The sequence below is a fragment of the Ziziphus jujuba genome, chromosome 11, assembly GCF_031755915.1.
Source record: "Ziziphus jujuba cultivar Dongzao chromosome 11, ASM3175591v1".
Taxonomy (NCBI): Eukaryota; Viridiplantae; Streptophyta; class Magnoliopsida; order Rosales; family Rhamnaceae; genus Ziziphus; species Ziziphus jujuba.
In genome coordinates, this window is record NC_083389.1 from 24725266 (window position 1) to 24797354 (window position 72089).

At 32.2% G+C, this 72089-nt stretch overlaps 3 protein-coding genes, 1 long non-coding RNA gene and 1 other non-coding gene across 7 annotated transcripts; 4 read left to right on the forward strand and 1 right to left on the reverse strand.

Moving 5' to 3' along the window:
- Positions 1-10663: 10663 nt before the first annotated feature.
- On the forward strand, positions 10664-10770 carry LOC125423134 (small nucleolar RNA R71). Its single transcript, XR_007241796.2, has one exon. It is a non-coding gene; the product is annotated as a small nucleolar RNA R71 (small nucleolar RNA).
- A 10190-nt stretch (positions 10771-20960) lies between these two features.
- LOC107434018 (protein ALUMINUM SENSITIVE 3) lies at positions 20961-22431 on the forward strand. Its single transcript, XM_016045427.4, has 3 exons — positions 20961-21471; positions 21565-21810; positions 21907-22431. Exons 1-3 carry the CDS (start codon positions 21133-21135, stop codon positions 22219-22221), a joined length of 900 nt encoding a protein of 299 aa, XP_015900913.3. The 5' UTR covers positions 20961-21132; the 3' UTR covers positions 22222-22431.
- Positions 22432-23047: 616 nt separating this feature from the next.
- On the reverse strand, positions 23048-25979 carry LOC107434021 (uncharacterized). 2 transcript variants are annotated; one of them, XR_003053451.3, is made up of 6 exons: positions 25660-25979; positions 24907-24967; positions 24680-24732; positions 24304-24453; positions 24125-24221; positions 23048-23570 (listed from the first exon to the last, which is right to left on the reverse strand). It is a non-coding gene; the product is annotated as an uncharacterized LOC107434021 (long non-coding RNA). The 2 variants fall into 2 exon arrangements; XR_009634907.1 differs by having other exon boundaries at positions 23048-24221.
- A 7286-nt stretch (positions 25980-33265) lies between these two features.
- Positions 33266-33910, forward strand: LOC132800037 (uncharacterized). Its single transcript, XM_060812936.1, has 2 exons — positions 33266-33485; positions 33534-33910. The coding sequence occupies exons 1-2, from the start codon at positions 33266-33268 to the stop codon at positions 33908-33910; spliced, it is 597 nt and encodes a 198-aa protein (XP_060668919.1).
- Positions 33911-60475: 26565 nt separating this feature from the next.
- On the forward strand, positions 60476-64112 carry LOC107415276 (F-box/LRR-repeat protein At5g02910). 2 transcript variants are annotated; one of them, XM_016023577.4, is made up of 4 exons: positions 60476-60660; positions 61216-62533; positions 63097-63264; positions 63480-64112. In XM_016023577.4, exons 2-4 carry the CDS (start codon positions 61394-61396, stop codon positions 63846-63848), a joined length of 1677 nt encoding a protein of 558 aa, XP_015879063.2. In that variant the 5' UTR covers positions 60476-60660; positions 61216-61393; the 3' UTR covers positions 63849-64112. The 2 variants fall into 2 exon arrangements, with proteins under 2 accessions (XP_015879063.2, XP_048320840.2); XM_048464883.2 differs by having other exon boundaries at positions 61244-62533.
- The last annotated feature ends 7977 nt before the right edge of the window (positions 64113-72089 follow it).

Below are 72089 nucleotides of genomic sequence, written 5' to 3' on the forward strand. Positions count from 1 at the left end.
TATACTTTAATTAAATTATTTTGGTGACTTTAAACACCAATTTAACTAGTCTAAATTGTACAAAAAATTGGCTAGAACAAGTTACAAGTTAAAATACAAAAACAAGCTTGAATTGCAAACTTTTGGCTAACTAACTAAGTCTCGAATTTGCTCACCATCATAGCTAACAATGTCATGATTCTCTAACACTTCTCATTGGCAATGTTAGGCATGATGTAGTAGACTCGTTAGCTTTTTGAAGTCCTTTGTTTGGCAAAGACTTCCTAAGAATATCTTCAAGTTGATCTTGTATAGACAATGGACCAAGTTTGTTTCCTTGTTTCTTTCAACCTTTTCAGATGCGATGATACTTTATAGGAATGTGCTTTAATCTTCAGTGTTGTACTGGATTGTTGTAATAACAATGGTTGGAGTGTTCTGGCAATGGTTGGAGTGTTCTTACAATGGATGATAGTTGCATTGTTTTGCTTGCAATCTAAATCATCAAGCAATTTTCTTAGCCAAATTGCTTGGCTTTATGGTGCTACTGTTGAAATATACTCGGCTTTGGCAGTTGATTGTGTTGTGTGTTAGATCTAAAATATTGCTGATTTTATGCCATATTTATAGCTTAATATTTGTTAGTTTGTGTTAATTTATTATAGAAAGATACTCAATCATATATTTTTCTTAATCTAGGTGAAGGATGAAGAATTTCAAGAAACAACCATAAAAACGGATTCCTTGGGTCGAATTATGGTGGGAAGCAAGGATAGAGCTCAAATGGACCGATCATTAAAAAGATTCCAAAAAGATTCTTTAAAGATTTCATAAAGATTCTGTCGTGAATTCCATAATGGAAGTGGATGTCATATGAATCCTCACTATCTGACGATTTCAAATATCACATTAGTTTTGGATTTCGAGGTACGAGTAAAAAGATATCATTATTTAAAGTTTGGAATTCACAAAAAGAAATATTTCTAGTTAAATATCCACCATGGATTAAGAGAGGGAATCAAGGCAATCCAAGGGGCAAGATTTGGACAAGTGAAGATAATTGGTTAATTTATTATTAATGAGGCACATATCATGTCACATGCTTCATTAAGGGTAAATTAGACTAATTAACTATTTTTTTAGAAAGACTTAGAGAAAAGCAAAGTATTGGAGAGCAAGTAATATCAAGTTTATTTTTTACACATGAAATTCGTTCAACCCTCTTGATGGCCTAAAAAAGGTACCTTCCAAGACTCTCAAATTGAAAATAAAGAGAGAAAAAGGTTCCCAAGATCCTATATATATAGCTCCCACCACATTGAAGGGAGATATACAAGTTTAGAGAGTTATTTAAGAGCTTTTAGGAGATTTAAATAGAAACAAACCAAATTTTGGGAGTTTCTAAGGTTTTCTTAAAGGTTCTAGAGTTTTAAAGTTTTAGAGTTTTAGAAGATCAATTAGCGAGTTTGGAGGGGGCATAGAGACGTGGGCTTGCTTTAAGAAAAAGGCTACGACTTAGAGAGCTTTTGGAGGAGGATTTCTTCAATAGTTTTTATTCTTTTCTCTTTCTCTTTAATTGTGAACATTATTGTTTTTTTCTTTATAATTATGGATGTTGAAATTATTTTTGCCATGAACTAATTCATAGCTAGGGTTATGATGTAGCCCTAACTATGAAGATCTAATTATTTTAATATATGTTGAGTTTTATTTAATTAGTAATATGTTTTGTTAATAAATTATTGGTATGCTTAATACTTTCATAGGCCGGAAGGAATGAATAATTTTAATAACATTAGAGCTTGGAAAAGGATAATATTATGGATCTCCAATGATTTACATAAATGCATAATTGATTGGAAAATAGTTATGTCTCATGCCATATTATTTGCTTAATTTATGCTTAATGAATTTCCATGATTTAATTTATAGGCCGGAAGGAATAAATTAGGTTATGTGGATATTATTAATTGTGAGTGTAAACTACTTTTGATTACTTTTGGGATTAAGTGTAGTTAACAAAATTACTAGTTAATTAAATTTACGTATTTAAGTAATTAAATTGGAATAGTAAGTGATGAAATCAAATGCCCTAGCATTCATAATTATTAAACTCACTCTTGATGTGTAAAATCAACTCGCAAGTGCACGAATCATTTTCAAATAGTAAAGTGAAAAAATAGGGTTGTTGTACCCAAGGGATTAAGAATTAAGTACCAAAGATAATTAAATTTTGATAATATTTGAACTAGCAATTAAGATGGCAATTGAAAATTAAATAAACTAAATTAAACAAAAACAAGAAATTAAAATTAGATCAATTTAAAGCAAGAGAGTGAGTTTAATAATTATGAATACTAGGGCATTTGATTTCACCACTAACTATTCCAATTTAATTACTTAAATATGAGAATTTAATTTACTAGTAATTTTGTTAACCATACTTAATCACAAAATTAATCAAAAGTAGTTTTCACTCACAATTGATAATATTCACATAACCTAATTTATTCATTCCGGCCTATAAATTAAATCATGCAAATTCATTAAGCATAATTAAGCAAATAATATGGCATGAGACATAAATATTTTCCAATCAATTATACATTTATGTAAATCATTGAAGATCTATAATATTATCTTTTTCCAAGCTCAAATATTATTAAAATCATTCATTCCTTCCGGCCTATGAAAGCATTAAGCATACCAATGATTTATTAATAAAACATATTACCAATTAAATAAAACTCAACATATATTAAAATAATTAAACATTCATAGTTAGGGCTACATCATAGCTCTAGCTATGAAATTAGTTCATGGAAAAAATATTTTCAACATCCATAATTATAAAGAAAAAAATAATAATGTTCACAATTAAAGAGAAAGAGAAGAGAATAAAAACTATTGAAGAAATCCTCCTCCAAAAGCTTTCCAAGTCATAGCCTTCTTCTCCAAGCAAGCCCACGTCTTTATGCCTCCTCCAAACTCTTCAATTGATCTTCTAAAACTCTAAAACTTTAAAACCCTAGAATCTTTAAGAAAACCTTAGAAACTCCCAAAATTTGGTTTGTTTCTATTTAAGCCTCCTAATAGTTCTTAAATAACTCTCTAAACTTGTTTATCTTCCTTCAATGTGGTGGGGGCTATATATATAGGACTTTGGAAACCTTTTTCTCTCTTTATTTTCAATGTGAGAGTCTTGGAAGATACATTTTTTAGGCCATCAAAAGGGTTAGATGAATTTCATGTGTAAAAAGGAAACTTGATATTATTTGCTCTCCAATACTTTCCTTTTCTCTAATTCCTCCTAAAAAAATAGTTAATTAGTCTAATTTATCCTTAATGAAGCATGTGATATGACATGTGCCTCATTAATGATAAATTAACCAATTATTGCCACTTGTTTTTATCTTGGCCCTTAAATTGCCTTGATTCCCTCTTTTGATCAATGATGAAGATTTAACTAGAATATTCTTTTTTATAAATTCCAAACTTTAAATGACGATACTTGTTTGCTCACACCTCAAAATTAAAAAATAATGTGATATTTGAAATCGTCAGATCGAGAGGATTCATATGACATCCACTTCCATCATGAAATTCCCGATAGAATCTTTATGGAATCTTTAAGGAATCTTTTCAATGCTTGATCCGTTCGAGCTCAATCTTGCTTCCCACCATAATTCGACCCAAGAAATCCATTTTTATGATTGTTTTCTTAAAATTCTTCCTTTTTCATCTTGATTAAGAAAAATACATAATTAAGTATCTTTCTATAACAAATTAACACAAACTAATAAATATTAAGCTACAAATATGGCATAAAATCATCAATATTTTAGACCTAATAAATACCCCCAAACTTAAGATTTGCTAGTCCCTAGCAAAGAAGAAGAATAAGAAAAATCAATCTTTTAAAGAATATAAGGTACTTTAATGGGTTGTCTCAAAGATTGTATAACATATGAATGTTCAAATGGTTTCAAAGTAATTATGTAACTTAGTACCTTATCTTCCATCCAACATATATGATACTTCCAATATGTGTGTGTGGAAATCAATCTATACATTTAATATCATGCATTTGAATAAATTTACAAGAATTAGAAATTGATAATAAAGTATGAACTACCATATGCTTGACTTAATTATCACTCTCCACTAATGTTGGCTATTGCACCACCTTGAATCATTAGGACTTCATGGTTTCTATTATTAAGTCGAATGGATATGGCTAAAGAAAGAAAAGGATAGGATATAATAAAACAAAGAAAGAAAGCCAAAAGTAAATATCAATGAATAAATTACTTATAAAATTTGTTTCTTTCTTAGAACTTCTTTTCTTCTTTTAACTTCAATTTCAATATCCTTTTTCTCCTTTTTATTGTATTATTTTCTTCAAATCACACATATTCTTTCTTTATTTCTTTTTTTTTTCTTTCTTTTCCACTAAACCCCCATACTTATTTTTCTTCTTATTGCACATTCAAACCTGCAATTTACACATGAATACATGCTAAAGCCAAATTCACCAAATACTTAACCTCTAAACTTCACTTTTTTTTTTTTCTTTTTTCAACACTCAAACAATCTCACAAGCATATATTCATATCAATTCAATTAAAGCTCTCTTTATAGTTTGTTTAAGGTAGGAAAAAGAAATTTAAGGCTCTAATACATCTTTATGCATCCTAAAAGCTCAAATAAGGTACTAGTGGAGAATAATGTTTTAGGTAGGCTTGAAAGGCTCAAACATAAACAAAGATGGCCTAAATCATATTCTTAGTCATGCATTTACCTAGGATTTCACCTTAGGCAATAATTAAGCAAGTTCTAGAGTTCAATTAATAATAAAGTACTCTAATTCATGCAAATCTTCTTTAAAACACAATCTAAATTATGCATTATTGATTATGTGCTCAAAATTAATTGAAAGTAACAACATGTGAATATAACTTCAAGTATTTAAGCATACACAAAAACAAATCCACTATCTAAAAACCAATTTACTTTCAATCATTGACTTATTAAAGTACTTAAGAAAACACCACAAAAACAATTTTTTTTTCAATGATAAAAATCAACCAAATAAAACAAAAACACACTAAAAGTAAATTTATTTATTTATTTATTTATTTTAAAACTTTTATGAAGGAAAGTAAAAACCAAAACTAACATGCATAAAAACTAATAAAAACACTTAAAAGGACAAGATTTAAAAGATGCAAAGCATGCTTTTCACCCCCAAACTTAAAATGAACAATGTCCTCATTGTGAAAAACATAAAATAAAGTAAAAGTAAACAAAAGGCAAAGAGTACTCCCCTTTGAAGACATGGAATGTTCCTTGCAATGTGAAAACTTAAGAAAAACCTACATGTTGCATTTTCCCTACACACCATGCGGCCAAAAAGAAGGGCATGTGCCCATACAATTTGATGTACTACAATGCATATTCAAGGTGGTTGTACTTAAAAGATCTAGCTTGAATATTAAAATTCTTAAAACCCATCTTTTGCTCTTTTATACCTAAACATCTTAAAACCTTCCAAAACCTCAAACAAAACACATCAAAACAACCTAAAAACAAGAAAACAAGCAAAAACAAGTAAAATAAGTAGATAAAAAAAATAGGTAAACAAAGAAACTTTGGTTGCCTCCTAAGAGTGCTTGTTTAAAGTCATTAGCTTGACTCCTCCCTTCAACTTAATTAAGATCATCCAAGTAGAGGCTAGTCTCAAGCACTCCACCTTCATAATATGGCTTCAACCACTGCCCATTCACCTTAAAACTTTCATGTCTCGATTTGGTGATTTCAATGGCTCCACTTGGAAAAATTGGTACAATCTCATATGGTCCACTCCATCTTGATCGTAATTTACCTGGAAACAATTTAAGTCTAGAGTTATAAAGAAGTACCTTTTGTCCAACATGAAAGTTCCTCTTTTTAATCATCTTGTCATGCCATCTCTTTGTCTTTTCTTTATAAATCTTTGCATTCTCAAAAGCATCCATCCTAAATTCTTCAAGTTCATCCAATTGCAATAGCCTATTCTTGCCCACAGCCTCTTGATCAAAATTGAGAAACTTGGTTGCCCAATATGCTTTATGCTCCAATTCTACAGGAAGATGACATTCCTTACCAAAAACCAATTTATACGGACAAGTACCAATAGGGGTTTTGTAGGCGGTCTGGTATGCCCGAAGTGCATCATCTAGCTTTAAGCTCCAATCCTTTCTTGAAGGATTGACCGCCTTCTCCAAAATCCTCTTTATTTCCCTGTTTGAAATATCTACTTACCCACTAGTTTGTGGGTGGTAAGGAGTAGCAATTTTATGTTTAACACCATATGTAGCAAGAATGGATTCAAATTGTTTGTTGTAAAAATGAGTGCCGCCATCCCTAATGATTGCTCGGGGTGTACCAAATCTAGTAAAAATGTATTTTTTAAAAATTTCACTACAACTGGTGCATCATTAGTAGGTAGTGCACTAGCTTCAACCCATTTAGAAACATAATCCACAGCAACTAAAATATATTTATTACCACAAGAAGAAGGAAAAGGACCCATGAAATCAATACCTCAAACATCAAACAATTCTACCTCAAGGATATTCTTCAAAGGCATCTCATTCTTCCTTAATATGTTCCCGGTTCTTTGGCACCTATCACACCCTTACAGATAAATATTACTATCTTTAAACATAGACGGCCAATAAAATCCAAAATTTAAAATTTTTGCTATTGTTTTTCTAGTCCCAAGATGCCTCCCATATTCACTAGAATGACAACTTTTAATAATGGGCATTATCTCTTCTCTAGGAACACACTTCCTAATTATACCATCGGCACACTTCTTAAAAAGATAAGAAGGGTCATCCCAAAAATAATACCTAATTTCCTTAAGAAACGTATGCTTTTCATATGGTTTTTCCAAACTAGGTGGCATAACATTAGTAACCAAATAATTAACAATGTCAGCATACCAAGGTACATCGAACACACCATCAACCCTAAACATTCTTTCATCCGGAAAACACTCTTCTATGTCTCTTTCTTCTTTTTCCTCACTCAATTCCAACCTAGACAAGTGATCAGCTACTAGGTTTTCTACTCCTTTTTTATTCAAAATTTCTAAATCAAACTCTTGAAGTAACAAAACCCATCTAATTAACCTAGGTTTAGACTCTTTCTTACTCATGAGGTACTTAATTGCACTATGATCGGTATAGACAATGGTCTTAGAACCTAACAAATATGCTTTAAACTTATCAAAAGCAAAGACAATGGCAAGCATCTCTTTCTTAGGAGTAGCATAATTAAGTTAAGCATCATTCAAAGTTCTTGAAGCATAATAAATAACATGCAATTTTTTATCTTTCTTTTGTCCCAAATCAGCTCCTATAGCATAATCACTAGCATCACACATAATTTCAAAACGTAGATTCCAATAAGGAGCACATATAATAGGATCACATATTAATTTTTCTTTCAAAAGATAAAAAGCATGCATGCATTCATCATAAAAAACAAAGGGAACATCTTTATTCAACAAGTTACAAAGAGGTTTAGTTATCTTGGAAAAATCCTTAATAAATTTCCTATAAAAGCCCGCATGCGCAAGAAAAATCCTAATACCTTTTATTGAAGTCGGTGGAGGCAATTTCTCTATAACTTCTATTTTAGCTTTATCTACCTCAATTCCCCTTTTAGAAGCCTTGTGACCTAAAACTATGCCCTCTTGAACCATAAAGTGACATTTTTCCCAATTAAGCACAAGATTAGTTTCTTTACACCTTAAAAGAACCCTAGATAAATTTTTCAGGCAAGAAGTAAAAGAATCACCAAATACACTAAAATCATCCATAAAAATTTCAATGATATCTTCTACCATATCCGAAAAGATGGACATCATACACCTTTGAAAGGTTGCAGGTGCATTGCATAAACCAAAAGGCATCCTTCTATAGGCAAAAGTTCCATAAGGACAAGTAAAAGTAGTCTTTTCTTGATCATCAGGGCAATAGCTATTTGATTGTAACCGCTATAACCATCTAGAAAACAATAATATTCCTTACCAGCTAACCTTTCTAACATTTGATTAATGAATGGTAAAGGAAAATGGTCTTTTCTTGTGGCCTTATTAAGCTTCCTGTAATCAATACATACTCTCCACCCAGTAACTAACCTAATAGGTATATAAGCTCACTCTTATCATTCTTTTGCATAGTCATCCCACCTTTCTTAGGAACTGCTTGAATAGGACTTACACAATTACTATCCGAAATAGGATAGACAATCCCGGCATCTAAAAGCTTTAAAATCTCGCCACGAACCACTTCCTTAATATTAGGATTAAGCCTCCTTTGATGTTCTACAGTCGGTTTATGGTCTTCCTCCATAAGTATTTTGTGCATACAAATAGAGGGGCTAATACCCTTAATATCAACTATAGTCCAACCTAGTGTAGTTTTATATTCCCTTAAGACTTCTAAAAGTTTGGCTTCTTGGTCCTCACTAAGGGCAGATAAAATTATTACCAAAAGGGTATTATTAAATCCTAGAAAAGCATATTTTAAATGACTAGGTAGTGGCTTCAAATCAATTATAGGTGGGTCCTCCACACTTGGCATCTTTGTAGGTCCACTCTCACCTAAGTCCTCAAACTTTCTAACATAATCTACCTCACAGTGGGTGGCTATATCTATGATGTTACACTCTTGTTTTTCTTCTTCTTCACATGGTCTAAATAACTCACCCAATCCTAAGGGATCTAAATTACTTTCCTTTGCCATATCATTTACCAATTCATTACATGCATCAACAAGAAAGTAGGAAGAAATTTCATCAAGATTAGGAAATCTAACAACATTAGGGATTTGAAAACTTGCCTCCTCATTGAGTACTCTAAGGGTTACTTGCCTTCGTTGAACATCAATGAGGGCACACTTGGCTGCAAGAAATGGTCTTCCAAGAATGATTGGAATGTTGTCATCTTCCTCCATATTAAGTATCACAAAATCTGCAGGGAATATGAACTTGTTTACTTTTACAAGTACATCCTCCAATATTTCCCTTAGCCTTTTGATGCTTCAATCGGCCATTTGAAGAGTCACTGTGGTAGGCTTCACATCTCCCACTCCAAGCTTCCTGTAAATGCTATATGGCATCAAATTAATACTAGCATCTAAATCATAAAGAGCCATAAAATTATAATGTCCAATGTTACATGGGATATCAAAGCTTCCCGGATCTTTTAACTTGGGTGGAATCCTATGGTGTAACCTAGCACTACTCTCCTCACTCAAAGCTACTAACTCATAATTCTCCCACCTCCTCTTGTTTGACAATATCTCCTTCAAAAACTTAACATAGGAAGGCATTTGTTTTAAGGCATCTATGAAAGGGATAAATACATGCAATTTCTTAAATAAATCAAGAAAATTTTTAAATTGATTATCTAACTTTGCATTCCTAAAGCTAGATGGGAAAGGTGGAGGTGGGGTCTTCTTGTAGGCTTGATTCTTCTCCTCATCTTTGTCGTGCTTGTCAATAGGTTTGCTTAGGTAAGGTGCTGGCTCAACTTTTTGTGATTTAATTGGTGAGCCCTCGGCCTCTCTTGCATGTGGTGGTATGTACTTTGTTGGTGGAGACTTCATGGCATCACTTGAACCTTCATCTTTTCTCCTATCAGCCTCATTATGCTCCACATTTGATTTTGAGTTGTCATGTGTGGCCAAGTCTAATGTTGAGTCTATGGGGCTCTCCTCATCTTCATCATCAAGAATCATCATCCCTTCATCACTTTCTTTAGGCTCGCCAACTTGCTTTCCACTTCTTAATGTAATGGCTTGAACCTGCTCCTTTAGGTTCTTCTCCGTTTGGCTTGGCAAAGTTCCTTGACTTCTTTGGAATTGAGTTGCTAATTGGCCTATTTGGTTTTCCAAGCTTTTGATTGTAGCCATTTGGTTGTTGAACATTTGACTATGGTTTGTCAATTGTTGCTCAGTTTTCTACATGAAATAATTAGTATTATTAGATAACTCTTTCAAGGATTGTTCAAGTGAAGAAAATTGAGTTTGAACTTGAGAAGAATTTTGATGTTCAAGTGGCGGCTTTTGGTAGAATGGAGATTGGAATTGTTGTCTTTGAAACCCTCCGCTTTGTCCTTGATTAGATCCTTACTATTGTTGTTAGACCATGAAAAATTTGGGTGGTTTCTCCATCCTGATTATATGTGTTAGAATATGGATTATTTTGTTGCTTTTGAAAGTTCCCTACAAAATTAACATCATCAGAAGCAAAGGGATTTCCAACTTGACAATCCACACTATTATGATCATGAGCACCACATAAATCACAAAATAAAAAATTATTAGTAGATTTGATAGAATTCACCCCTATTTGACCAAATTGAGTGTTCAAGGTCTTCATGAATTGGTTTGCAAGTTGAGCCCCTAAGTTGTTAATATCAACGTCTTCCACGGCCTTTACTGGACTTCTTCCATTTAGTCTCCTCTCACTTGGATATTGGTAGTTATTATGGGCCATTTCTTCAATTAATTCAAATGCTTTTGATTGCCTCTTCTTCATTAAAGAACCTCCTACAGCTGCATCTACCAATTGTTTGTTACCATAATCTAGACCATTATAGAAAATCTGTACCTGTATCTATGTTGGAAATCCATGGTGTGGGCATCTTCTTAATAGTTCCTTGAAGTGCTCCCATGCATCATACAAAGTCTCTTGGTCCCATTGACAAAAATTATTTATATCACTTTTCAATTTTGCGGTCTTTGATGGAGGAAAAAATTTGTCTAGGAATTTTGCCTCCATAGCATCCCATGTAGTGATAGTACCTACAGGTAAAGAATTTAACCACACTTTTGCCTTGTCTCTAAGAGACCAAGGAAAAAGTCTTAATCGAAAAGCATCATCAGAAACACCATTTTGTTTAGACATATCACACAATTGAAGAAAACTAGAAATATGCATGTTAGGATCTTCATGAGGCAAACCACAAAATTGAACATTATTAAGCAAAGAAGTAGTAGATGCTTTGTTAGGTCTAAAATATTGATGATTTAATGCCATATTTATAGCTTAATATTTGTTAGTTTGTGTTAATTTGTTATGGAAAGATACTTAATTATGTATTTTTCTTAAACTAGGTAAAAGAGGAAGAATTTTAAGAAAACAACCATAAAGATGGATTCCTTGGGTCGAATTATGGTGGGAAGCAAGATTTGAGCTCGAACAGACTAAGCATTAAAAAGATTTCAAAAAGATACCTTGAAGATTCCATAAAGATTCTATCGAGAATTTCATGGTAGAAGTGGATGTCATATGAATCCTCTCGATCTAACGATTTCAAATGTCTCGTTATTTTTGGATTTCGAGGTGCGAGCAAAGAGTTATCATCATTTAAAGTTTAGAATTTATAAAAAATAATATTCTAGACAAATCTCCACCATTGGTTAAAAGAAGGAATCAAGGCAATTTGAGGACCAAGATAAAAACAAGTGGCAATAATTGGTTAATTTATCATTAATGAGGCACATGTCATGTCACATACTTCATTAAGGGTAAATTAGACTAATTAACTATTTTTTTTAGGAGGAATTAGATAAAAGGAAAGTAGTAGAGAGCAAGTAATATACAGTTTCCTTTTTACACATGAAATTCGTCCAACCCTTTTCATGGCCTAAAAAAGGTATCTTCCAAGACTCCCACATTGAAAATAAAGAGAGAAAAAGATTCCCAAGGTCCTATATATATAGCCCCCACCACATTGAAGGAAGATATACAAGTTTAGAGAGTTATTTAAGAGCTTTTAGGAGGCTTAAATATAAACAAACCAAATTTTGAGAGTTTCTAAGATTTTCTTAAGGGTTCTAGGGTTTTAAAGTTTTAGAGTTTAGAAGATCAATTGGAGAGCTTGGAGGAGGCAGAGAGATGTGGGCTTGCTTGGAGAAGAAGGCTACGACTTTGAGAGCTCTTGGAGGAGAATTTCTTCAATAGTTTTTATTCCCTTTTCCTTTCCTTTCTCTTTAATTGTGAATCTTATTATTTTTAATAATTATGGATGTTGAAATTATTTTTACCATGAACTAATTTTCATAGCTAGGGCTATGATGTAGCCCTAACTATGAAGGTTTAATTATTTTAATATATGTTGAGTTTTATTTAATTAGTAATATGTTTTGTTAATAAATCATTGGTATACTTAATGCTTTCATAGGTCGGAAGGAATGAATGATTTTAATAATATTTGAGCTTGGAAAAGGATAATATTATGGATCTCCAATGATTTACATGAATGCATAATTGATTGGAAAATAGTTATGTCTCATGCCATATTATTTGCTTAATCTATGCTTGATGAATTTGCATGATTTAATTTATAGGCCGGAAGGAATAAATTAGGTTATGTGAATATTATCAATTGTGAGTGGAAACTACTTTTGATTAATTTTGTGATTAAGTGTGGTTAACAAAATTACTAGTTAATTAAATTCACATATTTAATTAATTAAATTGGAATAGCTAGTGGTGAAATCAAATGCCCTAGTATTCATAATTATTCTCTCTCTTACTTGAAATTGATCTAATTTTAATTGATTGCTTTTGTTTAATTTAGTTTATTTAGTTTTCAATTGGAATCTTAAATTTTAGTTCAAATATTATCAAAACCTAATTATCTTTGGTACTTAATACTTAATCCCTTGGGTACGACAACCCTATTTTTCCACTTTATTACTTGAAAACGATTCGTGCACTTGCGAGTTGATTTTACACATCAAGTTTTTGGTGCCGTTGCCGGGGATTAAGGCATTAATATTAATTCGGATTGGGTTTAGTAGTATTTTGAACATTGTTTTCTTATTTTAAATTTTTATATTTGTTTCTTAATTTTGGTTTTAGTGTTGCATGCTAGGGTTTTAATTTTTTGCTTGTTTGGCCAACTTGCTTTGAGTTTTTAATACTTATTTTGTGGTACTTGAAGCCAAAATTGTATTTTTAATTTATTGGTGTCTAGGTTAAAAGTTATGCATACTTGGGGGTTTTTCTTATTTTCAACTTTTGTTAATCTTTGTTATTTTCAATTTTAGTTTGTATATTAGGGTTTAATTTTAATTGTTTGCTTATAAAACTTGCAATTAATTTGAACCTTTGTTTTGTTAGTGTTTTCTTTTTAGGAAAATCATGGAATATCAAGCTTATGGTCATCAACCTTATTGGGATTATGGGGAGCCAACTAGTTCTCCAAGTGATAATTTTGTCAAGTGATGTGTAAAATCAACTCGCAAGTGCACGAATCGTTTTCAAGTAATAAAGTGGAAAAATAGGGTTGTCATACTCAAGAGATTAAGTATTAAGTACCAAAGATAATTAGGTTTTGATAATATTTGAACGAAAATTTAAAATGGTAATTGAAAACTAAATAAACTAAATTAAACAAAAGCAATCAATTAAAATTAGATCAATTTCAAGTAAGAGAGAGAATTGAATAATTATGAATACTAGGACATTTGATTTCACCACTACGTATTCCAATTTAATTACTTAAATATGTGAATTTAATTAACTAGTAATTTTGTTAACCACACTTAATCACAAAATTAATCAAAAGTAGTTTCCACTCACAATTGATAATATTCACATAACCTAATTTATTCATTCCGGCCTATAAATTAAATCATGCAAATTCATCAAGCATAGATTAAGCAAATAATATGGCATGAGACATAACTATTTTCCAATCAATTATGCATTCATGTAAATCATTGGAGATCCATAATATTATCCTTTTCCAAGCTCAAATATTATTAAAATCATTCATTCCTTCCGGCCTATGAAAGCATTAAGTATACCAATGATTTATTAACAAAACATATTACTAATTAAATAAAACTCAACATATATTAAAATAATTAAACCTTCATAGTTAGGGCTACATCATAGCCCTAGCTATGAAAATTAGTTCATGGTAAAAATAATTTCAACATCCATAATTATTAAAAATAATAAGATTCACAATTAAAGAGAAAGGAAAAGAGAATAAAAACTATTGAAGAAATTCTCCTCCAAGAGCTCTCAAAGTCGTAGCCTTCTTCTCCAAGCAAGCCCACGTCTCTCTGCCTCCTCCAAGCTCTCCAATTGATTTTCTAAAACTCTAAAACTTTAAAACCCTAGAACCCTTAAGAGAATCTTAGAAACTCCCAAAATTTGGTTTGTTTCTATTTAAGCCTCCTAAAAGCTCTTAAATAACTCTCTAAACTTGTATATCTTCCTTCAATGTGGTGGGGGCTATATATATATAGGACCTTGGGAATCTTTTTCTCTCTTTATTTTCAATGTGGGAGTCTTGGAAGATACATTTTTTAGGCCATGAAAAGGGTTGGACGAATTTCATGTGTAAAAAGGAAACTGTATATTACTTGCTCTCTACTACTTTCCTTTTATCTAATTCCTTCTAAAAAAATAGTTAATTAGTCTAATTTATCCTTAATGAAGCATGTGACATGACATGTGCCTCATTAATGATAAATTAACCAATTATTGCCACTCGTTTTTATCTTGGCCCTCAAATTGCCTTGATTCCCTCTTTTGATCAATGGTGGAGATTTAACTAGAATATTATTTTTTATAAATTGTAAACTTTAAATGATGATAACTCTTTGCTCGTACCTCGAAATCCAAAAATAACGAGACATTTGAAATCCTCAGATCTTGATGATTCATATGACATCCACTTCCATCACGAAATTCCCGATAGAATCTTTATGGAATCTTTAAGGTATCTTTTTGGAATCTTTTTAATGCTTAGTCCGTTCGAGCTCAAATCTTGCTTCCCACCATAATTCGACCCAAGGAATCCATTTTTATGGTTGTTTTCTTAAAATTCTTCCTCTTTCACCTAGATTAAGAAAAATACATAATTAAGTATCTTTCCATAACAAAGTAACATAAACTAACAAATATCAAGCTATAAATATGGCATAAAATCATCAATATTTTAGGCCTAACATCAAGTTACAAAAGAATCTTGCAATCATGTCTAAACTCGTTGCAAATTTTAGAGTTCAATCTGTATCTTGTGAATGGTGTGGAGTAAATCACTTAAGTGAAAATTGTCAAGTGGGGAATCCTTTTGCTCTAGAAGACTCAATAGAAGACTTATCAAGACAATATAATCAAGTTGCAAATTTTGGGGTTCAAGCTATAACATGTCAATGGTGTGGAGGCAATCATTTAAGTGAACATTGTCAAGGGGAAATCCTTTTGCTCCGCAAAGTTATTCAAGGTATGACAATTCAGATCTTTCAAGTTATCGAGTGAGCACATCTTTGATCGAGTGTATGGAAAGGCATAGGGAAACATTTTCTAAATGTTATGAAGCGATTGGAAAGTTGCAAAATCAATATTCTCCAAGTACAAACTTTCAAGTTCAATTGGAGCAATCAATGACAACTTTTTCACAAGGATCCCAAGAAGACTTGGAAACTAACATAGAGATTATGTGTAATAAGCAAGTTGATGAATTTGAATTCGTTCAAGAGCCATATAATGATGACAAAGGATTTGAGGAACATGAAGAGGTGTCTATAAGGAGTGAAATGCAACAAGAATCTTCAATTTTGGATAATTTTAATGAGGTACGCACACGTGACCAAGATTGCCCACCAGAAGAAGTTTCCCAACGCACTATCACTAGTTCATGGGAATTTTCTAATTTCCTTCAAATTCATTGCAAAAAGGGCTTAAGGATCATGAAGAGGATAAGTCAAGGAATCAATCAAGCCAAAAGTTGGCCAAATCCGATGAGTATAAAGCTATGGCCGCATTTCAAGAAGATTGCTTACCAACAGAGACTAAATCTCAAATTTTCAAGCCAAATATTGAATTTTCAAGAGCCCAAGATGTATATCCATGCTCCAAAAATGCAATTGAGGTTGAATGCATCCCAAAAGGAGACAAACAAAGCATTTTTGGACCTAAAAGAATCCAATCTACCGAAAAGAAAGTTCAATTTGAGACTTATATAGGAAAAGGAGTTAAAAGTTTGCTAAGGCCACAAGATTATCATCGTGCACAATTTCCATATCATAAGCTTGGACAATATTATGAGGATGACATCATTTATATATTTAATCCAGGTTGAACATCAAAAGGATGAAGTCAAGCTAATGACTTTAAACAAGCGCTCTTGGGAGGCAACCCAAGTTTCTTTCTTTATCTTATATTTGTCTATTTATTTTAGTTGTTTCTAGTTGTTTTCTTGTTTTTAGGTTGTTTTGATGTGTTTTGTCTGAGTTTTTGCAAGGTTTTTAAGATGTTTAGGTGTAAAAGAGCAAAAGACGAATGTTGACAATTTCAAATCTAAAGGTAGGTTTTTGGAGTATAACCACCTTGAATATGCATTGGAGTACATCAAATTGTATGGATACATGCCCTTCTTTTTGGCCACATGGTGTGTAGGGAAAATGCAACATGTAGGTTTTTCTCAAGTTTTCACATTACGAGGAACGTTCCATGTCTTCAAAGGGGAGTATTCTTTACCTTTTATTTACTTTTTCTTTATTTTATGTTTTTCACAATGAGGACATTGTTCATTTTAAGTTTGGGGGTGAAAAGCATGCTTTGCATCTTTTAAATCTTGTCCATTTAAGTGTTTTTATAAGTTCTCAAAAATGTTAGTTTTAGTTTTTATTTTCCTTCATTATTATTAAAATAAAAAAAAATTTGTGGTGTTTTCTTAAGTACTTTAATGAGTCAATGATAAGACTATGATTGAAAATAAATTGGTTTTTAGATTGTGGATTTGCTTTTCTGCATGCTTAAATACTTGAAATTATATTCACATGTTATTACTTTCAATAAATTTTGAGCACATAATCAATAATGCATAATTAAGATTGTGTTTTGAAGAAGGTTTGCATGAATTAGAGTACTTTATTATTAATTGAACTCTAGAACTTGCTTGATTATTGCTTGAAGCGAAATACTAGGTGAATGCATTACTAAGAACATGATTTAGGCCATCTTTGTTTAAGTTTGAGCCTTTCAAGCCAACCTAATACATTATCTTCCACTAGTACCTTATTTGAGCCTTTAGGATGCATAAAGATATATTAAAGCCTTTTCTTCATTAAAGCACATTTACTTATCCTTTTTGAGCCTTAAATTTCTTTTTCCTACCTTGAACATACTACAAAGAGAGCTTTAATTGAATTGATATGAATATATGCTTGTGAGTTTCTTTGAGTGTTGAAAAAGAAAAAAATGAAAAAAAAGAAAAATAAATAAATAAAGTTTGGAGGTTAAGTATTTGGTGAATTTGGCTCTAGTATGCATTTTTGTGTAAATTGGAGGTTTGAATGTGCAATAAGAAGAAAAATAAGTTTGGGGGTTTAGTGGAAAAGAAAGAAAAAGAAATAAAGAAAGAATATGTGTGATTTGAAGAATGTATGCACAATAAAAAGGAGAAAAAGGATATTGAAATTGAAGTTAAAATAAGAAAAGAAGTTCTAATAAAGAAACAAATTTTAAAAGTAATTTATTCATTGATATTTAATTTTAGCTTTCTTTCTTTGATTTATTATATCCTATCCTTTTCTTTCTTTAGCCTTATCCATTAGCCTTAACAATAGAAACCATGAAGTCCTAATGATTTAAGGTGGTGCATTATCCTACATTAGTGGAGAGTGATAATTAAGTCAAGCATATGGTAGTTCATACGTTATTATCAATCTCTAATTCTTGTAAATTTATTCAAGCATATGATAATTAAGTGTATAAATTGATTTCCACACACACACATTGGAAGTATCATATATGTTGGATAGAATATAAGGTATTGAGTTACATAATTACTTTGAAACCATTTGAAAAGTCATATGTTATACAATCTTTGAGGCAACTCATTAAAGTATCTTATGTTCTTTAAAAGATTGATTTTTCTTATTCTTCTTCATTGCTAGGGACTAGCAAATCTTAAGTTTGGGGGTATTTGTTAGGTCTAAAATATTGATGATTTAATACCATATTTATAGCTTAATATTTGTTAGTTTGTGTTAATTTGTTATGGAAAGATACTTAATTATGTATTTTTCTTAATCTAGGTAAAAGAGGAAGAATTTTAAGAAAACAACCATAAAGATGGATTCCTTGGGTCGAATTATGGTGGGAAGCAAGATTTGAGCTCGAACAGACTAAGCATTAAAAAGATTCCAAAAGGATACCTTGAAGATTCCATAAAGATTCTATCGAGAATTTCATGGTAGAAGTGGATGTCATATGAATCATCACGATCTGAGGATTTCAAATGTCTCGTTATTTTTGGATTTCGAGGTGCGAGTAAAGAGTTATCATCATTTAAAGTTTACAATTTATAAAAAATAATATTCTAGATAAATCTCCACCATTGATCAAAAGAAGGAATCAAGGCAATTTGCGGACCAAGATAAAAACAAGTGGCAATAATTGGTTAATTTATCATTAATGAGGCACATGTCATGTCACATACTTCATTAAGGGTAAATTAGACTAATTAACTATTTTTTTTAGGAGGAATTAGATAAAAGGAAAGTAGTAGAGAGCAAGTAATATACAGTTTCATTTTTACACATGAAATTCGTCCAACCCTTTTCATGGCCTAAAAAAGGTATTTTCCAAGACTCCCACATTGAAAATAAAGAGAGAAAAAGATTTCCAAGGTCCTATATATATAGCCCCCACCACATTGAAGGAAGATATACAAGTTTAGAGAGTTATTTAAGAGCTTTTAGGAGGCTTAAATAGAAACAAACCAAATTTTGGGAGTTTCTAAGATTCTCTTAAGGGTTCTAGGATTTTAAAGTTTTAGAGTTTAGAAGATCAATTGGAGAGCTTGGAGGAGGCAAAGTTTTAGAGTTTAGAAGATCAATTGGAGAGCTTGGAGGAGGCAGAGAGACGTGGGCTTGCTTGGAGAAGAAGGCTACGACTTTGAGAGCTCTTGGAGGAGAATTTCTTCAATAGTTTTTATTCTCTTTTCCTTTCTCTTTAATTGTGAATCTTATTATTTTTAATAATTATGGATGTTGAAATTATTTTTACCATGAACTAATTTTCATAGCTAGGGCTATGATGTAGCCCTAACTATGAAGGTTTAATTATTTTAATATATGTTGAGTTTTATTTAATTAGTAATATGTTTTGTTAATAAATCATTGGTATACTTAATGCTTTTATAGGCCGGAAGGAATGAATGATTTTAATAATATTTGAGCTTGGAAAAGGATAATATTATGGATCTCCAATGATTTACATGAATGCATAATTGATTGGAAAATAGTTATGTCTCATGCCATATTATTTGCTTAATCTATGCTTGATGAATTTGCATGATTTAATTTATAGGCCGGAATGAATAAATTAGGTTATGTGAATATTATCAATTGTGAGTGGAAACTACTTTTGATTAATTTTGTGATTAAGTGTGGTTAACAAAATTACTAGTTAATTAAATTCACATATTTAAGTAATTAAATTGGAATACGTAGTGGTGAAATCAAATGTCCTAGTATTCATAATTATTCAATTCTCTCTCTTACTTGAAATTGATCTAATTTTAATTGATTGCTTTTGTTTAATTTAGTTTATTTAGTTTTCAATTACCATTTTAAATTTTCGTTCAAATATTATCAAAACCTAATTATCTTTGGTACTTAATACTTAATCCCTTGGGTACGACAACCCTATTTTTCCACTTTATTACTTGAAAACGATTCGTGCACTTGCGAGTTGATTTTACACATCATGCTTCAATTTTAAAATTGTTTGCTTCAATGGGTGGTCTCCTTATGCAAGACAAATCACCAACTTTCTTGTGAGTGGCATACTCGCATATGGGCAAATCATCTTCTCTTTGGTTGGCCATTGCACCTTCTTGAGTTCCTTGGTCTGTACGTATCCAAGGTTGAAAATAACGCAATAATACAAAGAAGTGGGCCTGCTTATAAGTATCTCTCTCTCTTTTTTCTTCTTCTTCTTCTTCTCTTCTTCTTTTTTTTTTTTTAAATAATTTAAATTTAAATTTTATTTTATTTTTTTAACCAATCACTGTCTCTCATGATAACGATCCCAACTCCCAAATTATCAATGGGAAGCTCAGCAGCTTTTCACCTTCACTAGATCAATCAGTGGGAATTGGGAGGTGCTATTTATATGAAAAACATTCATTACATAATTATATTGAGCTAGCTTATTGGACGGTAGGACAACCAATTTGTTAATCAAATTAATTTTTTTAATACCATAGTCAATAATATAATCTGAATAAAAATTTCCCTTCCATGTTCTAACAATCAAAAAATAAAAAACAAACTATATGACTTTGTAAATAGTTCCTTACGTTTTATATATAACAAAGCTTTTACACGATGATAATATTATCCTAAATTTTATAATTGCAGCAATTGAATATGTTTAATTGATTTGTCTATTCTTAGAACAAGTTTAAAATGGATGATATTTCAAAAAATAACTATGTAAATATATATAGATATATATATATAGTTATATATTTTATGATAAGTTGAAATAAATAAATATTACAAAAAAAAGTTGAGATAAAAGAAAATATTTTAGTTAGTACTCAACAAATCGGTATATTTACGACTGATCGAGCACTTTTACCTTTATTTATGTTATCAAAATATGAATTTGAAAATGGAATTTGAAATAATTTATAATTTTAAAAAAAATCTTTATATTTACTGCCCATTGTGGGACCCACTGTCAATAAGATAAGGAATCGCCAGCTGACCCGCAAAACCCGAGCACACGTGGGGACAAAGCTAAAATTCTTTACACAACTACCATTCGTATAGGTCGTACTACCATTCATATAGGTTGTACGTACGACACGTCGCGTTTTTCCTTAATACGAATCACAGTTGGTTAATGATTTATTTAAAAAACCAGAATAAAAATGTTTTCCAGATTTGATTTGCACATGGTAATCAACTCCACGAGATGGTTCGGGCTTCAGGGGGAGGCATTTTCTAATTCCTCCACATATTCATTTTTCCCAGCAAAATCTAATCTCTATAAACTTCATCATCACTTTGGAGGCCAAGAAAAGAAAACAACAAATCAAAGCCGTCCATGATGACACTGCAAAACGACACAGTATCGTCCCTGCGAAGCTCCTATGACCTTTACCAGCTTCTTCTCGCTTTTAGGGACGCTTCCACCACCATCACCACCAGCATGGATTTGTCCTGGTTGGTGGACTTCCTCAAGGGCATGGTGAAACCGGTGGCCGCTACGTCGGTGGTGCTCTTGGCCGTGGCTTTGTCTTTCCTGCAAAAGTTGGGTTTGGAGGGTGAGATGGTTTACTCCATTGTTAGAGCTTTTCTTCAGCTCTCTGTTATTGGGTTTGTCCTGGAGTTCATCTTCAATCAGAATAATGGCGGATGGATTATTCTGGCTTACCTTTTCATGGTTTGTCATTTAGATACTTTTTTCTCCTCCAGTTTTCATATATTTTTTCTATATAGAAAAATGTAAAATAATCAACTTTGAATCGATCCGCAGGTCTCTGTTGCCGGTTATACAGCCGGAAAAAGAGCTAAACATGTTCCACGAGGAAAATATATTGCCGGAGTTTCAATCCTTGCCGGAACAGCGTTGACCATGGTTTTTCTAGTTTTGCTTAAAGTGTTCCCTTTCACTCCACGCTATATCATTCCCGTTGCCGGCATGATGGTCGGGAATGCGATGACCGTAACAGGGGTGACCATGAAAAGACTCCGGGATGATATCAGAGCCCAAACGAATCTGGTAAAGTTTTTTCCTAAACTAATTAAGCATTTGAACACTTTCATTTTGTTTGTCTATTAAAGGCGCGATTGATCCATCTTGGTGTGGTTTTTTCAGGTGGAGACAGCACTGGCTTTAGGAGCAACTCCCAGACAAGCAACGGCTCAGCAGGTGAAAAGGGCGTTGGTGCTTGCTCTTTCTCCAGTACTAGATAATGCGAAAACTGTTGGCCTGATATCACTTCCCGGCGCCATGACAGGAATGATAATGGGAGGAGCTTCACCATTGGAGGCCATTCAATTGCAGATCGTGGTGATGAACTTTCTTATCGGTGCATCAACGGTAAGTAGCATCTTATCAACGTATCTTTGCTGGCCTGCCTTCTTCACCAATGCTTTCCAGTTGGAAAGTAAAGTCTTCTCTTCAGAATGAAGCTTTAGGGACCATGTGATTCAGAGCATTGGATCTATATAAAGTATTGATCTTACATGATTTTGTATGTGGAACATTCTTGATTGTAAGAGTGATCATTGAAATTTCCTTCTGGATGTTCTAGTTCTAAAGATATGATGTAAAGGGTTAGCAATATTACCAAAAGATATATAAGATGATTGGTCCATAAGGAAATTAAAGTGGAGAATATATTTAAGGTTGTACACGTAAAACATTTGCGCATAACGATCAAATCGGTAGTCAAGGTAAGTAAATATAAAAATCAAAAAACAATTGAATATAGTCTCTCGGATTTTAATCTTATAAAATGTATATATAACTTTGCAAACAGCCCCGAAAAACATGATAGATTGGGACCTAAAGACGCCACATATACCGAGTTATAACTATGGCACTATAACAAAATAATCTTAAAGGGTTATTGTCATTGGAAAAAAATGCCATAAAACACAGAATTATGTCGGTTTTTTTTTTTTTTTTTTTATGGCATTTATATTTTTTTAAGTCCTTTTTTTAAAATGCCGCAAAAGAATTTACAGCATTTTTACCAATGCCATTAAGCTTTTGGGCCACAAAAGAAATGTCACTTTAATAAATGCCATAAAATATTTTTTTACAGCAGCTTTATTAATCACGTAACTACTTTTATGACATTTTTACAACTCTTTTATGACATTTACAAATTCCACATTATTTATGACACTTTCGAAGCCACAATTTTGCTCATATCAACAATTAGAAATTCTCGAAATATATGTATTTTTTCATTTGTATTCTTATTATCCACAACAAAGACATAAATAAATAATTTCAAAGCGCAATATATATAAAAATCAATTGATTAATCTTAATAGTCAAATTACAAACCATAATAGGTCAAAACATCCTACATTGAAGAAACTATTTACAGAAATGTCTTAAATGCACCACTATAGCGTTTCACATTTTTCATATTTTCAATTTGTGAACTCCAAATGCTTCATTAATCATCCTCTAGATTAGTCATAACCTCGTCCTCTTTGCATGTCATAACCTGGTCCTCTCTGTAGATCATATCCAGGCCTCTGTGCATCATGCATACTTCTCTCTGTGCATCATAGTTCGGTCCTCTTTGTACATCATACCCAGGTCCCTCTGTACATCATACTGTATCCCCTTTGCGAATCATATATAGGGCCCACAGATGCATCATAACCAGGAACCATTATTGCTTCATAGCCAGTCCATGGAGGAGCTGGCCAGGATTGAGCTCCAACAGAAGGAGTGCCACCAGCTGCACCAGCACTAACATCTGCACCAGCACTAACAGTTGGGAGAGGACCGTATCCCTATATTACAAAATGCAGAAAGTAACAGCTACTCTTACTTTCTCCATGAAACACAGCTAAAAGTGCTCTGTCTTTCATTTTAAAACATACAATGCTTGTGCAACTCCTACCAATCCAAGTGGAGGACATTGAACAATTGTAAAGAACATAGGCATGTAAAGGTATAGTCTCACAATATGAAATTTCAACATTTATAAATTATCCATGAAAGCTAGTCCAACATTCTTACATACATGGGAACCAAAATCAAGCATGCAAAAGTAAAAGCTAATAGACATTTCTCTATCTTTAAATTTCAGTCTCACAGTGTTAAGACATCTCAGTTTCATTTCAGGATGGAATTCTTACAATTAAGTTCAGTTATTCACATATCAATTAAATACAATATATTTTGAGGGCAACCAATTCAAAGGACATTAAGTAGAGGATTAAACAGGATATAAAAAGTCAAAAAGCAGCACGATTTAAATAAATAACTTTATCATGTTCTATTTGCATATCCTTCTATATCCTTCACAGCAATATTGCAACCAAAAAGATGGAAGATGACGAACCTGGGGACCACCATAGCCATCTTTATAAGCATTTTGTCCTACAGGATGCCAAAAAGTGCCATCCTCACGTTTCCAGGGGTGCTACCATAGGGCCTGCCTGCATTAATATAACAACCAATGAGCCTCCTATGATGTCAAAGACAATCAAGGGAGACGAAGAAATGTAAACATAAATATACCAGTTCTTCTACCAACATTAGAAGTACTCAGTAACTCTGCCTGGAGTTTCTCCACTTCTCATGTCATGCATGGTCATATAGTTCTTCTCCATCAGCTGAAATGACTCAAGGTGATCATTGTATAATTTCTTTTCATAATCATAAGTAGCTCTGCATGGTCAAAAGAAAGACAATCATGGCTTTTTCCAAATTTGAAACCAAACCAGTCAAAACTCAAAAGAGAAATATAAGGTATGAAGTGAGTCAAGAAGACAATGAAAGCTCTATGGCAGTGACATTAACTAAGTGCACCCTCTCTCAGTATCAAACTACATTTATAAGAAAAAGCCAAATTTCCAGGATGCACACGGAAGTCTAATGGGAAAAGAAACAGTACCTTGGGTATCATGGGCATGCCCTTGAGTCCCCAGTTTGGCAGGGAACCTGACCCTAAGAATCCAATAACTTTTTGGGTCAAATGGTGAACATAACCACACAAGTGAAGCAGCAAAAAATATAATGTGAATAGAATCATATTAAACAAGGAAAATAAAAAGCTATTTCACCATATAACCAAGAAAACAAGCCTTCTGCTTCAGGCATTTCAGATTGAGGAACAAATACCTGTCCATGCATTCTTCATTACTTTCTCAAGGTGGAAATGCAATTCTCTGTATCTGTTTATCTACGAACAAGATAAAAATGCAATAGATATTCAATGGGGATAAATAAAAACTATGAACAAACACTTTTTATGGATATATGTGTCTGTGTGCAGAACAAAGTCGAAATAAATATAACATTTGAAAGGTGTCAAACAAGTGAAATAAATAAGAGAACAAACTACCACCATACTGTCCATATTAAAGAACATAAAACCTATTTAAAAAGCCATTCAACACAGGATCGATTGTTTGGAAGGTTCAAAGAATTTATTTGATCCCGTGTCTTGCAAGACCATATGAAAAGCATAGTTGCAACCATAAATAAAGAATAGTACACAGAAGAAAACAAAATGTTCATAAAGTCTCCATGCTATGCCAATTAGCCGCTTCCTACAATATCCATACCCGATTTTAAGGGAAACAGATCAAAACATTGCTCAAAGAAACAGAACTAGGAACCAAGTTTCAAAGAGCATGACAATTGAAATGTAATATAAGAAACATGTGATGAGAAAACAAGCTGTTCGTTTTCATCGGAATAAAAAAGAAAAAAAAAAAAAAAAAGCAGATTTATAATACCAGTATATTTAGAAGCCAATTTGAACAAAGCACAGAGAAAGATTTTTAATACCAGCTGATTTCGAAGTCAATTTGAACAAAGCATTTCTCTCAAGAAATTTGAAAAAATTCCAGAAGCAAATAGAGGTTTTACCGATAGTTGAGGTAGCATGGAAATACATTTCCATGAAATCCAATTGACGATGATAATTTCCTTTGAATGGATATATTTCCGATAAGGAACTTCCGAGGAGGAACGGCAAATTGTAGCATTTCTGATGAATCAAATTTATGAGGAATCGCCGGAGTTGTCGGGGTCTCCGGAACCGAGGGAGTCACCGGAAATAATCGCCGGAGACTGACGCTTGGGGTAGAGAAGTGAATGATAGGAGTTAAGAAATTTTGGTTAGGGTAGGAGAAAAATGAGAGAGAGACAGGGATTGTCCAGAATTATATTCTGTTTATTTATTTTATTTTATTTTTCCGTTTATATGCAGGCCTTTATTATTATTATTGTTATTTTTTATTTTGTTTTGCTAAATATGCAAACTTTAAATATATACATATATATTTTGTCAACGTAGACGTTTTATTTGGATTTTTAGTTATTCATTGCTGTCTAACACTGTTGCAGAGTAAAAAATGTCACAACTGAAATCTGTTAATTTTTGGTTATCTACACTTTTCTTTCTTTTTTTTTTTTTTTTTTTTTTTTTTTAGGTAACAAAAATGTATGTATTAAATCATCAGTCAAAAAAATGTTTGGAAGGAAAGAGTAAATCGTACGTCCTACAAAATCCTACAAAATATGTTTGGAATAAATCATTAGTTAAAAAATGCAATTAATCTTTTAATTTAAGAAAGGAGGAGTAATGCTCATGCCAGGAATATCTTTCACATATATTTCCTTCGATTTCCTCTAAATAAAATCCTTGTATATTATGACTTCTCTAGTTAAGTATTCAATCGTAGCATTGCCAATTATGCCTTCTTTGTTATTTTTCATGAAAATGTTCCCAAATTTTGATCTCCACATAATCTGGTTGTAGTATAGTCTAGGGGCCCTAGAAATTTAATATGAGTTCCTGTGGCATTTGAAAACTTTTTTTTTTTTTTTCTTTTGAAAATTTGATCCAATACCCACAAAAAGAAATGGATAATGATATTTACCTTTTCCTTTTCAGTGTTTTTTTTTTTTTAATTTACCCATTTAATTTCAATTTTATTCCCAATAAAAATAAAAAGTTACTTTGTTTTCTTTTCCTCTTCTTCCGAGACACTCCACAATCCCAATGGGAAAAAACCTTCCCAGCATTCCTTTGTTCTTTTTTCCCTAACAAAACTCATAATCTCGTTAAAAACAAAACCTCATGCTCCACCTTTGGTCCTCTCCTTTATTTTCCTCCATGAAAAAACATTCTTTATCTCTCCTTGCAAACATGTGAAAGATGTTTCCGCAAAATAATAATTCAAACACCGTACAAACCTACATCGACTCATACTTAAACTCGTATTATATTAGTCTGGATCTCAATTAAGTTCAAGTTTTTATATGAAAACCTTAACCCCTAACCAACCTATGATTAGAAATCTTGGTATAATAAAGACGCTACAATAGGTTATTTACATTTCCCATATGTTGCCTTTGATTGGAACAAAGAGAAAATGCCAAATCAACTAAATACAGTAAAGCCAGCGGCAAATACAGCAAAACCGGCCAACTATTCCCTCTATGTGCAAATGCCCATTATGATTGCTTTTAATTCTGCCTTGGTTTGATTTCATGACCTTTTAATAATATTCACTGAATCCATGAAGTGTTGGAACCATTTCTTGCTGTCCGGAGTCCAAATTTGTACTAAAACAGCTTTCCGGGTCCGTAACGGCTTACACCACTTGGTTGCTTAAAACATACTTTGTATCTTTGGGTATGGACAAACCCTTTTGAGAATTGATAACTCCTTGAATAAAGACAGCTAGGTTTTCCTTAAATCTCCTAGCTTGAGCCCTAGTGATTGATCCGGTCTTCATCCATAATGGATCAGCACCCAAGCGGGTTGTCGGTTGTTCGAGTTCGAGCGGATTCTCATCATTCTCCTCCTCTTGAAAATGATTTATCCTCAAATCAAAATCTTTACCTACAACAAAAGGAGATAAATCAGCAACATTAAATGTAGCACTAACATTATACTCACCTAACAAGTCAAGTTTGTAAGTATTGTCATTGATCCATTCTAAGACTTGAAAAGATCCATTCTCTCGTGGCATAAGCTTTGAATTTTGTTGTTCTGGGAACCTTTTATTTCTTAAGTGCAACCAAACCAAATCTCTTGGGTCAAACACTATCACAACAAATCCTAGAAATACCAATTTATCTTTATAGAAATCACATTTTTTAAAGTTAGCAAATAACTTCTCTCAAATTTGAAAATTTTCTTTCTCAAATTTTCAAATTTTCACTAAGTAAAGCTCTCAACAATGCAGATAAAGTTCTATATAACAAAAACATCTTTAAATGAGCATCTTTATAAATCATGAGCAGAAAATGGTTCTTTCATAATCGCTTTATTTACATCTCCAAAACTAAGATAGAAATTTTTATTTTCCTTTTCTTTTCTTTCTTTTTCTTTCCCATTCACGGAGTCCACTTTCCCACTCTCACTTTTTGCTTTTTTAGTTTTCTTCACACTCTCGGGTTTTGCTCTCTCTTTTCCACTCACGGCTTTCTCTCTTCTTTTTTTTCCCTCAATTTTGAGTTTAGGACACTTACCTGGTTGGTCATGTTCAGCTTTGCCCCCTTGGATAGGTGTTGAAGCCGTGGGTGCCACACTAGTTCTTTCTTTGAGCTTTTCGACCTCCCTCCTTTGTTGTATTTGAAGTTGGTCTCTAAATACCTCCTTAAAAGTCAATGGTTCCAGCTTGACCTTTTTATCTTTAAATCTAAAAACAATAGCATTCTCTCAACCATAATGTATAGTATCTTTATCAAATTGTCATGGTGTACCTAATAAAATACGTTCGACATGCATAGGCACAACATCACACAAAACAACATCCACATATTTATCTATGCTAAATTTTACTTTGACTTGTTTGTTTACTTTCATTTCTCCACTATCATTAAGACATTATAATCTATATGGTTCGGGATGTTTAATGGTTGGTAAGCCTAATTTTTCCACCACAACATTGCTAATTACACTTGCACAACTTCCACTATCAATTACGATGTTACAAATCTTACTTTGGATTTCACAATGAGTGTGGAAGATGTTCTCTCTTTGTAATTGGTCCTCATCTTTATACATGGTCAAGACTTGAGTGTGGAATATGTTCTCTCTTTGTAATTGATCTTCATCTTTGTACATGGTCAAGACTTTCCTAGTCACCAAGCTTAATTCGGCAATTGAAGCATTTAGGGTCTCGGCTTCATCTTCAATTTCTTCCTCTTCTTGCTCGGTTTCACCCCACTTTCTTCAATTTTGGATTCTAACTCACCATTACCTTTCAACACCATGATTCTCCTATTCAGACATTGACTAGTGATGTATCTTTTTCCGTGGCATTTAAAACACACAATATCATGAGTTCTAGAAAGTTTAGGATTTGATTTACCTTCATTCCTTAGTGCTTGGATAGATTCAGCTTTAGCCTCCCTTTTTGGCCGATTGGTGCTTTCATCACCTAGTTTCAATTTTTGCTTGTTGTCACACGTGGGATTGCTTCTCCAAGCACTTGGATTTGATCTCCCACTATTTTATATTCCTCCAAGCCATGTACTTGTGCCCCTCCTCTTGAGTTGATTCTCAAGTTTGATAGCCACATGCAACATCTTTTCCAATTCCACATATTGTTGTAATTCCAATTGATTGGCTATCTCTCGAATCAACCCACTTAGAAACCGTGCCATGGTTGCTTCTCTATCTTCATTCATGCTCAATCTCATCATGAGCATCTCCATATCCTTGTAATAATCTTCCACAGTCCTATTTCCTTGAGATAAAGATTGTAACCTTTGATGTAGGCTATGGTAATGAGTCGGTACAAATCGTCGTGGCTCCTTTCATTTGTCGCCAAGTAGTAATCAATTCATCACCTACTCTTATTTGGGTACTTTGCTCATTTGTCAACCATTGGAGTGCATAATGATCAAATTCCATAGCCACCAATTTCTTAGCCTCCGAATAGTTATGACAATCGAATATTATCTCTATTCACTCCCCCCACTCTAGGTAACCTTCCGGATCATTTTTTTCCATGAAAGCTGGTATGTTGACCTTAATATTTCCAAGATCATTATCCTCTTCCCTTGCTGGTCTCCCATGGTTTTGCCTTCCTTGGAGAGCATAGATGTCTTCAAAATCCTCTTCTAAATTATCTCCATAGTTACCTCCTTCAAAATCCCCCCTATGGCATCCATGACCTCCTCGACCTCGACCTTGGCCACCAAAAAATTCTTGCCTCAAATTCGGCCCACCTTGTGAAGTCTCTTACCTATCCATCATTTGATCTAATGGTCAAAATGAGTATTCATCCGCTGTAATTGCTCCAAGACCACCATCATGTCCGTATGCTCATCTCCACTCCTCGTAGCTCGAGAATCACCCTTGAATCCTACGGATTCCTCTTCATTAATTCTCAATGAGATATCTCTTACTCCTCTTCTCATCTTTGAATCTGCCATGTTAGTAAATATATTGTAAAAATAAAATAAATCATCACCAAATTCACTCCCTCACATATTTCACTCAAATAAAGTCTCGACACTAGTGTTTGCACACTAGTTTCAGCTTTTACCATCTTTTAAGCTCACACGCTCTTTTCTTTTTCCACTCAAAGAATTATATTAAAGTACTAATTAAAACACACACAAAATAGCAACTAGATCATGAGTTTGTTTTAATTAAACTTATCAACAAAACAGCAACTAAAACAAACAAATATCGATCAGAATGAAAATACCTATTCTCAACTTGTCTAAGTTAAAATAACGTAAATCAACAAGCAAATTTTTGGAATAAAATAAAAGCTGTCCAGAATATGAATGAACCAATAATTCAAGGATAAAATATAGAGAAAGAAATTCAAACACGAACAAGAATAAAATTGAAAAAAAATATAGACTAGTTACTGGTTGTTGTTCTTTGTAATTCAAGTTTTTTATATCAAATCCTTTAACTACTTTAATCCAAATAGTTTTAGCACGCAAAATTCAAATATCCAGTAGCAAGATTGAATTTCCAGTAACTCCAAATATTGAATAAATAAGCAACAACTCATAAGCTCCAACAAATTTCCAGTAAACAAATTTGAACTCCAAATTTAACAAAGACCAAACTTCTACAATTTTTTTTATTCACTTTTCCTCTCCTTCTTTTTTTTTTTTTTTTTAACTCAGAATAAAATTGCAATTCCAACACCAAAATTCCACCAAAACCCAAGACCACACTACAATATTAACAAATTGCATAATTTTTAGCTTTTATGTAATATCCTTTCAAAACTCTCTTTTTTTTTTTTTTTGGGAACATATGAATGCAACTAATTAAGATTAAAATAGCAAAGAAAAATCAACAATAAACCAAATTAACAAGAACAATGATGAATAGCAACCAACAAACTAGGAAGCAAAATTACGGTAAAACAAGGAACCTAATTTAACTAGGAAAAATATATATATATATATATATATATATTTTAAATGCAGAACGTGTGTGAGATGGACGCAACCTTAACCTAATGTCAAAATTATAAAACAACACAAAAATAAATAAAACAAATAGGATATATCAATCCTGAACAAAATCTTAGCTCTAATTCCAAATGATACGAACCTAGGTCGACTCGCGCTTAAACCCGTATTATATTAGCTTGGATCTCAATTAAGTTCAAGTTCTTATGGAAAAATCTTAATCCCTAACCAACCTATAATTAGAAACCTTGGTATAATGAAGACGCCACAATAGGTTATGGAAGCCCTATTGATAAGTTAAAACTAAAACACTCACTCTCTAGTGGTGTTTTAGGTGTTCAAAGAGAAATAAAAGAATTCTATCTCACAATTAATTTTCTGAATAATATTAAAGGTGTGTTCTCATTGAAAAATAAGTCCTTAAATAGGCTAAAATCACAAAGCAATAAACCCTAATTTAGCTAGGTAAAATCGGCCATGAGATAAGGAAACAATGGGTTGGTCGAAATTCACCTAATTTCCTAAACTAATTTGGATTAATTAATTCCTTTATTTTGAATTCGGAATTAATTAATTTACAATGGAAATAATAAAATAATAAATTTTCTAAGTTGATTTTTCCAGCAAATAAATAAATAAAAACCAAATAAAAGACTAATTTCCTAAAACAAAAAGTCAAACTCAAATTAGGAAACTAGTTGACTAGTTTAACTACTAAACAAACTTTGACCAATTTTCAGGTTGTAAAGGCCCCAAATTAGCTTCCATATGCCATGTAGGATGACAAATAGGTTTATTTATGATTCTCATACATTGCCCGTGATTGGAACAAAGAGAAAATGCCGAATTAACAAAATATAGTAAAGCCAGCGGCAAATACAGCAAAATCAGCCAACTATTCCCTCTATGTGCAAACGCCCATTGTGGTTGATTTTGATTCTACCTTGGCTTGATTCCATGAACTCTTAATAATATTTACTGAATCCATGAAGCGTTGGAAACATTTCTTGCTTCCCGGAGTCCAAATTTGTACTAAAACAGCTTTCCGGATTCGTAACGGCTTCCACCACTTGGGTGCTTAAAACAGGCTTTGTATCTTTGGGTATGAATAAGTGCTTTTGAGAATTGATAACTCCATAAATAAATGTATCCAGATTGTTCTTAAATCTCTTAGCTTGAGCCCTAATGATTAACCTGGTCTTCATCTTCATCCGTAATGGATCAACACCCCAGCGGGTTGCCGATTGTGTGGGTTCGAGCGGATTCTCATCATCTTACTTATGGAAGCCCATCTTATCCAAAATGCTTCAATACACCAACAATTTTAATGCTCTAAATTGGTTACCCTCAAATCATGGTGTCTTGCTTCAATTGTGCTATTCTCACCTTTGGACCTCACGCCGTCTACTATTGTTCCATGCCCCTGTATGTCTTTCTTTCTCTTTACTTTTTTATTTTGTCCTCTTTTTTTTTGGTACTATAATTCTAGACTACCATTTTCCTGTTGTATATCTCTTATCAGATCTACTCTTATTTTCAGCTTCCTTTTTATTCTATCATTAATTCTACTCTTCTTTGAGGAAACCCATTTATATATATATCACTTGCAAAGATCTTAATTCGTTCCATTAGGTGTTCCTAGATGAATGATTATTCTTAGTTTTCTCGTAACTAAATAATAATGAATGTTTTTTAGTTTCACTCTTGAAGGGTATAGGCCTTTTTTTATGTTTTTAAATTTTAAACAGGGAGAATAATATTCAGGACAGTTTCCTAATAAGTACTTTTTCAGTGTTTATGGAGTTCTATTTATTCTTTAGTTGGATGGAATAGTTACTTGTATTTTACAAAAATAGCAAGTGAAGATAATGTGACTGTGCTCACTCAGACTCTTGTGATTCAAATGCCTCCTCCTGTAAATCATACAGAGAGATCAAAGAAGTTCAAAGGAGCACATTTTAAGAGGTGGCAATAGAAGATGTTGTTCCACCTGATGACACTGAATCTTGCGCGTTTCTTGACTAAGGACGCACCACCAAGTAATGAAGAGAGTTATAAAGAGACACCCATGGCAATGGATGTGTGGAAGCAGTTCGATTATTTATGTCAGAATTATGTCTTAAATGGCCTATATGATGATTTGTATGGAGTCAACTGTGGCACGAAGACAGCAAAGGGGCTGTGGAAAACTTTGGACCGCAAATACAAAACTAAGAATGTGGGTTCCAGAAAGTTCGATGTAGGCCCATTCTTGGACTACGTGATGGTGGATTTCAAGCCATTAATATGTCAAATACATCAGTTGTAAGTGCTTATTCCAAAACTTCTTACTGAAGGGATGGTAATTAATGAAGCCTTTCAAGTAGCTATTATGATTGAGAAGCTACCTCCTAGTTGGAAAGACTTTAAGAATTATATAAAATACAAGAGAAAGAAAATGGATATGGAGGCCCTTGTTGGCAAGCTTCGTTTTGAACATGATAATAGGAGATTTGATAAAAGGTCTTTGAGGGTTAAGATGAAGGCCAATATTGTGGAGCATGATCAAAGCTCCAAGAATAAGAAGAAAATTGGAAAAGATTCCAGGTTGGAGCCTAAAGGAGGGATCTCCAAGAAAGCCAAGTTTCAAGGTAAATGTTGTAACTGTGACAAGATGGGTCATAGAGTGGCAAAATGCAAGTTGCCGGAAAGGAAGAAGAACAAAGAGGCATAGATGATGGAACAAATCATTTAATAGGTTAACGATATTGACCTTAGTACCGTTGTCTTTGAAATGAAATTGGTGGTATCAAATCCTAGAAAGTGGTGGATTGATACTGGTGCAACCCGCCACGTATGTTCAGACAAGAACTTGTTCACTTCCTTCAAACCAAATAAAAATGGGGAGAAGTTGTTCATGGGCAATTTTGCCACGCTAGAAATCTAAAGGGAGGGTAAAGTAGTTCTGAAAATGATCTCTGAAAAGGATCTGATTCTGAATAATGTGTTGTGTGTTCCGAACATTCTTAAGAATCTGGTATATGGATCGCTACTAAGCAAACATAGTTTTCGCTTTATAATGTATTCAAACAAGGTTATTTTGTCCAAGTATGGTATGTTTGTGGGAAAAGGGCTATGTAGTGTATGGTTTATCTAAGTTGAATCTAATGACTGTAAAGCCAAAAGATATTAATAAAGCTAGTACTTCTTCTAGTTACTTACTTGAGTCTTCCAATTTGTGGCATGGTAGATTAGGTCATGTTAATTATAATTCTTTGTGGAGGTTAATTAACTTAAACCATATTTCCACATTTGAAATTGATTTCAAACATAAGTGTGAAACTTGTGTAGAGGCAAAAACAACGAGATTATCATATCAAATTGTTAAAAGGAATACCAAACCTTTGGATATAATCCATAGTGATATATGTGAGTTGAAATTCACACCAACAAGAGGTATCATATTTGTCGATGATAACACGAAATACTGTTATGTATACTTGCTTAAGAGTATGCGGCAATAGAAAAGTTTATTTTCTATAAAACTGAAGTTGAGAATCAACTCAATAAAAAGATTAAAGTAATAAAAAGTGATCGTGGTGGCGAGTATGTAACACCATTTAGTGAGTAGTGTGCTCAACATGGTGTTAGACATAAAGTTGCTCCACCATATCCACCACAGTGGAATGGTGTGGCTGAATGGAAAAATCGTACATTGAAAGAAATGATGAATGCAATGCTGATAAGTTTTGGATTACCTAAGAACTTGTGTGGGGAAGCTATTTTGTTGGTAAATTACATTTTAAATAAGGCACTCGAAAGGATCAGGTTAAGATGCCCCATAAAAATTGGAAGGGAAGACAAACTTTTTATCAATACTTACGAGTGTGGTGGTGTCTAGCCAAAATAGTTCCAAAGGTAGTTGATTGTATCTTCATAAGATATGTATAAAATAGTAGTACATATCGGTTTCTTGTATATAGGTATGAAATTCTTGATATACAAAAGAACACGATAATATAATCGAGAAATGCTTAATTTTTCAAGCACATTTTTCCGTTTAAGGTTGAAGAAGACCGAGTTCATCTAAATAAACATATGATGCTATCAGTGAAGATAATCATGATAAGGATCAAGAATCGGAAATTTAAGTTGAGACTGAGGTTGATCTGAAACAAAGCAAGAGAGTAAGAACTGAAAAATCCTTCGGTTTAGATTTTTTTACTTACATGCTAGAAAGTGAACCTCAAAGCTTCCAAAAAACTATAAATTCTCCTAAAGGGAATTAATGGAAAGAAGCCATAAAAAGTGAGATTGATTCCATCTCATAAAGTCATACTAGGAAGTTAGTAGATCTTCTTCATGGTTGTAAACAGCTGGTTTACAAGTGGATTTTTAAAAGAATAGTGAAAGCAGATGGAACAATAGATAATTACAAAGCAAAGCTTGTAATTAACGGATACAAGCAACAAGAATACCTTGATTATTTTGATACATATTCTTCGATGAACAAAATAAATTCCATAAAGATGGTACTGGCGATCGCTGCATTGTGGAATCTTGAAGTACATCAAATGGATGTTGAAACAACCTTGCTTGATGGAGATCTATATGGAGCAACCTAAAGATTTTTCTGCCTTAGGAGAAGAAAAAAAAAATCTATAGATTGGTGAAGTCTTTGTATATACTAAAACAAGCTCCAAAGCTATGGCATAAAAAAGTTGATAGTGCCATGCTAAATGATGGATTTAAAATAAATGAGTGTAACAAATGTGTTCATGTAAAAGATACAGATAATGAATACATCATTCTTTGTTTATATGTAGATGACATACTCCATGAAAGATATGGGGCTTACTAATGTGATTTTAACAATGAAAATCACTAAGACTTCGAATGCAATCATTCTTAGTCAAACATATTATGTGGATAAAATACTGGCTAAGTTTAGTAATGATGATACTGGTATAGCCAGAATACCCATAGATATGAATTTTCACTTATCCAAGATTGAAGAGGAGAGTGTATCTCAAATGGAATATGCAAAGGTGATTGAAAGTCTGATGTATGCACAGTCATGCTGAATGTGTTGGAAATAAGAATTACCTATATGAGAAAGAAGAGTGGCCAGTTCAAAGGAGAATTGTTAAGGATGCAATTCTTTAGAAACTCAAGCACAACAAAGTGTTCAAGGCCAAAATGAACACAATAGTGAGAACTGAAGCGTATCAGGAAGGAATCTACGTGGAAAAAAGGTTCAAAGACATCGAATCTACGAAATGGTTCAAAGAATTGAAGCGTACCAGGAAGCATACAAACGATGAAATGGTCGAAGATATTGAATCTACCACTAGTCAATAAAGAAGATATAGTCTTATAGGGAAAGGTTCAAAAAGTAACATCTACCTATCCTATGTAGGTTCTAACTGCAAAGCTTTACCACCAGAGTTTTACATTGTTCTAAATCATCAAATCATTCATGTGGTGGATTGTAATGTTTTTGTAATAATTATTGGTGAATGATTTGCAATAATTGTGGTTTAATGGGTATTTATTACTTTTTATTGTCTTAACCTGTTGGAATTTGAAAAAGAAGGTGTCTTTTGACGAAAGTGGGTTTTTGTAAGAAAAAAACATAGCATTCAACCTTCCCCCTCATGAGTTTTGGAAAATAGTGGAAAAGTGTATTTTAGATTGTAGTGTGTGTGGTAAAGGGAAGGCATTGGAAGTTCAAAGAGAATAGGCTTTGGTGGTGCCGCGTTCGAGACTTAGTTCTATTGTATCATGGGAGATGACCATCGTAAAAACATCTGCACAAGTGGGACCGAAATCATCTTAAAGAAACTGTGGTACCACACAGACCTTGGACAGATCAAACAATAAGCTGATCATCAAATCAAAGGCATACAGGTTCTTATAATTTTGTTTGTTTTATTTTCTTATATTTTTATTATTCCACATATATTTACATATATTTATTTATATTTTCATACAAGCTGTTTATTTGTGTTTTATTAAAAATTATTTTCATGAAATTTGCTAGCCCATGTTATTATGAATTTTTTAGCATTTTTCCGATGAATTTCTGTCATCGGAATAGTGAAAAAGGGTGGAAAAATTTGCAATCGGGTCGACTGACCTATTTACTAGGAAAATAGCTCTAAATTGACCCGATGAAAGGTTGAAAAGGGGTCAAAAAATGGGTAAACGGGCCAGATTCTGGGTTAATGGGCCTATAATTTAATTCTGTTGAATCTGGCCCAATTTTAAAGCTCGACCCATAGTTAGAAAAGGCTACTATTCAATCCATCATCCAAGTCGCAGATCAAAACCTAGCCCATGAGAAAGTTGGCCCACATGTTTATGGGGCATGCCGCGTGTCATCGATAGAGTGGTGCCATGTGGCATAGCTAGTCAGTGACATGTGTTGCATAGTGGCAGTCCCATGTGGCATGCAGTGGCAAGGCCACGTGGTAAATAGTGGTTGGCCCACATGTCGCATAGCCTCGAGGCCACATGTCTCCAAGTGGCAAGGCCATGGGTTGCACAAAGAGATGTGTCATGTGTAGCACAGAGGCGAAGCCACGTGTCAGCCTACCAGAGTGCCATATGTTGGCAAGTGGATGGTGACACATGTCTACCCGTGATTGGACCACATGTTGGCCAATGGCACATGACATATGTTCGACATTGGAGGGTCATGTCAGCATGATATGCAACATGACACCTCAGCAAAGGCCACATCATTAGACACATAGATTGATATGTAATCGCTTCATCAGCATGACTGGTCACTATATCAGACGTATTGCCATGTGGCTGAGACACGTCAGCAAGTATGACACGTAACGGGTGCCACATCAGCATTGATGCCACATCAATGTTGTGACATGCCAGCATGCCATTTGTGATGATGTCATCATGGTGCAATTGATGATATCAGCTGGTGGGTGTATAAAGCAGTTTTTGTGAGTGTATACAACAATTTTATGGGTGTATACATTAATTTTATGGATGTATACAGGAATTTTTATGTTGTATACAAAAATCCTAAAAAATCACATTGTTGTATTTCTATTGAAAATTGGTTTAAATCAGTTTGTTGAGATAGAAAACAATAACTAATTGATTGTGATTTTACATAAATAGCAAGTGGAGATAATGTGACTATGCCCATTGCACAAGTGCTAACTCAAACTCCTATGATTCAAATGCCTCATCTTGCAAATCATGGAGAGAGATCAGAGTAGTTCAATGGAGCACATTTCAAAAGGTGGCAACAGAAGATATTGTTCTACTTGACGACACTGAACATTGCGAGGTTCTTAACTGAAGACACACCACCGAGTAATGAAGAGAGTGACAAAAAGACACTCATGGTGGTAGATGCGTGGAAGTATTCTAATTATTTACGTCTAAATTATGTGCTAAATGGCTAATCTAATGCTTTGTATGAAATGTACTTGGGCATAAAGACAGAAAAGGAGCTAGGGAAAACTTTGGACAGCAAATACAAAACTAAGAATGTAGGTTCCGAAAAGTTTATTGTAGGCTAATTCTTGGACTACGTGATGGTGGATTCAAAACCATTAATGAGTCAAGTACATGAGTTGCAAGTGCTCATTCAAAAATTTCTTGATGAAAGGATGATAATTAATGAAGCCTTACAAGTAACTACTATGGTTGAGAAGCTACCTCCTATTTGAAGAGACTTTAAGAATTATCTAAAACACAAGAGAAAGAAAATGAATATGAAGGCTATTGTTGGCAAGCTTCGTATTGAAGATGACAATAGAAGATCTGATAAAGATCTTTGAAGGCTAGGGTGAAGGCTAATATGGTGGAGCATGGTCAAAGCTCCAATAATAAGAAGAAAACTGGAAGAGCTTCCATAGTAGTGTTGTCTATGGATTGAACTTGGTGAGATCAAATCTTAGAGAGTGGTGAATTGATATTCATGCAACCCACCATGTATGTTCCGACAATAATTTTTTTCACTTCCTTCGAGCCAAGTAAAAATGGTGAGAAGTTGGGAAATACCGCCACATCAGAAATCTAAAGGGAAAGCAAGGTAGTCCGGAAGATGACCTCTGGAAACGATATGACTCTGAATAATGTGTTGTATGTTCTGAACATTCGTAAGAATCTGGTGTCTAGATCGCCACTAAACAAACATAGTTTTCACTTAATGTTTGAGTGAGATAAGGCTATTTTGTCCAAGTATGGAATGTTTATGGGAAAAGCTATGTAGTCAATGATTTATTTAAACTGAATGTAATGATTGTAAAATAAAGCTAGAACTTCTTCTATTTATTTGCTTGAGTCTTCCAATTTATGGTATTGTAGACTGGATCATGTTAATTATAATTCTTTGCGATGATTAATTAACTTAAATCATATTCCCACATTTGAAATTGATTCCAAACGTAAGTGTGAAACTTGTATAGAGGTAAAAATAATGAGATTACCATATCAAACGATTGAGAGGAATACCGAACCTTTGGATTTAATCGATAGTGATATATGTGATTGGAAATCTATGCCAACTAAAGGTGGTAATAAGTATTTTATCACCTTTATTGATGATAGCATGAAATATTGCTATGTATAATTGCTTAGGAGCAAAGATGAGGTGATAAATAATTTTATTCCCTATAAAATTGAAGTTGAAAGTTAGCTCAATGGAAAGGTTAAAGTAATTAGAAGTGATCATGGTAGCGAGAATATAATACCATTTGGTGAGTATTGTGCCCAACATGGTGTTAGACATTAAGTTACTCCACCATATTCACCACAATCAAATGGTCTGGTTGAATGGAAAATTCGTACATTGAAAGAAATGATGAATACAAAATTGGATTAACTCAGAACTTGTAGGGGGAAGCCATTCTGTTGGAAAATTACATTTTAAATAAGGTGTCCTGGAAAGATCAAATAAAGATGCCTTATGAGCTTTGGTGTTCACATTAGCTGATGCAGTTGTAACGTGGAAGTCCTTGAAACAAACTATTATAGCTTAGTCCATGATGGAGTCTAAGTTCATTGCATTAGATAAATGTGGTGAAGAGGTTGAATGGCTACGTCAATTTCTAGAGAACATTCTAAGATGGCCTAAACATATGCCAATGATAAGTTTACATTATGGTAGTTAATCTACGATTGGCAGGGCATAGAGTATTATGTATAATGTAAAGTCTAGACATATATGCCGAAGATACAATTCTATTAGACAGTTAATCTCAACTAGAGTTATCTCGATAGACTATATAAAGTCATAAGATAACAATGCGAATTTACTAACCAAAGGGTTAAATAGAGAATTAGTTGAGAACTCATCGAAGGGAATGGGATTGAAGCCTGTGAATAAAGTTGATACGATGGAAACCCAACCTAGTTTACTGGAGATTCCAAGATTTAGGTTCAATTGGAGAATGCAATTGTAAAGACTGGCATGAATCATTATAGGGGTTAATCCTCTACCCATTCTTATGATAAAACAGTGATAGATGAAGGTTAAGCATAAAGTATGTTTTTAATAATTCTATAAGTGTGTGTTTGGTAATCTATGCATGGTCATGTTGATTACAATGGAAATAGGAATAACTATGTGAGAGAGAAAAGTGGATGCTTCAAAGAAGAACTGTTAAAGGTGCAATTCTTTAGAAACTCTTATAGAACCAAGGAGATGTTCAAGGCCAAAATGAACACAATAGTTAGAACTGAAGTGTACCAGGAAGGAATCTGTATGAACTATATTGTCTTTTACATAAAGAACGAAATGGTTCAAAGATATCGCATCTACCATTAATCAGTAAAGTAAATATAGTCTTACAAGGGAATGTTCAAAGAATAACATCTATCTATCCTGCGTAGGTTTCAACTGTAGAGCTTTACAATCAAAGTGCTGCATTATCCATAGTTGTCAAATCATTCATGTGGGGGATCTTAACGTTTTTATTTAATAAAAAATGTTTAAATGTTTTGACTTTAATGGGCCTTTATTATATTTTATGAGGTTTTATTTTCTTACTGTTTTTGGAAGGAGGAAAGTTTATGTGTGGGAAAAAGGAAGTGATTTAGACTTTTCCTTTTGATGACTAGTTTTGGAAAAAAAAAAAAAAAGGAATAATCTTTCTCTCTCTTTCTCTCGCTAGTAACATTTGTGGAAAACAGAGAAAATACAATTTTTCTGCATTTTTGCATTGTGAGTGTGGTGAGTAAAGGTATATTGAGAGTTTGAAAAGAAAGGCTTCGGTGGTGCTATGTCCGAGAGCTTTTGCACTTGCTGTATCCTAGGAGATGATCGTCACAATAACATCTACATCGGTGGGACAAAAATCATCTTAAGAAAACTGTGGTACGACACAGGTCTCGGATAGATCGAACAACAAGCAGATCATTAAATCAAAGGCATACAGTTTCTTATAATTTTGTTTGTTTTATTTTTGCATATTTTTACTATTCCACATATATTTACATATATATATATATATATATATTCATGTATGTGGTACCACATAGGCTTCGGACAAATCGAACAACAAGCAGATCATCAAATCAAAGACATACAGGTTCTTATAATTTTGTTTGTTTTATTTTCCCTATATATTTTTTTATTATTCCACAGATATTTATATATATTTATTTATATTTTCATACAAGCTTAAGACGATTTCCGTCCTACTAGTGCAGATGTTTTTGTAATGGTTGTCTTGCATGATACAACGAAAGTTAAGGTTAGGACTCGGCACCACCGAAACCTTTCTCTTCAAACTTCCAGTATCTTCACTTTACCACACACACCACAATTACTTTTCCACTATTTTCCAAAACTCACTAGGGGAAGGTTGAATGCTATGTTTTCTTCTTACAAAAACCCACTTTTGTCAAAAGACACATTCTTTTTCAAATTCCAAAATGTTAAGACAATAAAAAGCAATAAATGCCCATTAAACCAAAATTATGGCAAATCATTCACCCATAATTATTACAAAAACATTACAGTATATAGCTTATACACCATTCAAACAATCATTACAAACCATCCTACATTTAAGAAAAAACACACAAACATAAAAATTATATAGTTTTATTATAATTTTTTTTTTCTTTTATGTACAAATCTCAATATCATGATTTTTAGTCTTAGTTCCATCGTGTGTATAGAGGTTAATGCAACAATGGCATGCAGATTGAGAAGCATATATCCCCACTAATTCGTCTTGTTGCTTTGAAAAAATAAACATTGCGTACCTAGAACATCATCCAATTAATTTAAGGGGGAGAAACATAATAAATTTTGCAATGCATAGGTAAGATTATAGTCTTTCATCATAGACCATGGTTCCTAGTTCAATGATTATTAGAGTCACACCATGAGAAACAAAATTTAATTTTTCCACCAAAAGACAAAAGAAACACCACACTTAGCTCACTCAATGGCCTATGCAACAAACACAGGAAGCAATGACAGTATGTGATGTATAGAACTAGACACTGACAGATAATATACTTTTGAAAGCATCGCACTTGCAAATTATAAAAAAAAAAAACAAAAAAAAAAAAAACAAAACAAAACAAAAACCCAATTTATTTGTAGGCGTCAAACATTGTTAGATGATTTACGTACAAAGATGGGTGCCATAACAATTTGACAGGATATATCAAATAAGTGAAGGAACTTAGGAGCAACAAACTGGCATAACACGAGAACGCTGACAGAGCGATGAAGGAGATGGTAGACAATCTATCAATTAATGTAACACATCTTATCTAATTTATCTTATTGATAAGAATTTATACCACTTATAAACTGCTATGCATACAAGTTTGGCCACTTAGGCTTCTTTAGACTCCAAAAAGAAAAAAAAAAGTAAAATAGAGAAATGCAGCCATGGAGAAAGCAATGAATTTGGAACTTTAGACTACAGGCATCCCAAGGGACTCTTTATATTATGCTTTTTATTTTAAATATTCAATCCTCAAAAAAGATCTTGAATTTACTTTTGATTTTGATATTCTAGTAGAAAAAGTTAGTTTGATTTTTCAAATATAGAGAGCCCAAAACTATTTTCTACTTGTATTTTTTATTTGGTGCTGCACAAGTTTCAACAAAACTAACACATTTTTTATCAAAAAAATAAATTGTTTATTATTTTATTTCATGGTATACAATAATTAATGTTTTTTTTTAAAAAATAAAAATAAAATGCATGATAAAAAGTTTTTTGAAGCACCTAATAAAGTTGTACTCTTTAAGGATGTTTTTGTTGAAATGTGGTGATCTTGCCACAATGTGCAAGGTAGTTCGGTTATACTTGCACTCTTTATTTTGCAACATCAAAGACCAAACATTATTTATGTTTATGCATTTTATTTTATCTTGTAATGTTTAAGAACAATATCCTTTTTGTAATGCCCTAAGCTCATTAACTAAGCTTAGGGCCTTTTTGTCTAGTTGCTGGAATTGTATTTCCAGCAACATAAGTCCACTTCCTTGGATGCTGTTTGAAGAAGGTTTGGGATTTGGATCTGAATTTTGGATATAATAAGCTAGAAATGCAGAGGAAGAAGCATAAAAAATAATGGCCCAATTTGGAGCTGGGAAGGCTGAGTTAAGCTCTAAACAATCTGACCCTTGTGCAGTTTTGTTGCCCAGAAAACTGGGCAAAACTGCCTCGGGTTTGATTATTTTTGGATGGGAAAATGGACTTTTTTTTATCTATTTTTTGGCTAGAACATAGCTTAATATTCAAAAAGGCTTCCCTCCAATTTTCAAGTCAAATGGAGCTGGTTTTTAAATTCAAATGCCTTAGACAAGCCGAACTGCCCATTAAAGAAGGTTTCTTGCATGCCCAGCACATTGATTAGAGTTAGTTGAGGTAGTTTGGCTTGGTTGGTTACTTTTAATGCTTTTGTATTTATTGCTCAATATGGCAGCATATCTTATTGCCTTTTTCGATGTATTTAAAAGTATGAAAATTGTAATGAAAAAAAAGAGGAAGTAATATTCAAAAAAAAATATTTTTGAAAAACAACAATTTCGGCTCTCTCTCTCTCTCTCTCTCTCTCTCTCTCTCTCTCTTTCTCTTAACTACTACATTTGTTTTCTTCTTCTTCCCAAAAGCTAACAACCTTCTCAAGAACCCCAAACCGCCATTAAAACCAGAAACAAAAGCTTAACAAACCCAAAAAACAAAATCAAGAACCAAGAACCAACAACAGTCATTCTTGACTAACACCTTGAATGATTGTGCTCTAGGGTACAACAACATAAACCTACACCAAGTCCCATCAGTTTTTTAACTAGAAAAAATAAAATTTTACATTTTATCTTTAAAAATGGTCTTTAACTTGAAAATTTTGCTTTTTCAAATAAAGAGACCCTTGGATGCCCTATAAGGATACTGAAATGTTTCTTTATCATAAAAGAAATTCAGTTTAGTATACTTTCATGTGAAGAATGAGATTGCCAACATTTATAATTTTCTCTTGATAAACATCCTTCAATTCATCAAGTTAGTAAATAAGTACCAAATGACCTTCTTCTTCTTCTTCTTTTTTTTTTTTTCAAAAACTTATGTACCAAAATGATTTACAATTCTATCACCAAACTTTTACCTACCAATCCCATTGTTTTCATCAATTCCTTTAGAAGCAATCAAGAAGCAATCAAGAAGAAGAAAGTGTTTCATTTAACATCCAGATCTTAAGACAAATGTAACAGTTGAAGTTCCTATAAATTTTCTTCCAAAATTTTAAGAATAAATATGTATTCATGACACTAAGAAAGAGGTTTACCAAACATCCAATAATATAGTGGAAGCTAAGCAGCCTAATGAAATGAATGATAAATTATAGCACAAAATGAACTCAAGCATTTAGTGTTCTAAGCGGAAGAATGCAACATAAATTGTAAACTTGCAGTCTAGTGCAAGGCTTTGGAAGGCTAAACCTTCTAACCATCGAACAATCCACCAGCACAAATTGGTAAGCCTCCAAATGTGATGTCGGGGGCAATTGTTATTAGTTAATTTATGTAAATTAGAATATAAATACTTCTGTGTTCTTGTAAATGTCTTCAAAATTCGAGGAAAAATAATACAAAAATAAACATCACTTCCAAAAAAAAGAAAAAAGAACATAGCAAGAAATACATCACCAGGATGATCTCTTTGGGGTCTCTTCAGTCCCTACAAGAAAATAGATTAACTATCACACATACAACCTAGTGTTTTATAATTTGCAAAATTCAGAAGCAACAACAAAATAAACATAGAGTATCTACAAAATATCAAATACAATTGATGTGTATCAATCCTCTAGTTATAAATAATTTATGCTCAAAATAAGCTAATGTTAGGAACAATATATTACCTTTGAATATACGAAAGAACCATGTGTAAAAAATTGTCATACTAAACATAGATGGATTTCTCACAATTGCAAAATATTAGAATGTACAAATATGATATGAGTTATGGAAGGCAATTACATAATTACAACTTCTGTTATTTTAGAAATCAAATGTTAATACATGAAAAATTTACATTTATTATGCCCAAGCCAATTTTTATTTACAAAAAAAAGAAAATAAATAAATTATAGGTAGAGATTTATTATCTTTACCATAAAGGTACCACAACAAGACTCATCATGCAATAGTTGAGGCTTATGCCTCATCAACTTGTCCTCTACAACCCAATGTCAGATTTTAGACCCATACCTAGCCAACATACGCAACCAAACAATCGGAAGGAAATGAATAATAATAATAATAATAATAATATTTTGCATCACATAGGTAAGATTATAGTCTTTCATCATAGAACATGGTTCCTAGTATAATTATTATCAGAGTCACACCATTATTTATAACACATTCGATCAATTTTTTATTATTCATAAGAATTTACACCAGTTAATCAACTTTTAAACTGCTATGCAGACAAGTTTGCCATTTAGGCTTCTTACATAGGAAAGATTATAGTCTTTCATAATAGAACATGGTTCCTAGTTTAATGATTATTTGAGTCACACCATTATTAATAACACATTTGATCAATTTTTTATTACTGATAAAAATTTATACTAGTTAAGCAACTTTAAAATTGCTATGCAAACAAGTTTTGCCACTCAGGCTTCTTAATACACCAAGAACACAGAGTAAAATAGAGAAATGCAGCCACGGATCAGAAAGCAATGAATTTGGAGCTTCTATTAGAATGTTAAAAATACTGAGAAGTTTTTTTACTGGTGAAAGAAATACAGTTTAGTAAATGTCTATCCTTCCTCAAGGTATGTTCAAGGGCAGTAAAATCCCCCTTCAAGGGAACTGGTTGTCGTAATTGATTTAAAGTTATTATTAGAATTTATTTAAAAAAAAATATATTGTTTATGTGTTTTTTATACTAAGAGTTATAGTTGTAGTCAAACTATTTTCCTATTGAATAGTGGGTGTGGTTAGAGTTTTAGTCAATTTTTAGCACCTATCTCTCTTTTGACGTATAAGTCCTATCTTTTAACACCTATCTACTTGTTGTATAATGTTAACTTTGTTGCAAATATTGTGTAACTTTTTTTCTAAAATTTTTCTTAGCAGTTCAATGGCTATTTTTTATAACTTTATAAATAGAAGCATTCTTTCTCATTTAGAAACACACAAAACATTTAGAAACAAATATTCTTTCCTCTTCTCTCAAAATATTTTTCTCTTAAATCCTCCATATTAATTTTTACTACTACCAAATATATTTTAGTGTATATATATATATATTTTTTTTTGAGCATTTCAGGTGTTCTAGGAGTTCGTAAGAATTCTTAGCTACACACAAGATTCCTAAAGAATCGTTGTATTTTGGGAGAGGAACGTTGGATAGCCCAATGCAGAAGGGGGCGTATCTTCTCTAAAGACAATGCATTTGCATTCCTCGATCCAACTAAACAGGCCATCGTAAACTCTGAATATTTGTTTATTATTTTATTATTGTTGTTTGGTTTTTGGAATTCGTAATTATAATTCATTTTTGTTATTCGTTTTATTTCCAACATTCTTAGAGAAGATATTCTGTTAGGATTCTTGTTTTCATAGCATCTGACTTTACTGTGGCATCTGTTGGTTCTGTTTCTTGCAAACCTGAAAAATTTTCTGGTCAAAATTTTAAATGTTAGCAACAACAAATGAAATTTTGGCTTACTACTTTGGGTCTTTATTCTCTTATTCTTAAGTTTTCAAACGCAAAAGGAAATGTTTCTAAAACTATTGGTTTTTCTAAATCTGATATATATTTAGATTTTGGTAAGGATTCTAGTAAAAATTTTAGTAAGTATTCTAAAAATGTTTCTACTACTAATGATTTTGATGAAAAGGATATGCTATGCCATGGTAGAATTTTGAGTGCTTTGTCTAAAAATATTTATCATATTTTTTGTTCTACTAAATCTGATTTTGAATTACGAGATGCTTTGGAACAAAAATATGGGGCTGAACAACTTGGTTTTAAAAGATATTCTATTGAAAAATGACTTGATTTTCATATGGTTGATGGTCAATCTATTTCTGATCAAATTCATAATTTTGAAAATATTTTTTTTGATATGAAAATAGAAGGTATTGTTTTTTATAATAATTTACTTATTGCTTCTTTAATTAAAAAATTGCCTCTTTCTTGGTCTGGTTTTCAAAGAATTCTAAAACAAACCCCAATGATTTTTCTTTTGATGAATTGCTTGTTTTTCTTAGGATCTTCTAAAAATGATTTTCAAGCCAAAGCCCATATTGTTGAAAATTTACACAAACCAAAAACCAAAGGTTTTAAGAAAATTAGTTTTAACAAAAACCAAAATGCCAACAAGATAAAAAGGATAAACCTATTATTCAGAAAAAAGATGGGCTCTTGTTGGGTTTGTGGCAAAACAAATCATAAAGCCAAAGATTGTTTTTTCTAAAAAGGAGTTACACAGATTTCTCATGGATCTTTTGGCACAAAACCATAAGTAAACGTCCTAGAGACAAATTCTTCCTCTCATGCTAACAGGTATTTTATTTCTAGCCCACAAAAAAAATTTTTTTTGAATATATGAATGCAAATAATTAAGATTATAACAGCAAAAAAAAAAAATCAACAATAAACTAAATCACTAAGAACTAATATGCAAAACCAACCAACAAACTCGAAATACAAAATTCGGCTACCACAAAGACAAAAAACTTATTCGGTTATGAATATATATATATATATATATATTTTAAAAATGCAGAACATCTATGAGTAGGAAACAGCTCTAACCTAATGTTAAAATTGCAGAATAACACAAAATAAAAGAAAACAAATAAGATAGATTAAACCTAAACAAAATTTGGCTCTGATACTAGATGATATGAATCTAGGTCAACTTGCTCCTAAACCCGTATTATACTAGCCTAGATCGAAATTAAATTCAGATTCTAATGGTCACCCTGACCCTTAATCAACTTGTATTAGAAACCTTGGTATATGAAGAACATGCCACAATAGGTTATGGATGTCTTATTGATAAGTCAAATTAAAATACTTGATCACTATTTGGTATTTTAGGTGTTCAAAGAGAACTAAGAGAATTCTTCTCATAATAATTTTTGAATCAATCAAGTAAGCTACTTTTCCATTGAAAATAAACCCTTAAATATGCTAAAGTCATAAAAGAAATAAATCCTAGAACCATTAGGTAAAATTTGGCCAACATAGCAAAAGAATAGGAAAGTGGCAGAATCTCCAAGTTTTGTCCTGAACTAATTGGATTAATTAATTCCTTATTTTTGAAATAGGAATTGATTAATTTGCAATCAAAATAATAAAATATAAAACTTCATAAATTAATATATCCAGAAAATAATTAAATAAAAACCAAGAATAAAAACTATTTCCTAAAACAAAATTCCAATTTCAGATTTGGAAAGTAGTTGACTAGTTTTCTAAATAAGCTGTCTTTATCCAATCACCAGCTAATTAAGGCTCCAAAATAGATCCAATATGCCATGTAGAATGCCAAATAGGATTAGAACTAATCCCACACGTTGCCTTTGATTGGAATGACCAAAACTTGCTTGGATTACAAGTTATCTCCTTCCCAGCGCTAGTCATGCTCATTTCGGCCTAAATGAAGTGTGTGCACAAATGTTGTTTTTGGACAGCTTTGCTTCTGTCTTGGCATGGTTCCATGATCGCTTGGTGAGCTTAATCATATTCATAAGCTAACATACCCATCCCTTGCTGCCGGGAGTCCATATATGTTCCAAAACAGCTTCCTAGGTCCATTTCTATCCTTCACAACTTGTATGCTTAGCACGGGCTTAGAATTTTCAGGTATAACCATGCCTTCTAGAGATTTAATCACACCCTATATAAAGTTAACCAGATTATCCTTAAATCTCTTAGCTTGTACCCCAGTAATTGGCCCTATCCTCAATTGCACACGATTAACAACCCAGCAAGTAGTAGTTTTTATGGGTGTAGGTGGGTTCTCATCACTCTGTCTCTTTCTCTCTCCTCTCTCTCATTCTCTTTCACATATTCCACTCTCTCTCTCTCTCTCTCTCTCTCTCTCTCTCTTTTGGGTAAATTATTAGGAAGGGATTTTGATTAGTTAGATTTTAAAATTTGAATAACTTTATAAATTCAAATATAATATCTAACATGTTATAATGGATAATTAAGTCTTTTCATATAAATTGTACCATAATACTACTTATGTCTTAAAATTTAAAAAAACAAAAAACAAAGAAATAAGATAAAAGTGAAAAACAAAACACCACCTAAGATTTACACGTGTACATGAAACGTGCAAGAATCGTCTCTTCATTTTCATTTTCCCTATAAAAAGCAAACCTCTAAAAGTTGACTAAAATGTTTTTACAACATTTGAAAATGCAATTAGATTGTTAGTACTTGGAATTCTACATGCTTTTTAAGTTTTGGTTGTTATTAATAGTTTATAAACAACATTGACTAAGTTGTGTAATTTCAATAACTTTGTATTGCATCTATAGCACAACTCTTCAAATATTAATTAATTAATTAATTTATTTTTTCATTGTACTTTTATGTCTTGTTAAGATTGTAATAACATTGCTCAAAGTTAAATATCTACATTCTCCACCAACAGATAGCAAAAGTTAAATGCTATAAGCAATAATAAGAGAAAATGCGAGCTACTGTGTAACACTTTGCCTCCACTAACATACCTAGTAGATCTGTCACTCTTTGTTGATATTGTTCCCAATTCAACCATAGCACTTGGTATGGGGTTTCTTTATTCAAAGCTTCCAATGAGGTCACCCATCCTAGGATTACATTTTATCCATCCCGTAGTCTTGTACCCAGATGATGTGGAATTGTACATCACGTAGCCCATCAATGCCCTACACCCGCCATACTGGTCATCACAATCCAAGCATTTGTTAATGCTCACCATCACTGATGGACTTGTTACTCTCCACCAATATTGTTCCTAATTTAACCACCGTATTTGGTATGGATTTTTAGTTTAATGCTTCTTAGGAGGTCACCAATCTTTGGATTACTCTCGTTCGATTACAATTAACTTCGAAGTTCTTTTGAATCCTGAAGTGAGACTTTCCCCAGAGGTCACCCATCCTTGGATTACTTTTGACTGAGAGCGCTTAACTTTGGAGTTCTTTTGAATCCTTAAATGAACTGCTCTAAAAAGGTTTCAGCGTTATAAGAGTAACTATTATTACATTTGAACCATCGCAGATCCACACCCAGATGATGTTGGACACTAATTAACCTGCCAGTGCCCCACATCCGCTACATTGGTGTCATAATCTACCCATTTTTGGGCACAGGGTCCTCGCTAGCGCATTTCCGATGGGGTACAGGTTCTAATACCATTTGTAAATCTCACCACCACTAGCAAACCTATCACTTTCCACCGATATATTGTCCCCAATTTAGCCACTGCACTCAGTATGGAGTTTTTTGTTCAGAGCTTTCAAAAGGTCATCCATCCTTGGATTACTCTCCCTTGAGCATAATTAACTTTGGAGTTCTTTCCAACCTAAGGCTAACAGCTTCAAAAAGGTCTCGACGTTATAAGAGTTAATATCATTACATTTGAACCATCCCCTAATCCATATATGGATGATGTGGGATTGGATACAAGGTAACCTACCAATGCCCTGCACCTGCCCACACTAGTCATCACATGCTAGGTAGTATAAGACTATTAAGTAATTTCCCTCCTTTAGAGACATCAACCACAAACCCTTTAAAGTGTGTAAGTTTTCTTTCAATAATGTTGCATACTAATCTTGTAGCTGATTTGTTGTGGTTGTTTGGCCCATATTTACATACTAATCTTGTTACATATATATATAAGACTATTAAAATTCTTGATTTTCATTTGTGCACAAGAAGCAACTCATGTCACTTGTTGAGTTTTTGCTTAAGAATGCAAGTTTACTAGAGACGATGGTTTTCATGGTATTACCAAATGATTGTAACCATTCAAAGGAATATTATCAATTTTACGGTATTGGCAATGGCTATAATAAAGATGGTACACTAAAACTCTTTCTGAAGTTACTAGTTTTCCCAAGGTCCTCACCTCTTTCCAAAATTAGCTTGTTAGGACGTTGTATTTTGGAGAGAGACGATTTTTGATCATTTAGTACTATATGTTGTAACTTTTATTTTCATTATAATTTTTTACTAAAGGGCACTACAGGGGACTTTTGCTTTCTATATTTAAATACAACTGCTTTATGTTCTTATTATGTAAGTCTTTGTATTTAATGTTGTTATTCACCAAGTTTCAATGAATTATAACATTCTTAGATTAATACTACTGACTTGTTTTTTTGTTTATTTTTTATTCATTTACTTATTTATTTTTCTAACATATTAGAACTAAAGGCATATTATGGAAAGGATCAGCAAATTATTTTTTACTCTATGTGAAAATTTCATGCATTTGGAGTGATAAACAACCTAGCATGTTGTTTTATCACTTTGCATTCTTTTATTGCACTACTACCCTCTCTGTAAGCTTCAAGCAATGAAAATCAAATCCAACACAAATGGTGGTTGTAGTGATTACTTGCAATGAAGATGATATTAGAGCAAATAACAATTATAATAGTATTAACCCATGGATCATACACTCAATAAATTCCACTAAAGTAAACAAACTGATTGTAGAACAACTAACCTATAATGCAGTCATTGATAATCTTGATTTGCAATCTGCAACAATAAAAAACATGTAATAGCAATGCCTAAAATAGACACATCACTTTCTAACCTATCTCTTACAAATCAATGGTGATCTCTCGGAACCTTAAGAAAAATACGGTGTATGTATATTCTTACTTACTCTATTAATAAAGCCTCAGCCTTTTAAAAATCGAAGTCACATGCAAGTCATATGAATTACTCATTATTTTAACTCACACCAAAATAATAATTTAAGAATAAATATAATAAAAATATGGATAAACCAAATGGGCCTCTAAAAAGAGTTGGTCCTCTAGTTTGATAGGCCAACTAGAGTATTATATAGAGTGTGTGTCCAAAAGCCTTACCAAATGAGTCAGTAAATAAGTCAGTCCCATTAATAACATAAATAAGTCTTGTAAGTGGGTTATTGATTATAGCAAGTCAACACAATATATATATATATATATATATATATCTATATATCTAATATTCTCCCACTTGAACTGCATAATCATTACATATGTATCATCTAAAACTCACTTATTATAGAATCTCCCAAAATAAAACACAATTTCATCTAAATATATAGCATGTTGACAAGGTGTAACAATATATTTGATTAGGTTGTAGAGATGCTCCTCGTAAATCTCCCAAAACTAAATACTATTTCAACTTAGCACTTTGCTAGCCATAAACTCAGTCTAGGTAGTAGAGATTTACTTTATCACATGCAATCCCCTATCATATAATACCATATTATCCGAGCGTATTGTGCACCGATAGGATATAACAATATACCTAAACTAGGTAATACGAGCTCATCATGGTACATGTGGATCAATATACACAAATATATAGACTAAAAATCTCATATAGGCTTGTAAATATAAGGAGCAATAATATGTGTAATAAATATCTCATAAGTAAATAATGATCCACGTACATTAATCTATTTCTCAACAATAAAATACTCAAGAAAAATAAATAACACTCAACATGGACATTATTGCAGAATATATAATAAACTCCCATTGATCAGTAGCAATCTTAACTACCTAATAATCCCAAGTGAGATACATAATTCATAAATATATCTACCAGTAAGGCCTTGATCAATAGACCTACCACCATGTTGTAAATCGGCATGTTCAACTTTCTTCTTCACTAAAAAATACTTTACATCGATGTATATCACCTCAAAAGTACCATTTTAATTGTTGAATAAAGATACTGGTGTAATATTATCATAATACATCATGGTAGGCCTTTCAATGAAGTCAACCACTCCCAAATCACAAATAAAATTATAAAGCCAAGCCGCATGATGAGTCGCCTCATAACATGCCACATACTCTGCCTCCATAGTCGAGGATGCTGTCACATATTGCTTGGCACTCTGCCAAGATACAGTGTAACACCTCGTCCTAAAGTACGTCGGAATTTTTCATCCATCGATCGAATTTGATCAAGTTTATTAACTTTGATCGAGTGGAGCCACATTGATTTTTTATTCTAGATGGAGTTTTGCATTGATTGAGGCAACATCGTGAAGTACACATTGACCCGAGTTCATGGGCTAGTGGCGCGTCGAAAATAGAGTTATGGTTAGAAAGTTATAAGGGAAAAAATTTATGGTCTGAATTGTCCAAGTAGTGCCATGTTTAACTTTTTATTCTTGTAAATTTTGGTTTTTATTTGTATATGATTGTAAAGTACTCGTCGATATGAGTTCATAGACTAGCGGCATGTTTAATTTGGACACTTGGTTAACAAGTTATGGATTTGCAAAGTTTTTCCAGGACTACATTACCGCGTAACAATCTATATGTGTGTGTGTGTGTGTGAAAACATGTGCATAGTACCCAATGACATTATGCTACAATTCAAAACTTTAACAAATCCCGTGAGTGTAGAGTGGCACCCATAGCTATTTATGATTTGTGGAGGGGTGTGAGAGAGGAGAGAGAAAGAAGAGAGAGAAATCGGGTAGCTGTAATCCACTGTGCTCTAGCCATTGTCAGTGCGCATGCATTGGACCACTAGAACCCATCTAGGATCTCTTCTTCAAACCCTAAATAAGCTCTTATCCTAGTGAAAACCCTACTGAACTGTCCTATGAAAAATCTGGCAACATCTCCTTTAAGGGTTGGATATGCCCTAAAAATTTCCTGCATAAAAAATACAATTCTATATAGTACCATCTTATTTCTACTACTTAACTACAAATAATTCCACAATTGGCAGCACTTCGATAACAAAATATAAATATAGATGCATATATTGGTTATAATTTAATAAACACGAAATACCTTTAATTATTCATGTTTGTCAACACTACCCACTGAGTATCATACTACATTTCATATTGTTTTACAAAGATACCAATGCATAATGTAGATAGGAGGGTAATAAAACAATCATAGTAATAGTAATATTAATAACAATAATAGCACAACTTACTTGAAGCTACCATACTTGTCAGAAAGGTTCCATACTTGTCCGAAGGCTACCATACTTGCCTAAAGGCTTCCACACTTTTCCGAAGACTTACATACTTGTCTGAAAACTTCTATACTTACCCAAAGGCTGCCGTATAATAATAATAATAATAATTGATAATAACAGCATCAAAAATAATAATAATAATAATGATGATGATAATAATAATAATAATAGCAAGTAATAATAATGAATAAATAATAATAATAATAATAATAATAATACTAACAACAAGTAGTAATAGTTATAATATTCTCAATAATTAATAATAACAACTACGATAATAATTGACCACAATTTTAATGGTAAATACATTGATAATAAAAATAGTAACAATGGTAATTCTAATAATGATAATGAAAACAATAATAATAATAATAATCACGAATAATGATAATAATAATTAACAAATAAATAAATACTTAATAATAACAATAATAATAATAATAATAACAATATTAATAACAACAATAGTAATAACAATAAAGGCGAATAAGTATAGTATTAGGAAATTAAATCATGAGTAGATAAAGTAAAATAAGATAAAATAATATTTTAAAATTCATAAACATACTACGAAATATGCACTCATATTGAAGGTACATACGATACCATATAACATACTGTGTGATCCATGATATCAGCTATCGCCTATACCCTACTACCAATCCAGCCCGGGGTGGTTGCCTATATTGGCTGTTTGACCCCCTGGATTTGTAGGCAACATTTACAAAGTTAAACTATTCATGGACCACATCAGATCGTTGCCCTCGTACGGTGTGTTACATACAAACATAAAATAATATAATATAAACACAAATATATATATATATATATATATAAAGATATTTGATGTACCATACGATATACCAGTGGCACCGGATAATATCTAGTGTCCCAAGTACTACCCGAATGGGAGGCTAAAGAGAGAAACTTGCAATTAGTCACTTTAGCATCCCGTATCACCAATTGATTATAACTTATCATGGCTAAAACAATCGTTCTTCGATGAAGAAAGTGGTTGATACTTATTTTGTAAATATACTTGCCATGCATAGGATCCATAGCTCCCACAGGATAACCATACATATGTGCACATGCTAATTCGTAATAACAGTCATCCTGCAACCGGGAGGGAGACAGCTGTGCCTACCCTCTTTCAATAAAATAAAATAATAGAATAAAAAAAAAAATATATATATATATAATAATATAATACTTTATTGATGATAACACATGCCACTTTATAAATGTGACATGTGGCGCATCCCAATTGGTGACACGTTGCATAAATGAAATGCTCCTTTGAATATTTCATTACCTAGTAAAATCAGTTTCGGGAAAAATAAATATAACTTTATAGATCCGTAACTTTTCAACTGTGGGTTCAAATTATAACACATGGGTCAATGTCAAAATCTATGTAAATAAAAATTCAACCCCAAACTTGTTTATCAGTCCGGATCGTATCTCTTTTCGACCATAACTTTCTATTATTATTTCTGATTTTGGCATACTACTAGTTTATGAACTCGTATCGACGAATACTTTATCATGGTACCTCGGTCAACATGAAATTCCATCTATAGTAAAAAGTCAACTATGGTACCTACTTGGTCAACCCCAGTCAATCTTGATCAAAAATTCAAATTCGGGGCAGTTTTTTGGTTCGGATGTTACATAACATTAGCATATTGATGTCACCACAATTTTTTTTAATAAATGTTTTCTGATGCCATCATACTAATGTCAATAATACACATCATGCTAGCATCATCATGCTGATGTCAACCTTAAAACTTGCAACATGTCGTCTGACATTATGTTGATGTCAACCGGACACATCATGTCGATGCCATCATGATGAGTTAGTATGTCCAAAGACGACACGTTGTTTGGACCTTCTTCCAGCTCCTGTCGGGTTTGCAGGTTAACCAGTTTTGCTGCAAAATGACTTGTGTGACTCGATTTCTACCTGATTGAAAAACTCATTTCTGGCCACTATTTCCCATTGTTTCAGGGGCGGTTCAATTGTTTGGTAACAAGTAAGCAGAACTAAGTCCACTTTTGGCTAATTTTAACCCAAAACTAAAGCACAATTAACTTGAATATATGCATGAGCTTTCATGGGTTTCATGGTTTTATTTTGTTTCAGACAAAAATTAAGTTCAAATCTGTTTCATTCCACACAAAACCTATTTAACAATAGGGGTCATGATTTTAACGAGAAATAAATTTTTACCATAATCACAAAACAGGTTTATTATTTAATAGCTACACAAAACAATGATATATATTTGACATAACAAAACAATTGAAAAACTCCATATATAAAATTCAGAGAAGGAAAAAAAAAAATATATATATATATATATATGGATCATAGATCAAAACATCAAGGCTTGTATATATAATGATACAGTCAACAAAATTAATAGATTGTGGAAAAATAAATTATTGTATGTGGCTTTAATACCAAATGTTGAAGCAAACAACAATTATAATACTATTAAGCCATAGATCGTACACAATAAATTTCACTAAAATAAACAAATTAATAGTAAAACTACTAACCTCCAAAAGTAGCCATTTATAATCTTGATATGCAATATGTAAAGTAGAAAACATGTGATAGAGTGTTTAAAATGGACACACTACTTTCTAACTTTTCTCTTATAGATCAGTGGCGATCTCTCAAAACTCTAAGAAAAATGCATCGTATGTATATTTCCACTTACCTTATTAATAAAGCCGTAGCCTTTTAAAAATTGAAGTTACATGCAAGTCATATGACTTATCCATTATTTTGACTCACACCAAAATAATAATTTAATAATAACTATAATTAAAGAATTATGGATAAGTTAAATCAGCTTTTAGAGAGAGTTGATATTCCAATATAATGGATCAACTGGAGTGTTACAAAAAATATGCATAAAAGGACTCTACTATATGAGTCAGTAAATAAACCAATATCATTAATGACTCAAATAAATCCTGTAAGTGAGTTGTTAATTATGACAAGTCCACATTATATATATATATATATATCTAACTGACGAATCCATAGGATGTTTGTATGGTTAACGAAGGTAGAATCAACTCTTTGGATGAAAATTTCTTCCTCCCCCGGTCCTTTCTTTATTGCTAACCAACATGCCCTTTAGATTAGTCTGTTTTCTTTGCAGTGAGAATAAATCTAGAAAAGAAAGGCCCTCTGTTTGGTAATAATATTTGGCTATAGTAGTCATCACCTTGGTAATCATCATTATTAATTGGTTTGTATCTATTTCAACTTCTACTTTTTAAAACTATCATGTAGTTAATTCATTTTTAATAGCATACTTAGAGCACCCAGAACATGAAATAAACAAAGAGTAGGTTGGAATGCTCTTAGAGGATTTTTAATTTTTTAAAGTAAAAGAAAACCTTTTAAACTTTTCTTCAACTTTCAATTTGTCTTATATACTTTTTCTAAAGAAATTTTCCCTTTAAATTTTGCATATTATCAATCTACCCATTTTTTAAACTTTTTGAGTAGGATTTTGGATGAAATTGACAAATCAATAGTAAAATTACTTGTTAATATAAATCAAGTATATTAAAACCATTACTTTTTTATCAACAAGGTGTTGGTTATGTTGGTAATAAACTGTAACCTTAATAACTTGGCCAGAACTTGGAGTTCAAGTTCGAATAGATATTGCTGGGGAGAAGAAAATACAGTTAATACTCTAATCTTCGAATATAGATTAGATTTATATTCTATTGGGTATGGAGATATTCTCTCGTCAAAGATAAAAAATAAATCAATACTTTTTCAATGAACAAGATTGTTAAAAATAAAGAAAGAATAAAATATTCTCCATATTCTATTTCATTTTTTATCAAATTTGTTATGAATATTTTATTTTATTTTATTTTTATCAAATTTGTTATTTCATTTATAGCTGGTAAGTAGTATTAGATTGTGATTGGAATTATTTTATCACAATCCCATGCTTGATGTGAGTAGGTAAAACGAGTCCACCAAATAATTTTCTTATAGGGGATAACTAATCCCATGTAAAAAGGGTGGGATAAAATTATTCTATTCATGTTCGACTTTTTATGACTTTTTTATTTAATCTTTATTTCTTTACTTATTTTTTTCCATATTTATTTTTATTTTTAATTCATTATTTCTTTTCCATTTTTCCTCCTTCTCTTTCTTCTTCATTTTCTTTTGTTATTTTTTTGAAATTTTTTATCCTCCTTTTTCGTAATTATCTTCCTTTTCTTTTTTTCTTTTTTATTTTTTTCTTTTTCCTAGTATCATTTCCTTCTTAATCTTTGTTCTTTTCTCCATTTTTTAATCTTTGTTTATTTTCTGTTGCATTAGTTCTAGTTCAATTTTCTTTTTCATCTCTTCTTATCTTTCCATTTGCCCTTTTCTATTTTATTTTGGTTTTTTCAGTTTTTTTCCTTTCTTTATAAGATGTCTAGATTGATAAATCCAATTTTACTAGTTAATATTAATGATTTTATATATTAATAAGATTAACTTTTTAAAAAAAATAATAAGATAAAGGACTTATAATTTTTTATATTAAACTTATTTAATTTAAATCATCTTGTTTCATTTAAAAATCAATTCAATGATAATTATATATCTAAAATTAGTCTCGTATAATTGACATCAAACACAGGACTGGATTATTCTTAAGCCATCCAATCTCAATCCCAGTCCTAATTTCAAGTCACTCCAATCTTGTTTTACCAAACGGGGGCATATAAACAATTAATTTGAATATTAACCAATCAATTTTTAAAATTCAAACAAAAAAGGAAATATTTCATTTACACCTCGAGAGGTTCTGGATTAATACAAAAATATTTCTCAAATTTCTAATAATATCACCTACATCTTTTCGAGGATTTTAAATTACTTTATACCATTATTTAAGTTAAATTACTTTCAAAATTTCCTTTATTTTTTTAACGGTTAATTAATTTGAAAAACTTTGAAGTTTTGTTAATCTATGCTTTAATTATTTTTTTAAACTAAATTTTTTTTTTTAGTTTGAAAAATAAAAACCATGTGGAATTTAAATGAGATAATTTTTTTTTTTTTAAACTAAGTTATAATTCATCAAATATATTTTATTAAATGCATTAAAATGTATTATAATTTTTCAAATATATTCAACTATAAGGTTTGTGATAAATATTTCATTTAATTAATATATAAGAAATGAAAAACTTATAACATAATTTAAATAAATATTAGTTAAAAATATAAAAAATAAAAAAAATTTCAAAATAATTATTAAAAATAAAAAAATTTGAAAAGTAATTTATCTTAAATAAGAATTTGAGAGTAATTTTATATTTTTTTAAGGTGTTGTGGATGGTAGTATTAAAGCGACATGTTTTTGTAGTTACTCAGGATTTATTAGAAATGATGTAAATGAAATATTAAAGAAAAACAGAAAAAGTTTAAAGGAAAGGGCAGATTGGGAGTTATGCAAAAATTTTAAAGAGAAATTGGTGAAAGTAGTAGTTTGAAAAGGGCAAATGGAAAAGGGTAATTGGTAATTTGATATTTTCTGACACATGCTTTCCCTCCCTCAAAAACTTCCGTTTCTACCAAAGACTGTCAGACACTCAGAGCTGCCCTCCTCTCTCTCTCTCTTTCCCATTCTCTCTTCCTCGTTCCTTCTTCTACATCGCTTTATGCTCTGTTCTCGGTTGAGGTTTTCTCCATGGTTGAATTGTCCACTTTCAGGTGCATGAATTCGATTCTTTGAATCCAAATCTTAATTCTTTTGCGTGGGGATGAAATTTAATTGATTACCTTTTCATTTCGTTTTCACCACTTTTCCATATCTCCTTACGACTATGCAGCTTTTAACATTTTTTATTTCGCTGCTTTTCTCTTCTTATTCTCTTTAGATTTTTGGTCGTTGTTTTTCGTTTTTGTAATATATTTTTTTTAAATTAATAATTTACGTTACGGTTTCTGTTTTGTTGATTTTATCGTAACTGTTTTCTGATACTTCCTGAAAGTATTTCTGTTTGTTATTCTTATCTATGTTTTTATAATCATTATTTGGCATTTCCTTTATCTGCATATAAGCACTTATAATTTTCATTCATAATTTCGAGGGTTATCTGAGACTGGTCTGTATTAGGACGCAGAATCTTTGACATTTAGGTAGTGTTGACCGTGAATGAGTGTTGTATATTTCTCTTTTTTGGGTTTGAGGCATTGATGTGCATTGATTTTCGAAGCATTTCTTATTGAACTTTATATATGAGATTGATTTTCTGCATTTTATAGGTTCCTTAGGAAAATGATTTTGCTGCAGGGGACCCTCCAAACCTTGAGTCAGTTAATAGTTATAACGGGTTAGTCTTTGCTGAAGATAGGGGCTTTGCAATGAGGTTTTGGCTGTTGCATTTGGACTGATTGCTTGTGAGACAGAGGAGCTATCAACAACTCAAAAGTCTATTTATATATGGATAAAACTGGTATCCATCCCGTCAGCGAAGGAAGCTGTTTTGAAAGACCCATGATAACCTTCAAGCGAAGAAACAAATCGAACCCAAACGACGTTGCCGAAGTAGAAGAGATTATAAGCAGCAGAGAATCGAAAAACCACAGGACAAATTCTGTAAATGAAGGAGATAGACTCAGTGCCTTGAATGACAATGTCCTCCTTCATCTCCTCTCCTTCTTGCCCACCCTAGACGCCATCAGAACATGCGTTTTGTCAAAAAGATGGAGTTACCTGTGGACTTTTGTCCCGGCCCTTAGTTACAACCTGGAGCGCACAAGTTGTTGTAAAAATGTTGATGAATTTGTTTCCTTCGTGGAGAAGACCATAATTCTTAATAAGTCTTCCAAGATGTTCAAATTTTTACTTAATTTCCAGCAGCATTTTGGGGAGTGTTATATGGTCCATCTTGACTCTAAAGTTCTGGATATCTGGACTCGCTTTGCGACCAAGGCAAATGTAGAGGAGCTCTGTCTTGCATTATATGAAGATGATTTTGGCCTACGATGCACTATGGATTATAATCTGCACATGAATTACTCACTGCCCAAGCATATTTTTGGCTGTTCATCTTTGACCAAGTTGTATCTGTCACACTGTAATATTGTGCCTCATGGAGTTATTACCTGGACATTACTCAAGAGTTTATCTATTAAGAATACCAAAGTAAGTGATGATGTGATGCAGAAAGTATTGTCCGGGAGTCCAGCACTTGAAGTTCTGGAGATACGTCGTTGTGCTGGGATTAATCGTCTGGATATTACTTCTGCCAGTGTGAGAAAATTGGTGATAGAAGACTATTGGATATGGAATAAGGACGATATTAGCTTTATATATCCTAGCTCGGAAATATTGGAAATCTTGGCTCCCAATATAAAGGTATTGGAACTTTTAGGTCATTTTGGGACAAAATGTCAACTGGTTGATGTCTCATCTCTAGTTAGTGCTCATATTGGTTTTGAGTTGAATAAGCGACTGGTGGCCGTTCCTGATTCTACTAGAGCAGCCAAGTACTACAAAGAAAGTCAAAACATGCTGAGAGAACTCTTAAGTAGTGTTCGGTTTGTCAAGGAACTCACATTGGGTGCTTGGTGCTTTCAGGTTCGTGGTTAATACCTGCATTTTGTTTATTGTTTCTATATTTTCTTTGCAGCTTGCTACTCTTTTCCATTCTATTCGAAGTTTGCTACTTTTGTAATCTGTTTCAAATATATAGTTCTTATTTGATTTTATTAAAAAAAAGAAAAAAAGAAAAAAAGGAAACCCACTTTGATGAAACAGAAGCGAATACCATGCATAAAAACAAAATTACGATGTATATATTCTTAAAGTTTTAAAACTTAATGAAACCGGTGTTAAAGTTGTTTTCTACTTTAATTTTGTTTTATTTAGTAAAAGTCAACCTCCAAAAGTATGTCAAATATTTCTTATCGCACTTGAAATTGCTATTGCAAAATATTTATAATAGAAACGGACACAGTAAGTACTGGGCATTCTACAGAAGCGTAATCGTTGGTGGTGATTATATAGTTGATAAGACAGTGTAGGTAAGTTGTAGAATTTTGATGGAACTTAATATTGCATTTGTAGCATTACTCTTTTATAATTTGTCAATTTATCCTTCTTGTGTTTAATTTGCTTCTTAAATTTCATGTCTTGTGAAGATTATAACCAAGTTGCTTGAAGTGAAATATTTGCATTCTCCACTACCAGAGTGCGAAAGTTTAATGCTGAAAGCGAGAATAAGAGAGTGGGAGCTACAGGGCATGGCAAAGCTGCTAAGAAATTTTCCTCCTCTGGTCAAATTAACCATAGATGCTGCAACTTGTAAGGTACGTTTCCTAATTTTCTTACAACTACTTCCCATATCACTGCCTATCCTTTCCATTTCATTTTAGTTCGCTAATGAGCCAGGAACAGTTGCTTCAAGTACTTTGATACATTATTGTCTTGTTTATAAAATTGATCCAATTAGTACTTTGATCCATTTTGCTTTGAGGAACCTAATCTGATTATAGGTGCTCTGAGTTGTCTTTTTATGTGTCAGCGTACTCAAGATTTGTTGGACCATTTTGGAGCTGAGGTAAAGATCTCCTGGGCATCCATAGGAAAGACTTTCAATTCTCTGCTCTTGCATGATCTCAAGACTGTTAAGATTGTTGGTTCTTGTCTGTGCAATGAGAAGCAATCGATAGCGCTTGCTGAGTTCTTGCTTAAGAATGCAAACGTACTGGAGACGATGGTTTTTACCGTATCAAAAAAAGATTGTTTCCTGAAATATGAAGAGTTTGGTTATCCTAGATGTGTTCCTGCACGTTATACTACCGAAGATGTGCTAACAATTGCTGGAAAGTTGCTAAGCTTCCCGAGATCCTCGCCTCATGCAAATATCAGCTTCTCATGGTCTATGCTTTGATAGAAGAGACAATATTGCAAGGAACTTCTGGGACCTGAATTGCCTTGCTTCCTGTATTCATTATAATTGCTTTCTGTTCTTTGGTACTATCAGTGCTATGTACTCGCTTTCTGTATTTTCAATTACGACTGCTATCTGTTCTTTCAGTCCTTTGACCTTACTCTCTGTATTTGTTTTGTAGTTGCAGATGATGTTAATTCGCCAAATTTGTTTACCATATGTGACATTATTTGATATTATTTCCGTAATTTTGAGTTATATTAAAAAAATGTTTCATTAATTGCCATCCATAATTTGGTAAGCAAGCTACATTACTCGTAAACTAATTAGTTTACTAGATGCTTAAACTCTTCATCACAACAACAAAAAGTGGCTCATTTTCTGAAATACACACATTGCACTTAAATATGTCCATATCATAAAACACCTAAAACTAAAATTGAAAATTTTAAGTTGATTGCAACAAGGTCTACACAAGAAAGCTTACCCTTACAATCCAGGAGAATTCTTGGTTACACATTGTGTACCAAGTTGGATTACATGATGGCGCACAGCTAATGTAGAAGCTCCATGTGTTCCAATTAATCCCGGTCATTTAAAATAATCCACTTCAACCTCTCCACATATGTAATGCCTTCTAGACTCCATCCATATTTATTTTATTTATTTTCCTTTTATCCCCTTTCCTCCCACTTTTCGTTCTCCTCCTCCATGGTATAAAAGCAGAGGTCTACTTTCCTCCAAACCAATCACCGGCAAGATGATGATCTCTTTGGAGTCTATGGTTGTTAATAAATTGAAGATCGTAGTCAATTCCTTTTGCATGCCCACTGTCGTTTAGGGTTTTCATATTGCGCCCTTTTTCTTTGTTCCTCCTTGTTCTTTATGAATATGAGAATCAGATTTGTTAATATGTGTGAGGATTTATTGAATTTCATTTTTAGTTTGGTAAATAAACATATCAAAACGTAAATTTATTTGTTAAATAAACATATTGAAGGAGGAGAATCATGAGTTGAATGCAGAGTTAATTTTTAAGAAAGAAAAGATATTATTTTGTTATTTTCGCTTTCTGAGATCGCGATTCTTGGAAAGAGAAGAAAATTGCTTCAACCATTTATACCAACCTTCTCCATTTTACGGATGGAGGTGTGGTTTATTCCTCCATGGGGGATAAACGTACAGAGAGAGAATAAAAAAGATAAAAGAATAAATTAAATATAGAGTCTGGAAAGGTGTCAAATATGTGGAGAGGTTGAGGTGGATTTTTTTTTTTTTTTTTTTTTTTCACAAATGAGTGGGATTGGGGAAGACACATGGAACTTTGTTACTGGCTAAGTGCAATACCATGTAATCTAGCTACGTAGCTGGTGCCATTACTATTACAATTAATAATAATAAAAAAAATATCAAATAAATATATAAATTACATATCAATATTTGATCTCGATCGGTTCTGATATATTAATTTAGTATGCTTAATATTACTTTATAATCGATCAATGGAATATTTATTTCCCAAAATATCAAAGGAATATGGATTAAAAAAAAAAAAAATGCCATCTATCTTTAACACACATTGGCAATTAGTTGCACTGTTGTTTCCCCCGAGATTTTAATACTACAGACTGTTCGAATTACCAAGCTATATTTTCACATTTTTTTCCTTCATAAATTGTTTGGATTACCAACCTATATTTTCTATTTCTTCAAAAAGAAAAAAAAAAAAGACTATATATTTCCTTTTTTATATATTTTTATTTTTTAATGTACTTTGTTAAAACGTTCTATTTCTTCAAAAAGGCCAAAAAAAGAAAAAAAGAAAAAAAAAAAAAAGACTATATATTTCCTTTTTTTTATATTTTTATTTTTTAATGTAGTTTGTTAAAACGTTCTTGGCATGATATATATATATATATATATATAATACATTCTTTTCATCTACTAATCAAATAAAAAATAAAAATAAAAAGGTTTTGACGTTGTAAACTGGTTGAACGTAGTATCAGGCATCAATCCACGATGCTTCTGGTTTATTCACCATAAAAGGAGCTATTTATTTGAATAGAGTTGAAATTTATTCAATGATCTCTTAGTCTAATCATAAAATTTCAGACTTTGAAATTTGGGTATGGATAGTTTAATCAAGGAAAATGTTATGTAATATAAACCATTTGAACGAAGAGGATAACTAAATATATAAATAAATAAAATAATTTTATGTTAAAAGCTAACAAAAAGGAAATAATTAAAAAAACAAAGAGATATGAAAAGTAATAACAGCTTGTAAAAGAACAAGGGTAAAACTGTAATATTTATTCACATATAAAAATGAAATTACTAGTTTGACCTTAATTCATTTATAAGTACAATGTAATTATGTAATTTAAAGATGAAAAGGAAAGGATAATTATTAGTCGAAACCAAAAAAATAGATATAAAAAAATTCCTAGTGAAAAAATAAGGACAAATTAAATAAACAACCAATCCCACAGTAATTAGCTCAAATTATTAAATATCATCTTTTATATATTAATTATACACCGCCATCTACTACCCACCCACATGCGCGAGCACGCACACACGCAGAATTTTCATTTTTATTTTGTTTCTTCGTTTCCAAGTAATATTTTTTTTTTTTTGAAGTTCTTTTTAAATTCATTACTCTTTAAACGAGATAAATATTTGTTCAGCACTATAAAGGTTAGTGATTTTGCTCTCTAATTAATGGCATTTATAATTCATTGAAGATCAAGGAATATAATTAATTTGATTTGTGATCATATAAATTAATTTACAAAAGGAAGCAGAAGAGCTAGAGAAGCAAAGACTGATGAAAGAAGATCCTGGGAGTTTCGAGAACTTTTATAAATTATGCATATTGATAGAGAACAAAGAAATCCAGCCCAAAAGAAAATCTTCAAGGAGGAGAAGGTAGACTCAATGCTTGGATGATTATCTTCTAATGAGGACATGCATAGGAGCACAATAAACTTGAGCCAAGATCCATACAACTGAAAATAGGATTAATAAGACGAGCTCAAACTAAAAGATATAAAGAACCACTAAATGGTTTAATTCTTGAGGTATTTAGCTCTTAAAGAAAATTCATTACTGAAGGTGAATCAAGGATGATCCAATATATAGAATTACACAGCCAAATTCATGAAGAAAAGCTTTTGCTGAAGTAGCATAGTGACATGGCAACCATAGGATGATATAGTAGTGTCATATGGCTTCCTATGTAGCATTTGTGTGGATTTGATGAGCTTCAAGGCGGATTTGATTTTTCTTAGTGTCCAAGTTATTAATTAGTTTCCAAATTATAATTAGAACTCTTAATTACTTTTATATTAGGATAAATGTCAAACTAATTTTCTAATTTGCCTTAATCACGTAACTAAATCACATTTTCTAATTTCAATTAAAAGAATGTTGATTAGTCAATTTAAGTTAAGAAACTAGGTTTAATGTCAATTTTTATTTTAGGATACTAGAAAATTTGGCCAGTCATAGTTTATGCTTAGTAGTTGAAATTTAGGCTTATATTTTTTCCTTAATTTTATTTGTACTTTGCCTATAAATAGGCACATTTTTTAGTTGAATAAAACAATTCAAGATTTTTTCAGCATAATTGTAAAAGTTATTAACTTGGTTCTCTAAGAACTATTAAATTGATCAAGCTTTGCTTATGATGCTCAAACCTAGACTTATCAATCGGTTTTTCATCTCCTATTGTGGCGTCATCACTATACCAAAGTTCTTAGTCGCAGGTTGATTAAGGGTTGACATTTCCAAAGCTTGGCTTTCTAAATACAGGTTGGATCTATCTTATATTTATTGTTTTTGTTTGTTTGATCTTTTAGTTCTGCAATTTTTGCATCAAGTAAGAATCGTTTCATATTTTTCTTCTTATCATCCTTGCTGTCCATAGGCCAAAAAAAAAAAAAAAGAAAAGAAAAATAAATTGCATCAAGCATCAAAGTTTCTGAAATTGCACTAAAAACTCTACTTGTGTGATTTTTGGAAATGTTGTTTTAAATTTTGAGTGCAAGAATGGATTGATACCTATTAGTAGCATCAAAATCTTATTTTGTTGCTGTTCTTAAAAAAAAAAAAGAAAAAAAAAAGGGAAGAATCGAAAATCATTGAAATTCAAGTTGTTTGAGTTGCTTGATATTTGGTTGAGTTTGTTAGTTTTAAAAGGTTAAAAGTTCAGTTTCGGAAGGAAGCGTTTAAACCTAAGATTTGAGGAAATCACACGGTTAATTCCAAAAACATTATCTTATGAGAACCTGCCCGTACTAGTACAATCAACTACTTGCTAGGGTGTTGATCCTATGCAACTGAAGACCAGGCCAATTATTAGAGTTCAAGCTAAAAGGTTTAAGGACAATCTTATTAGCTTCATACAAAATGTATTTAAATCTCGAGGGGGCATACTAATATCAGAATATTCTAAGCCCGTACTGAGCATTCAAGTTGTGAAGGCAAAAATGGACCCAGGAAGCTGTTTTGGTGCATTTGAGGACTCTGGCAGCAAGAGGCGAGTTTGTTGGCCTATGTGTTTGAGCTCACTAAGAGGCCATGAAATCATGCCAAGGTAGAAGCAAGACCATCCAAGTATGTCATTAGCATCCAAGCTTCCACATTGGTCGGATTTTGCATGATTGGTGCTGGGAAGGGGTTTACTTGCAATCCAAGCAAGATTTGATCATTTAAATCTATGGCAATGTGTGGGGACCAGTTATAATCCTATTAGACATCTTACAAGACATATTTTATCATATTTGGAGCCTAAATTAGTTGGAAATTAGACAAGAACAGCTTATTTGGAAAACGAGTCAACTACTTTTTCAAATCTGAAATTTGACTTTTGCTTAGGAAATAGTCTTTTATTTTTTGGTTTTTATATAATTATTTGCTGGACAAATTAGTTTAGGAAGGTTTAATTTTAATATTTTTGATCGTAAAGTAATTAATTCTTCTTTTAAAATTAAAGGATTAATTAATACAAATTATATTAGAAACACTTGTGAAATTCGGCCACATTATTATTTTAGCTATATTGGCCGGTTTTACCTATTGTTTTTAGGATTTTGATTTTTTGTTACTTTAGTCTATTTAAAGGCTTAATTTCTCAATAAATGACACCTCATTATTCATCCAGAAAAATTATTGTGAGAAAGATTTCTATTTATTCTCTTAGAACATCTAAAACACCGAATAGAGAACAAGTGTTTTAATTTGATTTATCAATAGGACAATCCATAACCCATTGCGATGTTTTCAGCATATACCAAGGTTTCTATTCACAAGTTGATTAAGGACCAAGGTGGCCATTAGATTATGAATTTAATTTCGATCCGAACTAATTTAATACGGGCTTAGGATCAAGTCAACCTAGGTTCATATCATTATCATTCAAAACTTAAGTTTGTTTTATTTCACTCTTAGTTGGCCGAATTCTATGTATTATTGTTTCTTATTTGATTTTTTCTTTCTTTGCCATCGTTTATACTTATTGTTAAGTTTAGTTTGGACCTATTTGCATAACTTGGATTCGTTTGAGTTAGTTTGTAAAGAACCAAGAAGATTTAACTTGAGTGGTAAAAGACTCAATGTTCATTTATTAAGGTTAAAAGCCAATTAATTGTGAGAGACAAAGAGAGACAAGAGATTGACACCTTGATCGAGTCATACACATGAGAGAGTGAATTAATGAGGATCTCTTTATTTTTATTACTAACAATCAGCATGTAAACCTGTCCAAAGACAAAGAGGAGTCATCGAGCTCTAAGATAGAGATTGATGTTAGTGCATTCACCACCTTGATAGGAGATATGCAACAAATGATTAAGGAGATAGAGCAACTTAAATTGTAAGTAGCTGTGAATTATACAGTGATGTGTAAAATCAACTCACAAGTGCACGAATCGTTTTCAAGTAATAAAGTGGAAAAATAGGGTTGTCGTACCCAAGGGATTAAGAATTAAGTACCAAAGATAATTAGGTTTTGGTAATATTTGAACTAGCAATTAAGATGGCAATTGAAAATTAAATAAAGTAAATTATACAAAAACAAGAAATTAAAATTAGGTCAATTTCAAGTAAAGAGAGAGTTAAATTAATAATTATGAATACTAGGGCATTTGATTTCACCACTAACTATTCCAATTTAATTACTTAAATATGTGAATTTAATTAACTAGTAATCTTGTTAACCACACTTAATCACAAAATTAATCAAAAGTAGTTTCCACTCACAATTGATAATATTCACATAACCTAATTTATTCCTTCCGGCCTATAAATTAAATCATGCAAATTCATTAAGTATAGATTAAGCAAATAATATGGCATGAGACATAACTATTTTCCAATCAATTATGCATTCATGTAAATCATTGGAGATCCATAATATTATCCTTTTCCAAGCTCAAATATTATTAAAATCATCCATTCCTTCCGGCCTATAAAAGTATTAAGCATACCAATGATTTATTAACAAAGCATATTACTAATTAAATAAAACTCAACATATATTAAAATAATTAGACCTTCATAGTTAGGGCTACATCATAGCCCTAGCTATGAAATTTGTTCATGGCAAAAATAATTTCAACATCCATAATTATAAAGAAAAAAACAATAATGTTCACAATTAAAAAGAAAGAGAAGAGAATAAAAACTATTGAAGAAATCCTCTTCCAAAAGCTCTCCAAGTTGTAGCCTTCTTCTCCGAGCAAACCGACGTCTCTATGCCTCTTGCAAACTCTCCAATTAATCTTCTAAAACTCTAAAACTTTAAAACCTTAGAACCCTTAAGAGAATCTTAGAAACTCCCAAATTTTTTTTTTCTATTTAAGCCTCCTAAAAACTCTTAAATAACTCTCCAAACTTGTATATCTTCCTTTAGTGTGGTGGGGGCTATATATATAGGACCTTGGGAACCTTTTTCTCTCTTTATTTTCAATGTGGGAGTCTTGGAAGTTACCCTTTTTAGGCCATGAAGATGGTTGGATGAATTTCATGTGTAAAAAGGAAACTTGATATTACTTGCCCTCTACTACTTTCCTTTTATCTAATTCCTCCTTAAAACAAATAGTTAATTAGTCTAATTTACCCTTAATGAAGTATGTGACTCATTAATGATAAATTAATCAATTATTGCCAATTGTCTTTATTTTGACCCTCAAATTGCCTTGATTCCCTCTTTTAATCAAGGGTGGAGATATAACTAGAATATTCTTTTTTATAAATTCCAAACTTTAAATGACAATAACTTTTTGCTCACATCTCGAAATCCAAAAATAACGAGACATTTGAAATCCTCAGGTCGTGATGATTCATATGACATCCACTTCCATCATGAAATTTCCGATAGAATCTTTATGGAATCTTTAAGGTATCTTTTTGGAATCTTTTTAATGTTTAGTTCGTTTGAGCTCAATCTTGCTTCCCACCATAATTCGACCAAAGAATCCATCTTTATGGTTGTTTTCTTAAAATTCTTCCTCTTTCACCTAGATTAAGAAAAATGCATAATTAAGTATTTTTCCATAACAAATTAACACAAACTAACAAATATTAAGCTATAAATATGGCATAAAATCATCAATATTTTAGGCCAAACATAGAGCATACACATTTTGACAACCTATTCGGAATGTACCACAAGAAGGACATGGTAGAGAAGGATATAGAAAAATCCGATAGGAGTTTGAAGATGGAAAAATTGGAGGAGGAATTTGAGTTCTACACAGGACAACCACATGGGAGGATAAGACAAAAATGGGAGGATGATTTAGATGGTATTAAGCTTAAGACTCCACCTTTACAAGGAAATAGTGATCGAGAAGCATACTTAAAATGGGAGCAGCATATTGGAATGGTATTTAAGTGTCAACACTTTTCAGAAACCAAGAATCTTAAGCTTGCTGCCTTAAAATTTGGGGATTATGCCATTAAGTGGTGGGACAAGGAGTCCATAGCTAAAGAAGAGTAGGTCAATATCCAATAAAGACTTGGGAAGAGATGAAAACAAGTTATGGGGAAAAGGTTTGTCCCAATCACTACTATAGAATGCTCTATCGAAAGCTTCAATCTTTATCACAGGATAGTAAGAGTGTGGAGGATTATTATAAAGAGATGGAGATTCTCATGATGAAGGCTGACATTTTGCAGGATCCTAAAGCTACCATGGCAAGATTTTTAGCTGGCTTGAATAAAGATATCGGC

Excerpts from the sequence above, each read along its gene's own strand:
- LOC107415276 (XM_016023577.4), top strand. The coding sequence starts at position 61,394 with ATGGATAAAACTGGTATCCATCCCGTCAGCGAAGGAAGCTGTTTTGAA. Across the intron at positions 62,534-63,096 it reads TGGGTGCTTGGTGCTTTCAG|ATTATAACCAAGTTGCTTGA; the intron begins GTTCGTGGTTAA and ends TGTCTTGTGAAG. Across the intron at positions 63,265-63,479 it reads TAGATGCTGCAACTTGTAAG|CGTACTCAAGATTTGTTGGA; the intron begins GTACGTTTCCTA and ends TTTATGTGTCAG.
- LOC107434018 (XM_016045427.4), top strand. The coding sequence starts at position 21,133 with ATGATGACACTGCAAAACGACACAGTATCGTCCCTGCGAAGCTCCTAT. Across the intron at positions 21,472-21,564 it reads TTCTGGCTTACCTTTTCATG|GTCTCTGTTGCCGGTTATAC; the intron begins GTTTGTCATTTA and ends ATCGATCCGCAG. Across the intron at positions 21,811-21,906 it reads TCAGAGCCCAAACGAATCTG|GTGGAGACAGCACTGGCTTT; the intron begins GTAAAGTTTTTT and ends TGGTTTTTTCAG.
- LOC132800037 (XM_060812936.1), top strand. The coding sequence starts at position 33,266 with ATGGCAATGGATGTGTGGAAGCAGTTCGATTATTTATGTCAGAATTAT. Across the intron at positions 33,486-33,533 it reads GGATTTCAAGCCATTAATAT|GGATGGTAATTAATGAAGCC; the intron begins GTCAAATACATC and ends TTCTTACTGAAG.